This window comes from Panthera leo, chromosome C1 (genome assembly GCF_018350215.1).
Source record: "Panthera leo isolate Ple1 chromosome C1, P.leo_Ple1_pat1.1, whole genome shotgun sequence".
In the NCBI taxonomy this organism is placed as follows: Eukaryota; Metazoa; Chordata; class Mammalia; order Carnivora; family Felidae; genus Panthera; species Panthera leo.
Window position 1 is genome coordinate 8,322,192 of NC_056686.1, and position 70,685 is coordinate 8,392,876.

At 51.6% G+C, this 70,685-nt stretch overlaps 1 protein-coding gene across 1 annotated transcript; it reads left to right on the forward strand.

Moving 5' to 3' along the window:
* Nucleotides 1–5,590: 5,590 nt before the first annotated feature.
* DISP3 (dispatched RND transporter family member 3) lies at nt 5,591–35,960 on the forward strand. Its single transcript, XM_042953193.1, has 20 exons — nt 5,591–6,686; nt 7,612–7,831; nt 17,194–17,330; nt 18,205–18,339; nt 18,644–18,804; nt 20,056–20,195; nt 21,147–21,295; nt 21,518–21,679; nt 22,673–22,834; nt 25,040–25,153; nt 25,926–26,062; nt 27,135–27,319; nt 29,108–29,238; nt 29,318–29,490; nt 30,458–30,584; nt 31,102–31,247; nt 32,490–32,649; nt 33,220–33,333; nt 33,792–33,958; nt 34,752–35,960. The coding sequence occupies exons 1-20, from the start codon at nt 5,591–5,593 to the stop codon at nt 35,112–35,114; spliced, it is 4,179 nt and encodes a 1,392-aa protein (XP_042809127.1). The 3' UTR covers nt 35,115–35,960.
* The last annotated feature ends 34,725 nt before the right edge of the window (nt 35,961–70,685 follow it).

Sequence of the window (70,685 nt, forward strand, 5' to 3'; positions counted from 1 at the left end):
CAAAGGGATTGGACTGCCTGTGCTCTGATGCCCCTTCTGGGACATGATCTACTCCCTGTTCATTAAAGAAAAATTTTAATGTTTACTTATTTTTGAGAGAGAGAGAGAGAGAGAGAGAGAGAGAGAGAGCACGAGTAGGTGAGGGGCAGAGAGAGAAGGAGACACAGAGTCCGAAGCAGGCTCCAGGCTCTGAGCTGTCAGCACAGAGCCCGACGCGGGGCTTGAACTCACGGACCATGAGATCATGACCTGAGCTGAAGTCAGACACGACTGAGCCACCCAGGTGCCCCTCCCTGTTCATTTTAAAGACCCCTCTCGGGTCACCTGGGTGGCTTGTCGGTTAAGCCTCCAACTCTTGATTTTGACTCAGGTCATGATCTCACAGTTCATGGGTTTGAGCCCCGCTTGGGGCTCCTTGCTGACAGTGTGGCGCCTGCATGGGATTCTGTCTCTACTTCTCTCTCTACCCCTCCCCTGCTTGTTCTCTCTCTCTCTCAAAATAAATAAGCTTAAAAAAAAAAGACCCCTCTCTTTATCTCAGGAGAACAGGAGATTTCCACATTCGCTCACTCATTGGCCTTTGCCAGCTGCCTCTCTTCCAGGACCTTCTGTTTTCTAACCAGGGTCTCTCCTGCTGCAACTCAGTCACCCCCCCCTCCGCATTTGCTCTCCTTTGGGGACAGAACCCTCCTCCCAGGCCCTATTATCCTAACTCCTCAAAGAGTTGGAGGCTGTTCACAAAATCCCTTCCACACACATACACACACATTCTATTTTTAAATAAGGTTTTTTTTCTCATTCTAAAAGTGAGGCTACACCTGATCATTGCAGAAAAATTGGAAATAGACAAGTATAAAGGAGAAAATGAAAATTACCCATAATCCTCCCAGGTAGAGATAACCATTGTAAGTGTTTTTTTTTTCTTTTAATGCATGTGGAATTTTGTTTTTTCTGTTATAATATTGAGATTATGCTTCAAATGTGGCTTTGGATTGCCCCATGCCTGGCCCTTAACACTGGGCCAGGTTCCTCCCTGGGCCCCCCAGGGCCTACCATTCCCTTTCAGGCACCTGCCCCTCTTGATTCCCCCAAGAGAAGGGAGACCTTTTTTTGTGGATGTCTCCACCTTGTCTCCTGGGCCCCTGAGAGGCTCAGAGTTCAATTCTGACCATCTCTGAGTGTGTGTGTGTGTGTGTGTGTGTGTGTGTGTGTGTGTAGGTAGGAGAGACAGAGGCAGAGAGAGACAGGGGAGGACAGAGAGGACGTTGGGCACTGAGCAGGCCCACCATGATGAAGACCGTGAAGGCATAATGGAAGTCGGCTCATGACGGGTCCCTCATAAGCTGTCCTTAGTGTCTTTCCATGGAGCAGCTGGAGCTCCTTGCTCGGCTAATCAATTCCCATCATTTGAGAAGGGAAAAGAAATGTGCAATTTGCTGCCCACCCTGTGGAAAAGCCTGAGGAGGTGGTTGTCCCCTGAGGTGCTGTTGTCAGACCCCACCTGCGAGCTGAGGCCTCCCTGGGTTTGCTGAGGGTCTCTCAGACCCCACCCACCCTCGCTGGCCTGCAGACCAGGGCTTCTCTGCAGCTCGGCGGGAGTCACCACTAGAGGGACCTGAGGCTTTACCATCCCAATGCCAGATGGGGGAGACAGGGCCCCAGGAGCGGATGGACAGGCCCAGGGCCACACAGAAAGTTGATGGCTGAGCCAGGCCTGCAGCCGTGGTGGTCAACCACCAATCTGGTGTCATTTCCCACGTGGCAGCTTTTCTTCCCAGAGGTAGAGAAGACAAGCGTGGGGGTGGGAGGCATGAGAGACAAAGAACTCATCGAGTCCACTTCTTGTTTGTTCGTTTCACCCTCTTCAAGATCCTCCCCACCCCAGGCAGAAGAAACCATACTCCTGGCTGCATGTGTATATTGTTTGGTGATCATCCTCTGTCCCGGGGGGAAGTTCTAATACCTAATCCAGATTCTCCAGAGATTCCTTTACCTTTCCTCATTCGACAATTATCCGAAACCCAGAACCCCAGCAGGGAACATGACAGCCAAGTCCCTGCTCCCTTGGAGTTCATGTCCACCCGGCTGCGGGGCTCTCACTGGGAGGCAGAATGGCTGTGCCCAATTTTCTGGGCACTTCAATCCAGAAAATGTTGTCTGCAGGGCACAGAGTCAAACGTAGGGGACAGGGACCCATTATAATCGTTCAGTTACTGTTACTATGTAATCAATCATCCCCCAAACTTAGTGATGTATGACAACCAGTGTATTATGCTCCTGGACTCTGTGGGTCAGGACAGGGTACAAGAGACGGTGGCTTAGCTCTACTCCATGGTACTTGGGTCTCAGCCGGGAAGACACGAAGGCTTGGGTTACTCCTTGGCCGGTGGTGTCTTTAGTCACATATCTGATGGTTGATGCTGGCTGTCAGCAGGAGCTCCCGCATGTGGTCTCCCTTCCTGTGCTAGTTTGGGCCTCCTCTCCGCATGGCAGCTGGGCTCCAAGGACAAAGCATCCCAAGAGAGCCAGGGGGGAAGCCTGCCTCTACATTTGCCAAGCTCAGAGCCACTTCTGCTGCAGTCACAGCCCCCACGCTCCTGGATTCAAGGGGAAGGAATGCAGACATTACTTCTTGATGGGAGAAGTCTCAGTCATACCATGAGAAAAGCACATGAGACGAGAGATATTGCTGTGATCATCTTTGGCAAATGCAATGAGCCATGTGAGTCTTCCAGTTCACAGCCTTGGCGGAGGAGCAGAGTATAAAAGAACAGAAGCAGTCATTTCCCAAGCACTTACATGTACCAGGCACTGTGGTCAGCCTGCTGTGTACATCATCTGATCACCTCTGTGATGATGACTACTGGTAGCCCCATTTTATAGATGAGAAAACTGAGGGTCAGAAAGGATACATCGCCTGCTCTAAATTGTATAGCTGGGACCGACATCCAGATCTGTCTGCCTCCAAAGCCTTAGCTCTTAATGTCCTACTATATTGCCTCTCCCTCCTTGTCCCTGAGTAATTTGTACCCCCTAAGTGTGGTGAGAAGTTTAGATGGGTCGCTGGGGGCTTCAGATCTGGGAAGGCTTCTTGTCAGAGGTGACACTTGAGCAAGACCTTGAAAGATGCATTAGATTCCTAGGGAAGGGAATGGCTTCGCCGGTGCAACAGCAGGATCCCCCAAATCCCTCAGGAAGTGCTGCCGTGACCCAGAATCCTGGCCTTGGACCCCCGCTCACATATCAACATACCGTAAACTATACATCTTGAAAGGCAGGCTGAGGCTGGGGGCAGGGTGGATGGGCCCCAGAAAAAGAGGCAGAAGTGGCCTTTGTCCCTCCCTCTCCACCATATTGCCATCAGCATCCTCCTTCCAAGGCTGGGAGTGGGGGCGAAGCTCCCACCTGCCCCCACCTCCACATGCAGACTTAGTTCTGCCCCTTGGACATGGGGTGAGTCTGAGCTGCCTCTGGTTCACACTCAGGAGTTCCTGCTAACACAAATTGGTCCTGGGAGCATATGGCGTCCCTTCGGCCAGAATGCTTTAGGGCATCGCAAATGGGAAGTTTAATGATCTCATCTTAGGATAGGACTCTTGCATATTACAGGAGCGGTTCCCATCCCCTCCAGGCCTCTCTCCCTTTCAAGTTTTCTGCTTTGCCCTCCTCTTCTCCCACCCTCCTCTCTGTTTCCCTTTTTGCATCTCTGTCTGCCCACCCCCCACTCAATTCCCCTCTCCTCTCTGTCTCCTCTTCCCAGCTGTCTCTGTCTCTCATCTCTCCCGTTTCCTGTCTCTCTGTCTCTGTTTCCCTCCTTCCCCTCACCCTCTCTTCCTCACTTTCTCTGGGCTGACGGCAGCCCCCTCTCTTCCCGGACAGACCGTCTAATTGAAATGGAGCACTCTAGAGAATGTTAATAGGAAAGGCAGCATTAATTAGCCAGCTCTGGTATAATTAGCTTCCTCTTCTCGCTGCCTGGCGTCTAACTGGATAATGAGTCTCTCCCCGTCCAAACTGAGGACAGGAGGGACAAGGGGAACAGGCCATGCCCGGGGATGCCAGAAGGCCTCCTGCCTTCGGGCCACCCTGCAGGAGTCCTCAGGCTTCCCGGGCTGCCCTCTCCTGCCAGGCCCTCCTGCTGCTTGTGCCCAAGTCTTGGGGAGACAGATGCCTGGCCCCTGCTCGTGCCCAAAGGTTTGATGTTGCTGGCGCTGCATGTTAAGTGGCCTGAGCCTGACAAACAGTGGCTGCAGCTGCAGTGTCCCAAAGAGGGGGTGGGGAGCTATTGAGAGTTCTTGAGGAGAGCTATGACAGCTCTGGCACAGCCCCATCCATGGGCGACCGCTAGGCACATTACAGCCCCCAGAGGGGAGCAAACAAATCTGCTTACGTGACAGATATAGTAACTAATATACTACCCAGACTGCAGCCCTCCTCACAACTGTGTGAGGCAGGAGTGGCCACCTCTGTTTTATAGACGACAAATTGAGGTTCAGAGAGGTTTACTGCCTTGCCAATGTTCACCTTACCAGGACCCAAACTCCCGATTCCAAAGACCACGTTCTTTCCTCCTACCCTGATACTTCAGAAGGTATTTTATTTATTTTTCATATGAAATGTATTGTCAAATTGGTTTCCATACAACAGCCAGTGGTCATCCCAACAGGTGCCCTCCTCAATGCCCGTCACCCACTTTCCCCTCCCTCCCACCCCCCATCAACCCTGTTTATTCTCAGTTTTTAAGAGTCTCTTATGGTTTGCCTCCCTCCCTCTCTAACTTTTCCCCCTTCCCCTCCCCCATGGTCTTCTGTTAAGTTTCTCAAGATCCACATAAGAGTGAAAACATATGGTATCTGTCTTTCTCTGTATGACATATTTCACTTAGCATAACACTCTCCAGTTCCATCCACGTTGCTACAAAGGGCCATATTTCGTTCTTTCTCATTGCCATGTAGTATTCCATTGTGTATATAAACCACAATTTCTTTATCCATTCATCAGTTGATGGACATTTAAGCTCTTTCCATAATTTGGCCACTGTTGAAAGTGCTGCTATAAACATTGGGGTACAAGCGCCCCTATGCATCAGCACTCCTGTATCCCTTGGGTAAATTCCTAGCAGTGCTATTGCTGGGTCATAGGGGAGATCTACTTTAGAGTTGCTAACTATAAGTAAACGTGATGGCAGTGGAGTAACGCCTCCTGTTGGCCATGAGTTCTAGAATCAAAGCATGAAGAGGAAGTTGAGAAATCGTGTGTAGTCAGAGTCCACCCCCACCCCCCCCCCCCCCCGCCCCAGTATCCCTTACACAGGGAGGAATGTCTCTTCTGTTTGCAAACGGGCTGTGATTCTCCCTTTCCTGTGGCCTCGAAAGCCAAGATCTAGTTGGGGGAGGTGATGGACCAGTAACATATTTTTCTTTGTTTCGTGTACAAGTGATGAAGTTCAGTTGAGTTACATGCCCACGCGATGCAATTCCATCACAGTATTTGTGGACGGGGCTAATACCCAGGGCTGGGCGACTGCAGCCACAGGACGCCGTCTTCTCCCTCTCTCTAGCCTGCTGACCCTCTCCCTCTCCTGTAGGCTATGGACTCGGAGGATGACCCCTTGCTGCAAGACGTGTGGCTAGAGGAGGAGCAGGAAGAGGAGGAAGCAACCGGTGAGGCCTTTAGGAGGGCCCAGAAGCCAGGGCCCCGAGCTGGGAAAGGAGGGCAGTGTTGCTGGAGGCGTTGGACCTTGCCTTCCCGGCCGCCTGCCTCGGGCTTCTGGAGCACCCTGGGCTGGGCTTTCACAAATCCCTGCTGTGCAGGGCTGGTGCTCTTCCTGGGCTGCAGCATCCCCATGGCCCTGTCGGCCTTCATGTTCCTCTACTACCCGCCGCTGGACATTGACATCTCCTACAACGCCTTTGAGATCCGCAACCATGAGGCCTCCCAGCGTTTTGATGCCCTCGCGCTGGCGCTTAAGTCCCAGTTTGGTTCCTGGGGGCGCAACCGGCGCGACTTGGCTGACTTCACTTCTGAGACGCTCCAGCGCCTTATCTCAGAGCAGCTGCAGCAGCTGCATCTGGGCAACCGTTCTCGACCGGTCACCAGGCCCCCACGGGCAGTCTTTGCGGCCCCAAGGCGTGGCCCAGGCATATCCCCGGACACTTCCGCAGACCAGAAACCAGCAGCCAATCGGAGTGGGCGTCTTCGGTGGGAGGCCCCAACCCTGGTGGATCTGGCAGCCAACCAGAGTGAAGGCCCAACGAACCAGGGCATGCAGAAGAATGGACGGTGCCAACCCAGCACCCCGCCCCGTGCTGTGGCTGCGGCCAATCAGAGCCGAGTCCGCAGGGGTGCCTCGCGCTGGGACTACTCACGTTCTTATGTGAGCGCCAACACCCAGACGCATGCGCACTGGCGCATTGAGCTCATTTTCCTGGCCCGTGGGGACGCAGAGCGCAACATTTTCACCAGTGAGCGGCTGGTCACAATCCACGAGATTGAGCGCAAGATCATGGACCACCCGGGCTTCCGGGAGTTCTGCTGGAAACCCCATGAGGTGCTCAAGGACCTTCCACTAGGGTCCTACTCCTACTGCTCCCCACCCAGCTCGCTCATGACCTACTTCTTCCCCACTGAGAGAGGCGGCAAGATCTACTATGATGGCATGGGCCAGGACCTGGCCGACATCCGGGGTGAGCAGCCTTGTGTGTGGCTGGGGACACAGCCTGCTGGGGAGGGCCTTGTAAGGGGTGGAGCCCTTGGGTGGGTGGGGCTTGTAAGGGGCGGGGCCTCAGTGAGGCTGAGGGCGGGTCTTCATGAGATTGAGAGAAGGTACTTTAGAGACCCATGGGAAATTTGGCCATGGACTCACACCTGAAGGAGAATGGGGTGGGACTCCGCTGTGGGCAGACTCAGGCTCGAGCTGCCTGCTGGGCGTGACCTGAAGGTGATACAGCGAAAGACTGGCAGCAGGGTAGGATGTGAGATGGGATCTGAGAGAGGCAAGGAAGGTTTGGGTGCAGACCTGGATTGTGGAAAACTGGCCAGTTAAAGAATGGGTGGGGTAGGGCTTGGGCATGAGTTTGGTTAGAGGGAAACCCAGGTGTGGTTAGAGGACCGGGCATCTAATCAGAGGAAGATAAGGGAGAGAGACAAGTTGAAGGGAGACCAAGGCGGGGTTAGTTTGTAGTAATTTAGGGATGAGACTTGAAAGGTGGGGTGGGGCTAGAGAATGGTCGTGGGGTGGGGCTTGGGTGCTTGGGTGTGCCTTCTAAGGGGCACACGGGCAAGATTCTAGGCAGATGAATGGGGACTGTAATGGAAAGGTGGAACTCGAGGGCTGCAAAGACTGAGCCTTGGAATTAGGTGAGGTTCACATGCAAATAAAATGTGAATTTATTGGAGGCTGCCTGAGCAGGTTTGGGGGACTGCTGCTCTTGGGCAGTGAGTTCTTTAAACCGTTGCTCTGTTCCATTTGAGATAGCTGGAGGCAGCCTGAGGGGGAGTGCCACCTCCTTAGAAAGGAGTGAGATTAGCAAGAAGGACAGGATGATGTTGATGGAGGGCTGTGGGGAGCTGCCCTCTGAGCTCCTTGGGCCACCACCCCTGCCCCTGCAGGCTCCCTAGAGCTGGCCATGACTCACCCCGAGTTCTACTGGTATGTGGACGAGGGCCTCTCTGCAGAAAACCTCAAGAGCTCCCTACTGCGCAGCGAGATCCTCTTTGGAGCACCCCTGCCCAACTACTACTCAGTGGACGATCGCTGGGAGGAGCAGCGGGCCAAGTTTCAGAGCTTTGTGGTCACCTACGTGGCCATGCTGGCCAAGCAGTCTACTAGGTAGGTAGGAGGTCCAGCTGCACGCAGTGTCTGTTTGTCCTTGTGTATATCAGGAAAGGGCTGTGTTAGGGTAGGAAATTGTCTTTCGAGTGTTTCTTTCTCATAAACCCCAGATCACCTCCCCTGAACCTTCTCCCTAGGAAGTCTTTCTTCCTGAATCAGGGGCAGAGCCAGATACATCCTCACTGTCACTCTGACAGCTCAAAAAGCCCCTTTTCTTGATCAGTGCTGATGGTTAGTGAACATGAAAGCTTTGGAGGAGGTAGGAAATCCCAGGGCTTTTGCCTAAGAAGTCTTGGATATTGATTTTTCTCCTGAGATGGTGCCTGGAGGGCTTTCTGGAAAGAGTACTGACCAGGGAGTATTGGCCTGTCTGCCTCGTCTACCCAGAGAGAGAGTTGGCAAATATGCCTCTACTTCTCTGGGCCTCAGTTTCCCTACTTGTAGAATGGGGATGATGAGTCCTGATACCTTCTGGAGGCATTAGGAGGAGGTGAGCCAAGAGATGTGAAGGTGCTCTCAGGTAGTGGGTGCTTTGGTTGTCCTCCAAACCTTGGGCTATGTGTCTAAAAATACACGTAGGCCCCTCCTCACCCAGAAAGGGCATTAAATAGTTCATCTATCAGTCCTGATGGGCAGTAACTGTGATGCTTCTCAGTCCCCTGCCCTGACAGGCCAGCTCCAGGCAAATGAATCATTCTGCCTGAAATACCCTTGTTCCTTCCATTACTCATTCATTGCATTGAGCAACAACTATGATAATCAGAACCAACATTTATGTGGCACAGTGCTGGTATAAGCCCCTTATACACACCATCTCATTTAATTCTCAACACCGACCCAATGAGGCAGGTGCTATTATGATCATCTCCATCTTATGGTTGAGGAAATCGAGGCACAGCCCTATTAAGTGAGTTGTCCAAATTATAAAGCCCATAAGTGGTGGGATTGGCACTAAAAGCCAACCTTTCCAATCCAGAGCCCTTACCCCTTTTGTTTTTATGCCAGTCGCTGCACTAGGAACCTTCTCCTGACCCTGCTTCTTTGCTAAACAAACCCCTGCTCATCCACTAAGATCCAGCCTGGGCGGTTTTTCCCTGAAGCTGGAGTGAAAGCCCACTCCACCCCCCTTCCACCATGCCCTTCCTTCTCACTAGAGGAGGAACGAAAGAGCATACATGAGCTTTGGAGTTAGATATGTCTAAGGTCACATACCGGTGACTTAGTCCACTTGGGAGTTTCCATGAGCTCTTTCACCTCTCTGAGCTACAATTTCATCATGGCACTTGTCAGTCTGTATTTTAGCTGTTTAATTCCTTGTCACTCAAAGTGCATTCCTCAGATCAGCAGCATCTGTTTCACCTGGGGGGTTGTTATAAATGCAGAATCTCCAGGCCTTTCTTGGACCTACAGGATCCTAGATGACTTGTCTGCATGTTAAAGTTTGAGGAAGGTTTAGTTTCATTATGTTTCAAGAGAGTGTGAGTTTGTTGCGGGCTGGGATTGTTCCTGGCTTCTTTCTATAGGCCTGGTCCCTAGGACAGTGCCAGGAACCCCTTAGTAGGAATTTATCTTGGGCATGAATGAGTGGGTGGGTGGGGGTGGATGAACAAATAGAGGTGTTCCAGAGAAACGTACTTGGCTAGGGTGGGAAACTGGGAGGGGCTGCCTGCAGGAGGATCTTTAGGGTTCAAATACCAAAAACTACCACTGCGTAATATGTTCAGCTGTTAAGACAAAACCTCTGCCTGGGTAAAAAAGCCTCTCTTCCCGTTCCCATTACTCTAGAGCTTCATAGGAGCAATGAAAAGCAGAGTCCCTATAGACTTTAGTATCTTCTTTTGGAATAATTGGATCTTTTTACTACTTTATGACTGGTTACCCAAGAGATGGCAACATGCACCTTGACTTAACTACAGAATAATACAAATGATCACTTTCACTACATCTCTGATAATATTAGAATCTTAGAACATGTTCACTGCTTTTATACCCTTTAGCCTTTTGCATTTTGTTGCATGCATTTTAATTCTAGATACATTGAAGCCCCGCATGATATCACATTATTTTACTAAGTCAGTACTCATTTATATTTACTCACATATTTACTTTTGCTGTTGCTCTTCATTACTTTCTACAATTTCATGTTTCCCCCTAGAATCATTTTCCTTGTATCTATAGACCTCTTCTTAATAGTTTTTTAAGTGCATATTTGCTGAGGATAAATTCTGTGTTTTTGCCTAGAAAACATCTTTATTTTACTTTCATTTTTGAAGTATATTTCTGCTGGTATAGAATTGTAAGCTGGTAGTTATTTTCTTTTAGTACTTTAGAGCTGTCAATCCATTGTGTTCTGACTTCCATCATTCCTGTGGAAAAGTCAGCTGTAAATATTTTTGTTGTTCCTTGGAAAAATTGTCTTTTTTTTCTCTGGCTGCATTTAAGATTTTTCTCCTTGGCTTCACCAGTCTTACCATGAGTTATGTAGGTGTAGTTTTCCTTGAATTTGTTCTGCTTGGGGTGCACAGAACTTCTTGAATCTGTAGATTGATAACTTTCATCAGTTTGGGGAGTTTTCCTGGCTATCACTGCTTCAAATATTGCTTCTACCTCATTCTATGTTTCTTTTCCTTTTAAGATTCTGATTACACAAATGTTAGATTTTTTTTCACTGAGTCCCATGTGTTTTCAGGGATCTTGTCTAGGTTTTTTATTTTTCATTTCTATGTTTTGGTTTTTGTTACTTTCTATGTTTCATTTCTTTCTGTGTTTTAGATGTTCTAGTTCACTGATCCAGTCTTTTGTTATATTTAATCTGCCACTTAATGTCTGTTGACATTTTAATGGTATGTTTTTCTGTGGAGAATTTCCATTTGATTCTTTGTTATTTATCTAAATCCCTGGTGAAATTCATCATTTTATTTATTTTGTCCATAGTATCCTGTCTGTCCTTAAACATATTATTATTATTTTTTAAATTATCATTATTTTAAAGTCCTTATCAGCCGACTTTCAACATAGGAATAAGCTGTGGATTTGTTTCTGTAGTCTGTTCTTTCACTTGGTTTTTGGTCATGTGGTCATGCCTATGAGTATGCCTGGTAATTTTTATTGAGCGATAAACATTATGCATAAAAAAAACAAACAGGTCCAGGTGATATTATTTCCTGCACAGAAAGTCTATCATTCCTTCCACTAGGCAGACAGAGTTGTGACTGATCACCTTAAGTAACCAACCATTTTGTTGAGTCAAGGCTGTTTTGCAGCCCTGGAAAGTCTCAGTCTGCCCCTTGTTTGCCCTTGGTTCTCTAGGACTTTCTACTGGGAGTCTGGTGTATTCTGCAGAACTCTTTCCCCTAACAAGTTCCAAACTCTAATCTTTGTTTCTCAAAACTACAAACACACACACACACACACACACACACACACACACACACACACACACCAACAGAAACTCCATGCCACGTTTTTAAAGAAGCTTTCTGCTTAGGTTTCTAGCCTAATGCTTCATGCAGCTCCAGTATTTAACCAAAGTGCTGAGGGGAAACTCTGCTAGTTCATCTGACTCCTAGCCTCGATTTTCACATCTTTCTGCCTGTGTTCAGAATCAGCAGATGCCTCCAGGGTGAAAATAGCTGTAGAACGGCTTACCTTTCCTAGGTTCTTCCCTTTATGGAATCTTTCTGGAGTCCCTCTACTTCTCATTACTTCAGGAACCTTCTACTGTCATCAAACAGATGATTTCTGAATTTTATCTTTTTAGTAGTTCTTGGCAGGAATACTTGTCTTCCATGAACTATTCCTTTATACCTGAGAGTGAAAATTGGGGCCTGTGTCTTTTTATAGCCAGCAACTAAAATAGGACCTGGAACTTAGAAGGCACTCTATAAATGCTGTACGAATGAATGAGTAGAATGAATAACAATTTCTTGGGGCTCCTGAGTAGCTCAGTCGGTTAAGAGTCCAACTTGGAGTCAGGTCATGATCTCATGGTTCATGAGTTCAAGCCCTGCATCAAGGCACTCTGCTGTCAGCACAGATCTGCTGCAGATCCTCTGTCTCCCTCTCTATCTGCCCCTCCTCCAGTTGTGCACTCTCACTCTCTCTCTCTCTCAAAAACAAATAAACATTAAAAAAATTGTTTGAATTTTCAGTTGTCTACTCTAATGAAAGATCAATTGATCTATATAACTTAAAAAGTAGATAATTCAGAGATCTTTTCTATTTTACTTTTAAGTGTTCTGTTTTTAAAAACAGCTTTATTGAGATGTAATTGACATACAACCAACTGCACATACTTAAAGTTTACAGTTTGATTAGTTTTGACACATGTATATACCATGAAACCTTCACCATAATCAAGATAGTGAACATATCCATCGCCCCCAAAAGTTTCCTCATGTCCCTTGGCTAATGAGTCCATCCTGCCTCTTCTTGCCTCTCCACCCCTACCCCAGGCACCACTTTCTGTTTTCTATTACTGCATACTGGTTTTCATTTTCTAGAATTTTATATCCATGGCATCATATAGTATACACTCTTTTGGTTGACCCCTTTCAGCCTAATTACTTTAAGTTCTATCCATGTTATTGCAGCCATTGATAGTTTATTATTTTTAGATGCTGAGCAGTAACCCAGTGTATGGAGATGCCACATTTTTTAAAATTTTTTAAACATTTATTTATTTTTGAGACAGAGTGAGAGACAGAGCACAAGAAAAGGAGGGGAAGACAGAGGGAGACACAGAATCCGAAGTGAGCTCCACGCTCTGAGCTGTCAGCACAGAGCCCAACACGGGGCTTGAACTCACAAACCGTGAAATCATGACCTGAGCTGAAGTCGGTTGCTTAACCAACTGAGCCACTCAGGCACCCCAAGATGCCACATATTTTTATACAGATATCCAGTTGTTCAAACATCACCTGTCAAAAGGATTATTCCTTCAACAAAGATTGCCTTTGTACCTAGGACAAAAATCTATTGTTCATAGATATATAAGTTAATTTCTGGACTCTCTGTTCTGTTCCATCAATCTGTTTCTTTATTTGCACATGAGTACCACACTGCCTTAATTTTGGTAGCTTTATACCATATCTTGTCTTTATACCAAATCTGTTAAGCCTCCCAACTTTATTCTTTTTTACAGTTATTTTAGTTATTTTAGGTCCTTTGAATTTCTATTTGAATTTTAGAATTCACTTGTCTGTTTCTCCAGGAAAAAAAAATGTCTGCTGGGATCTTGATTATGGCTGTGCTGAATCCATAAATCAACTTGAGAACTGACATCATAACAATATTGAGTCTTCTTACCCATGAATGTAGTATATACATCTTTTGTCAGATGTATCCCTATTTCATGTTTTTATGCTGTTGTAAATGGTATAATTTTCTTAATTTTAATTTTCAATTGTTCATACTAGTATATAGTAATATAATTGATTTTGTATCCTGTAACCTTGCTAATCTCCCTTAGTAGTTCTAGAAGTTTTTTGGTAAATTACATTAGATTTTTTACATAGTTAATTATATCTTATGCTAATAAAACCAGTTTTACTTCTTCCTTTCCAAGTTAGATGCCTTTTATTTTTCTTTCTTGGCTGATTGCACTAGCTAGAACCTCCAGTATAAGGTTGAATAAAAGTAATGAGAGAGGACATTCTTGTCTTATTCCTAATCAAAAGTACATAGGGTTTTTGTAGGTGTCCTTAATCAGGTTAAAAAGGCTCCCTCTATCCCTAATTTGCTGGTAGCTTTTTTTTTTTTAATCAATAATGAATATTGAATTTTTTCAAATGTTTTTTCTGTGTCTAAAGAGAGATCATACAATTTTTCTTTTTTGGTTTAATGTAGTGAATAACATTGATTGAGTTTTTAATGTTAAGCTAAGCTTACATTCCTGGGGCAACCCAAGCCCCCCCAGCTCTTGGTCATGATATAGTTTCTTTTTTATATAGTGTTAGATTCTATTTTGTATTTTGTATTCTGTTTGTATTTTGTGTTCATGGGCACAATATGTTCAACATAGATATTGGGCTGTAGTTTCCTTGTAATGTATTTGTCCTATTTTGGTATCAGGGTAATTCTGCTATTATAGAATGAGTTGGAAAGTATTCTCTTTAGTGTTCTGGAGAGTTTGCCTAGAACTAGTATTCTTTCTTCCTTAAATATGTGATAGAATTCATCAATAAAACTGTCTGGGCCTGAAATTTTCTTTATGGGAAGAATTTTTTAATATACATAGATAGGGCTATTAAAGTTAGCTATTGCTTCCTGCATGAGCTTTGGTAGTTTTGAGTCTAACATTAAATCTGTCCATTTCATTTAAATTGTCAAATTTGTTGGTAGGAAGTGGTTCATAATATTCCTTTACTATCTTTTAAATATCTGTAAAACTGTAGTGATGTCACATCTTTCTTGTGTATTTTCTCTTTTTTCATGATCATTCTGACTAGAGGTTTATCAAATTTTTTTTAACCTTCTCAAAGAACTAGCTTTAGATTTCTCTGATTTTTTTTTCTATTGGTTTTGTTTTGTATTTCATTAGCTTCTCTGATCTTTGTTATTTCCTTTTGTCTGCCTACTTTACATGTAATTTTTATCTTGTTCTACTTTTTTGAAGTAGAAGCTGAGGCCATTAACTTGAAATGTTTCTTCTTCTCCAATACAGGCATTTATTGCTATAAATTCCCTTTTGGTACTGTTTTAGCATATCCCACAGATTTTCACATGTTGTGTTTTCATTTTCATTCAATTCAAAATACTTTCTATTTCCCCTTCGATCTCTTTTTTGACCTGTGTGTTATTTAAAAGTATGTTATTTAGTTTCCAAATATTTGGGAATTTTCCAGATATCATTTTGTGGCTGATTTTTAATTTAATTCATTTGTGGTCAGAGAACATACTTTGTATGACTTCAGTCCTTTTAAATTTAGTGAGTCTTGTTTTTGGTCCAGATTGTGGTCTATCTTACTAAATGTTCCCTTGTGCACTTAAAAAGAATACATATTCTGCTGTTGATGAGTGGGGTGTTTAATAAATACCTATCAGGTCAAGTTGGTTGATTGTGTTGTCTTGATGAATCAAACGTTTTATCATTTTGAAATTGTCTTCTTTATCCCTAGTAATATTCTTCGCTCTGAAATTTATTTCATTTGTTATTAATATAACCATTCCAGCTTCCTTTTGATTTGAGTTAGCATGTCATATATTTTTCTTTTTTAAATATTTTAACCTATTTGTTTCTATGCTTAAAGTGGGCTTCTTGTAAGCTTCTAGGTCTTGCTTTTTTTAAAATCTAGTCTGTCTCTGCCTTTTAATTGGGGTGTTTAGACCATTTATAGGTAATGCAGTTATTAATATGGCTAGACTTAAGTCTCTCTTTGTTCCCCTTTTCTTTTCTTTTGCCTTCTTCTGGACTGATTCCATGTTTTTTTATTATTATGTTTTATTTCCTTTGTTAGTCTTTTTTTAAAGTTTTTTTAACATTTAATTATTTTTGAGAGACAGAGAGCAAGCAGAGGAAGGGCAAAGAGGTAGGAAGACACAGAATCTGAAGCAGGCTCAAGGCTCTGAGCTGTCAGCACAGAGCCCAATGCAGAGCTCAAACTCATGAACCACGAGATCATGACCTGAGTCGAAGTAGGACACTTAACTGACTGAGCCACCCAGGTGCCCCTCATTTGTTAGTCTTTTAGCTATAACTTTTTATTTTAATGGTCGCTTAGGGTTTATAGTATATAATCTTAGATTATCACAGGCTACCTTCAGATGACATTTTACCACTTTGTGTATAGTGTAAGACACTTCCAGTAGTATGCTACCATTTCTTTCCTCCCAGCCTCTATGTATTGTTCTCATGTATTTTATTTTCATGTGTGTTATCAACACCACACTACATTATTATTTTTGCTCAAGTGGTCAATTATCTTATAAAGAAACTTAAATAAGCAATAAGAAAATATTTTATATTTGTTCATATCATTACCATTTTTAATCCATTTTATTCCTTTGTATAGATCCATATTTCCATCTGTTATTCTCTTTGTACCTGAAGGATTTACTTCAACATCTCTTATAGTGCAGGGATCCTGGAGATTAATTCCTTCTGCTTTCATGTATTACTGGGGCGCCTGGGTGGCTCAGTTGGTTAAGTGGCCAACTCTTGGTTTCAGCTTAGGTCATGGTCTCATGGTTTCATGAGTTCAAGCCCCACATCAGGCTTGGGATTCTCCCTCTCTCTCTCTCTCTCTGCCCCTCTTCTGCTCATGCTGTCTCTGTCTCTCTCAAGATAAATAAACTTTAAAATTAAAATAAAATAAAAAATGAAAAAGTCTTTATTTTGCCTTTGCTTTTGAAGTATATTTTTGCTGGGTATAGAATTCTGGGTCGATGTTTTTCCCAATAGGTAAAAGATGCTGCTCCATTATTGTCTCACTAGCACTTGTTTCTGATGAGAAGTCTCTCTTATTTTTGTCCTGTATGTGATGCGCCTTTTTCCTCAGGCTGCTTTTAAGACTTTCTTTTGGTCACTGGTTTTGAAAAAATTTGGTTATGATGTGCATTATTGTCATTTCATTTCATTTTTTTTTTTTGTACTTGGAGTTTGTTGCTCCAGCTTCTTAAATCAGTGGGTTTATAGTTTTCCATCAAGTTTGGAAAAATTTCAGCCTCCTTTGGGGAGCCCCATAATCTATGTATAAGGTTACACTGAGACCCAGCAACTCTCAAGGCCGTTAGTCAGGATAACCATAGGGCCCATTTTGCTTCTCATCTCTCAAGAATCATCATCCTGTGTTGTCTCATGTCCCGATTCTTGTTTTATATAGTTTCTCTTATTTTTTTGTTAGTTTTATGGGGAGGGTAAATCTAGATTTCATCTTATCACTGCATCGTGTCCAGAAGCAGATATCACTCCTGTTTGTATTTTAAAACTCTACTTGACCAGCCCGGTTAACATTTTTGTTATTATGAAGAATAGCTTGTGTTAAGTGCACACTGAATAGCAGTGTAAAACTGCATAAGTGGAAGCTGGTTTGAATTTAGAATTTTGCAGTGAATAATTGAGTATTGGGAAATGATGTAGTATTTGACTATAATTGATTATTATCTGTGTTGAGCAGGGTCTCAACCTTGACTGTACGTTTGAATCACCTGGGAGATTTTTAAATACTGATGACTCAGCCCCACCCCAGAAATTCTGGTTTAATTTGTCTAGAGTACGGCCTGGGCATCAGGAGTTTTGGAAGCCCCCAGGTGATTTAACATGGAGCCAAGGTAAAGAGCCCTGTGGGGGTGGGTAGCTCCTGCTCCTCTTCCAAGTATCAACAGTACAACCCACTTCTGTCTTTCCTCTCCCCTTCCAGCAAAGTCCAGGTTCTGTATGGGGGGACAGACCTCTTTGATTACGAGGTGCGCAGAACCTTCAACAATGACATGCTCCTGGCCTTCATCAGCAGCAGTTGTATTGCTGCCCTCGTCTACATTCTCACCTCCTGCTCAGGTAGGCCTCCTTGGAAGGCCCAGCAGGAGCCAGCCCCTTTCTCTCCTTCCTGTGTGCTCCTGTCCGGCCAAAGCCTGCCTTCTCCAGAATGCCAGAAATCATCTCAAATCCATTGCGTCAAAGGAATCTGGGGAAGGGTGCTCAGAAATCACCTTCCAACCCCAGGCAGGTGGACTGAGGTCCAGAGGCAGTTTGGGCCATACCTGAGGGCCCCTGCTCCTGGGACCTCACGTGGTTAACCTTTTGCCCTTTGACCATCGTTTTCTTGCTAAAAATTTGGTTTTGGGGAGTCTGGAGTACTGGACCCTTCTTTATGGATTATTCTGTAGCCTGTTTTACAGTCCCAGTGCAGCTGCCCTTCTGTCCCCAAGGTCACTTTAACAGCATCATCTTTCCATGTACCCTGGCTGCTTCTCACTGCATATACAGTGGGTACTCTCTATTGCCCAGGTGAACAACAGATTAGTAATACCTTCACAAATGGAAAAGACACTCATTCGTCCATGTAACAAATATTAATTGGGCACCAACTATGTGTCAGATGCTCTGAGATGCCAGGGATACAGTGGTGAATATCACCAACACATTTCCTACCCCCACGGAACCTCTAGTCTACTGGGGTGACAGATGTTAAACATATAATAATTCCCTACTAGCGATTGAGGTAGGTTCTGCAAAGATGAGGGCCTATGAACCACCTACTCAGGTGGCTTCCTCTGCCACTCGGGCTCCTGCCTGGCCCCTTCTTTCTGGGCGTGAGAACTGTGCAGGGCACACCCAGGGTAGTGCAGGGCTGCCACAGGACCCAGCTGTGTCCCTGAAGGGTGTGTGTTCTGCTGGATCCTCCCACTGTATCCCCTCTTGCCCTGCCCAGTGTTCCTGTCCTTTTTCGGGATTGCCAGCATCGGCCTCAGCTGCTTGGTGGCTCTCTTCCTGTACCATGTGGTCTTTGGAATCCAGTACCTGGGCATCCTCAACGGGGTGGCTGCTTTTGTGATAGTGGGCATTGGTGAGTTGTTTCTGTGGCATGGTGGGAAAGGTGGAAAGGAGGCCAAGATCTGGAAACAGGGGCCTCGTTCTGGAGACGGGGGCTGGGGAGGGCAGGGAGAATGAAGGGCAGGGCTTGGATTTCGAGTGGGTAGAGCCAAAGTTGGATGGGTCTTTCCAAACTCCAGACTGAGAAGGAGGACTCCCCTGAAGCCTGACCTCTTGGGGCAGACTCAGGATTGGGCTAGGCCCAGCTTGGGCCTGATTCTGGATATAGCAAAATGATCCTGAGCCTGCCCCTGCTGGCCTGGGACTCCCTCCCATAGGTGTGGACGATGTCTTTGTATTCATCAACACCTACCGCCAGGCCACCCACCTGGAAGACCCACAGCTGCGGATGATCCACACCATCCAGACGGCAGGCAAGGCCACCTTCTTCACCTCCCTGACCACGGCCGCTGCCTATGCAGCTAATGTCTTCTCCCAGGTGCGAGACTGCCTTTGTCCCTGGCCCCGCCTCCTCCTTCCCCCCACCATGAGCCCTGGACTCTGCTCCTCCCACATGCCCCACATAGCTTTTGCCTCAAGGCACTTGCCATGTCCCTAGACACCATTCTGGCTACTAGTCACCATTACCAGAACTTAACAAATGGTAGTCATCCAACTTCTGCCCTGAAGGGTATGTGGCAATTTCCAAAGCTCTTCCACATTTAGTTTTCAAGACATAGGACGAAGGTACAATTACATCCTTATTTTCCAAATACAGAAACTGAGGCCCAGAGAGGTAGAGCAACTTCCCCAAGGTCACACAACTGGTAAATGGTGGCCTATCAAGTCCCCTGACCCTCCGTCTAGAGCTTTTTCCAACCACCGGCTTCACACTGTGTTGTCACCCCTCTCGCTGACGTCCCTCTCCCCTGGCCCCATGCTCCTTCAGGCCTCTGAGTTGAGCTCAGGAGAAGGGTCTGTGTTGGGGCCAGGGCCTTGGTGCTGACAGAATCTGAAAGGCAGTGAGCCCACCTGAGCCTTCAAAACATTTAATGACCTGGGCCGCGTGTCTCATCGAGAAACCACTAGATGCTTTGGGATTATCCAGGCCGTGCTAGAGAACTGCATCCAGAACACAGACAGAGCTGGGCTCTAGTTCCACCTTTGTGATGGGCCACGTGACCTCCAGACCTCTCTGAGCCTCACTTCCCCCCTGTGTAGCTTATTCAGAGACTAAAAGGAGATGATTGTCCCAAGTTTTTCACAAACAGTGAAGGCTTGTCTGCTGTTGGTTACAGTTTCCTTCTGAGCGCCACATCCCTGTGAGGGTCCCTGGACACCCTGGAGCACACCCGTTGTTCCTCGGCCCCAGGAGCATATGTGAACATTCTCTTCCTTACCCTCATTAACACACGGCCTGGTGTCTAACGTGCTGTCTTCCTCTGATCGTCAGTCGCTCCTGGAATGACTGCTATCGAGCACCTGCTCTGAGTCAGGCACCGCTGTGGCCAGTGGGCTGCAGCATGGACACCAGCCTCCGACCCAGAGCTAGGAGTGTCCCTCCCCTGCTGGGTCCCCTGACACCAGCCCTTGCCTTTTGACGTCCTCCTAGTTCCCGTGGCTGGCAGCCTGGCAGCCTGAGCCTCCTCATCCCGTCTCGTTCTGGAGGTGGTCCGGCTGCAGGGTCTCAGACTCCCTGGGCTCCAGGCCTGACCAGCCTCACATCCCACCCTTGCCTCTCCATTGCCAGATCCCGGCCGTCCATGACTTTGGCCTGTTCATGTCTCTCATCGTGTCCTGCTGCTGGCTGGCTGTGCTGTTCACCATGCCTGCTGCCCTGGGCATCTGGAGCCTTTACATGGCACCGCTGGAGAGTGCCTGCCAGACCAGGTGAGCAGGTGGGCAGAGGCGCGGTGGGGAGGGGGGCGAGGGGGAAGGGGCATGTCCTCTGGGGCCACTCAGCATACCACCTTCTCTTCTACAAGCTCTGTGATCCTTTATTGAGCACCTTCTGTATGCCCAGTTCTATGCTGGGTGCTACCGGGGGACCAAGGAAGGAGAAGAGAACCCTCCCTGATAGTCACCATTTGTGATTACCTGCTCCGTGCCAGGAAGTGGGCAGAGCACTTTTGCACAAGACCTTATTCCCACCGCCTCCCCGTCCCCGGGACCCTCGGAGCTGGGTTCCCTTGTTTTGCTGGTCTTACCCACAAGGAAACAAGGGCTGAGAGAGGGTGGGTGACATTCTCAAGCTCCCCCATTCAGTAGGCAGCAGAGCTGAGATTAAAACCTCGTAATCTGACCAGACCCCATGCCCAGGTGCCATACTAAATGTCCCCAGGCTTCTCCTCTTGGTGGAGAAACATATTTAGACACAGTGAGCTGTGTGCAGACGTGAACGGGTCAGGGCCACGGTTGCTGCCAGAGGTCGGGGGGTTGGGGTCTCACGGCCCGAGTGGTGGGGCAAGGAGGGAGAGCGGGGGAGGCCACATGGGGTCTGGCCTGGGTGGCTGGCTGGGCTTGGGTGCTGGGAATGACAGGGGCTCTGGGCTTGGGGCAGGGCACACCAGGGCGGGGGTCCCTCTCCCTGGGTCATGGCTGCTGTCACCCTTTGTCCAGAGGAAGGGGGGCACCGAGGGTCTGGGGGGCAGATGGCACCGGGAAGGAACCAGGCAACAGGCTCCTGGGAGTCTGTGACGCGTGTCCTCGGGAGATGTCCGCAGCAGCCTGAGGCCCGGGCTCATGTGGTGGGCGGAGGCTGGAGGTGAGGGGGGGCTTGCCCCACCCTCCTGGCACACCCGGGCCCTCGGGGCTCACCCCTCTCCCCGACTCTGTCCGTAGCTGCCACCAGAAGTGTGGCCGCAAGAGCTCCCTGCACCTCCCTGGGGACGTGTTTGCTGCCCCTGAGCGGGCTGGGGGCAGCCCCACCCAGGGCCCCATGCCCTACCTCGATGATGACATCCCCTTGCTGAATGTGGAGGAGGAGCCAGGTGAGTTCCGGCACAGGCCTGCCCTGCTGACCCTGGCGGGACCCAGGGCTGTGTCTGCCAGGGAGGTCACTTTCGACGAAGTGATTTGAGGACAGGCGGATCCTGATGGCCCTTGGGGATCCCCCTCGAGCATTTGGACTTCCCTAGGGAGGGCGGGGACGTGGGTGGGCTTTGATGGGTGTCTGGGCCAGGCCTCTGATGGGCCGTTGTTCTGCCTGGCAGTGTCGCTGGAGCTGGGAGACGTGTCCCTGGTGTCTGTGCCCTCGGAGAGCCTACAGCCAGCACCCGACAGGGGCAGCCGGGGCCAGCTCATTGCCCAGCTGCAGGAGTTGCTGTACCACTGGGCTCTGTGGTCAGCCGTCAAGAGCCGCTGGGTGATCGTGGGTAAGTGGCTCTCCACCCTCCTTCCCCTGTGTCTTGCGGTGGGATCCCAGCCCCCTCCTGCAAACGAACCTGGGTTAGTGTCTCACTCTCTGGGCCTCCCCACTTCCTGTGTAGAATGGAGCCGGTCCCACAACAGCTGTTGTTTATTAAGCATCTACTATGCGCCAGTCATCATGCTGGGCGGGAGAGCAGAGCCCCCAATGCTTGGGCTCCAGAGTCAGACCACCCAGTCAGACCAGTCAGCCACCAACTGGGTGACCAGCCAGTAAGGCTGAGCTGTGAGTCAGTCTGAGCCTCACTTTCCTATCCTGTTTCTGAGGAGGAGAATAGCATCTATCTAGGGGCGCCTGGGTGGCCCAATTGGTTAAGCATCTGACTCTTGATCTCAGCTCAGGTCGTGATCTCACGGTTCCTGGGTTGGATGGAGCAGCACGTCGGGCTCTGCACTGACAGCGTGGAGCTTGCTTGGGATTCTCTCTCTCTCTCTCTCTCTCTCTCTCTGTCTCAAAAATAAATAAATAAACTTAAAAAAAAAAGAACAGTATGTATCTAATAAGGCAGTCGTGGGGCAAGTAGAGAACTCAGCCGGGTGTGTGGGGTGCAGTAAGTGCTCAAGAAACATTCAGTGCTGCCGTTATGATAACGATTGAGAGTATTTAAGGTTGTATATAACCAAGCACATGTGCCAGCTCTTTACCAACTGTTAAGTGCCCTAAGGTAGTGGCCGATTCTTATCCAGGAGTCTGAGATCGCAGCTTATAGCCTGATCTCCAAATGACACAAATAACATCCATCCCCCCCGACCCCCCCCCACCCCACACCAAGGACGAGTCCCTGGCAAGGCTTCACCCCCAGGCCGGCTCACCATACCTCTGCCAGCTCCCTTGGGCCCCCGCCCCACCCTGCCACCCCACAAAGGGAACAGCTCTCACCTGGGGCTGTGGGTGCCTCCTGCGCCCTGGCCCCACCTAGCGCGGCGTCCTCTCCTGGCAGGGCTCTTTGTCTCCGTCCTCATCCTGTCCCTGGTGTTTGCCAGCCGGCTCCGCCCCGCCAGCCGGGCCCCCCTGCTCTTCCGGCCCGATACCAACATCCAGGTGCTGCTGGATCTCAAGTACAACCTGAGCGCTGAGGGCATATCGTGCATCACCTGTTCAGGTGAGAGTTCCGTCGGGGTGTCCCCTGTGGCTCCCTGCTCTCTTTGGAGTTTCGGGTCTCCAAGACTGTCAGCCTGAGAGATGTGATGTGTCCAGGCTGTCCGTCACCGTGCAACCTCAGCAAACCGCTGAGCCTGAGTGTTTCCGTGTTTCCTGAAACAGGTATTTACTGGGTGCTGGGGAGACCTCAGTGGGCAGGACAGGCTTCCTGAACTCAGGGAGTTCATTCGCCTGCCAGGGGCTAGCGTTGTAATAGTGGATCTGAGCTGTGATGGAGGAAGAACAGGGCACCTGGGGAGCTCGAGAGAGAAGAGAAGAGAGGTGGGCAAGACCAGGGCCAAGTCTGAGAGAGGCAGCCGCGGGAGCTAAGGCCAGCCAGGTAGGTGGGGCCACGGTCTGGAGGGCTAGAGCGAGGAGTCTGCATTTTATTCTAATTGGCAGGGGGAGCTAGTGGAGGGTTTTGAGCAGAGTAGGGCTGTGATGGAGGGCGCTGTGTGGAGGTGAACGGTAGGGCCAGGGTGCAAGCTGGCTGGGAGACCAGGTAGGAGGCCGGTGCCCTCATCTGAACTTGAGATGGTGGGCCTGAGGCCAGCGTGCTTATGGGGGCAGCAGAGCCACGAGATTTTTAGGAGGTGAAAGCCATAGGATTTAGGGATGGAGTTGGTGTCAGGGATGAGCAAAGAGGTGAGTTAAAGATGTCTCCTCGCCTTAGAGGTAGTCTGGTCCAGAGGAGAGCCTGAGGTCAGGGTTGGGGGCAGGGGAAGTTGGCCAGTCGGTTAGAACCAAAGGAGAAGATGCTTGGGCAAGTGCTTCCTGCTTCTAGGAGAGGATCCGCTGACCGCTCTAATTGCCTTCGTTTAGTTAGGGCGGTGTCCGTATTAACCTGGCCTTCCCCTTGGTATTGGCATTAGCCAAATGCATGATAATTGAGTGTGGCTCAGGGAGGTGCCTGAAGAGCCCCTCCTAAGTTGGAGCCAACCCCCTCCCCCCCACTCCCGCCACATCCCCGGCTCCTCTCCTGCCCGCCCGGGCACATGCATCAAACTCCATTACTACTGCCGCTATGAGGCCACCTGCCATCCCTCAGGGCCCGGAGTCAAAAAGCCACATCCACTACCATTTCACAGATGGACAAAACCCAGGATAGTGCCAAAACTCCTGGAATCATCTGGAGAAGGGCCAGGATGCCAGCCCAAGTCCAGCCCCCAGCCCCTTGTAGCTCTCAGCATTCTGAACTGCCTCTCAGAGGGACCTGTTCATGTTGTCCCAAAAAGGGCTTGCAGGGCCAACAAGACTGGATCTGAATGAGGCTCTGCCTCTCACTTCCTTTGCGGGTCACGGCACCTCCCTGAACCTCTGCTTTCTCCTTTGTCAAGCGGGGTTAATGATAGCGACCTTCTAGAATTATTGTGAAGATTGCATCTTTGAAGGTGTCAAATTTCTCTCATTAGAAAACAACGAAGAAAACAGAAAATTCATCCGCAGTGGTTGAGGCAAAACGAGACAGTCCCCTGTCATCTGTGCTAGTTGATGACGTTCCTTTTCTAATTGTTCCCACTAATTGAGCATTTATCACGAACCAGACATGTAGCCAAGTGCACGAGATGCAGCACCCCGTCTGGTCCTTCCACCACCCTCTGGAGATTCAGGGTCACCCCGTTTGCCAGAGCAGGGACGTGAGGCGTGGCGAGGAGGACGAGGGAATGCGTCCGCATGTCTTTCTCTGGGTGGAGCTGACAGGTGCCTTTCTTTCACCTTAAGATTCCTGCGAAATCAGGGGCGCCTGAGTGGCTGAGTCGGTTAAGCATCCAACTTTGGCTCAGGTCACGATCTCGCAGTTCAGGAGCCCGAGCCCCCACGTCGGGCTCTGCGCTGACGGCTCGGAGCCTGGAGCCTGCTTCACATTCTGTGTCTCCCTTTCTCTCTCTGCCCCTCCCCTGCTAGAACTCTGTGTCTCTGTCTTTCTCTCTCAAAAAAAATAAACAAAAAAAATTTTTAAATAAAGATTCCTGCAAATTCGATATTTGGCACTTTTTCAGTTCCATCCCATTTCTTTCAGACCCCTGACACCCCTCCCCCTAAGCTGAGAGCCCTGAGGCCCACGTCCCTGGGGCTGTTATCCATCCCAGTCTCTGCCCTCCCCTGCCAGGCTCAGCCAGGGAGGCCCTGTGTCCCTAATGACGTGTGGGGTGGGGGGGGGGGGCAGGTCTGTTCCAGGAGAAGCCCCACAGCCTGCAGAACAACATCCGGACATCCCTGGAGAAGAAGAAGCGGGGCTCAGGGGTTTCCTGGGCCAGCCGGCCTGAGGCCACCCCACAGGGTAAGTGGGGCATGTGTTCTGGCTGGGGTGGGGGCTCTGGGGGATCCTGCCTGGTGCTGGGGTGTGGAGGTCCTGTGGAGATAGATGACATTCATTCCCTGGGTCTCCTGGGAGAACAACAGTCTGTGTTCTTGGGGTCACTGAGGAGGGGTTGGGTTGTGAGGGGGGGTGACCTCAGGGCCCCTCCTGCCAGCACCGCAGCCAGGCTCTGGTGCCCTAGGAACCCGCTATGCACCAGATCCACCCTGAGTGTCTGGGGGAGGGCAGGGGTGTCCTGAGCCCTGGAGGGTGGCTCATCCCTGCCCGGGTCTCTGTCACAGATGGGGTGCTGGGACACGTGTAGGAATCAGCCCCCACCCTGGGGCAGTTCTGTGTGTCCTCGTCATCCCCTGGCTGTCGTCACCCCTCTGTGCCTACCACTGTCACTCCCAGCTCCGGCCCCGCCGCTCAGCCCGCGCCCTGCCCTGGGTGGCACTGCCCACACTGCTTGCACCTCGTCACCACGATCCGAACCATCGCCGTCACTCCCTCCACCTATGCCGCCACCCCATCCTGGTGACCGCTGCCACCTCCCTTTCATCTGTGCCACCAACCCATCCCCGCGTCCACCACCAGCATCCCCAGCTTGCCGTGGGCTCGGTCCAATAGAGAGGCGCAGAGCCAGCATTCAGAGCTGAGCCCTGATGCGGAACAGAGAGCGGGCTGCTCCGGGGTCAGGGAAGCCGGTCAGGGTGACTGTCCACCCCTCCTCCATCCTTCGTTTGCCTCCCAGACTCCCCAGGCACCGTGTATGTCTCCAAGGTGAAGAGCAAGGGTCACCCGGCCGTGTACAGGTTCTCCCTCAACGCCAGCCTGCCTGCCCCTTGGCAGATCGTGTCCCCCGGGGACGGGGAGGTGCCCTCCTTTCAGGTGAGTCCGGGCTGCCGGGACTTGAACCGCGGCTGCCGAGGAAGGTGGCACTGGCCATGTAGGGAGGGGGAGGCGGGGTCTGCGAGGACGTTGCTGCTAGAGGCAGATGAGGACCCTCTCCCAGCCAGGTCTGTGGCACCTACAGAGCGCGGACAGCATGGGCTCCCAAGTCAGCCAGACCTGGGTTCGAGTCCTGGCTCTGCCGTCTGTAATCTGGGTGTCTTCGGGCAGCTTACTTAGTCTCTCTGAGCCTCAGTTTCTTCATCTGTGAAACAGGGTGTGTAAAGCACAGCCAGGGTCGGAGGTCCACGACGTGAGGCCTGCACGGCATGTAGCACGTAAGACGCAGCAAGTGCTGCTCGGCAAGTTACATGTGGTTCTTGGCAGCCGCTCCCGCACCCCAGCAAAGAGCCTCTGAGGGCCAACCCAGGCCCTGTCAGGAGTCCTCTGTGTTTCTCTGACATGTTACACCCCCTGGGGGACGTAGTTACCTACGTCAGTTCCTGTGTTCAGGCTTTATATTTCCATTTGAAAGATGCCTGTGGCGTTTCCTGACCCTGAGCCTTTGCACTCCTGTTCCCACTGCCCAGAAAGCTTTCCTTCCAGCTTAATGCATGGCAGGCCCCTCACCGACGCCTCAGCGTAACTGTCACCTCCTCACGGCCCTGTGCCGGGGCACTTCTCGGTTCGCCCTCCTCCTCCCCTGCCCGTTTATCCCGTGTCTTATCATCCTGACTCTTTAATTCACGGCCCCTGCAAGAACCCAAAGCCATGGTGATCGGCAGCCCCCCGGGGGGCAGGGACCAAACCCATGTTGCTGACTACTGTGTGTTCAGGGCCTGGCACACAGTAGGTGCTCAGCTACAGAAAAGGGCTGAGGCTCAGACAGGGAGGGAAGGATTTGCCCAATGTGCAGACTCGAACCCAGGCCTCCTGAGCCTCTGTCCCCAGCTGTGGGGGCGGGGACGGGGTGGAACCAGCTTCAGGGGGAGGGCGCGGAGCCTGAGGCCGGGCCCAGGCCGAGGCAGCCCCCCGGAGTCACGTGTCTTGTCTCTGTCGCTCCACTGCCTAGGTGTATAGAGCGCCTTTGGGTAACTTCACCAAGAAGCTGACCGCTTGTATGTCTACAGTAGGGCTGCTCCAGGCGGCGAGCCCCTCCCGCAAGTGGATGGTGACAACCTTGGCCTGTGACGCCAAGCGGGGCTGGAAGTTTGACTTCAGCTTCTACGCGGCCGCCAAGGAGCAGCAGCACACCCGGTAACAGAGCATCGCGGATAAGCCGGTGTCCGCCAGCCCGGCCCCCTTCTCGCCAGGGATGTCAGCAGACGCCTTTAGGAAGCCCCTGTCCGCGTGCACACACGCGTTCAGGTGGTTCTGTGCCCGGGACCGGGGCGCGGGGAACCTGGGCGCAGAGGACGGCCCGTGACCTGCTCTGCCGCTCTGCCTCGTGCTGGCTCCGTAGCTCCTTCGCGAGCCTCATGTGCTGGCCTCTTTCCAGGGTTCAGGGGTCTACTCAGATGCCCCCCCTGGGGAGAGGCTGTCCCCCCACCCCGCCTCCATCCAGAAGAGCCACACCCGCTCTCTCTCCCTGCGAGGGACCCCCTGCTCCCAGTCTGGCCCCATCATCACCTGGAAACACACTGGCTGGTTTATAAGCTGTGTTGCGTCAGGAGCGCAGGCATCCTTCCACGGGCGCCCTGACTGCTTCCCCTGCTCCGTCCCTCGCACCTGGCATGATGTCTTGCACACAGGGGGCGCTCGGCTAACACTTGCTGAATGAATGGACGTGTGCGCTCCGTACGTCCTCTCGAAGGCACTCTTCACATTCTCTCCCAATATAATCAATTCAGAAAACACCGCCATCCCCCTCCCCGACCATAAGGAGACAGGAGAGGGACTGTGTCTATTATACTTACCTGTCGTATCCCCAGGCCCTGCCTAGTGCCTGGTATGACATAAGTGCCCCAAAATACTTACTGAGTGTTGGGATTCTGTGCCTGTGCACTGGAGGGGTGGGGGGGCGGGTCTCTGAGCAGCTGGGGGCACCTCTTTCCCAGGTTTTATCCCTGTGTTCTGACCCCACATTCATTTCTCCATTGAGGCTGTATTTCTCGTTCATTCACGTAACAAACATGGGGCACCGACTGTGTGCCGGCACCGTGCTAGTCCTGGGGATACGGTGGTAAACAGGACAGATGTGGGTCCTGCCCTTAGGCCAGCTAGCGGGAGACAGCAGCTAACGAGTCAGCCGCGATGTCGTTACAAATGATGATACGTGCCCAGAGAGCAGCAGTGCGGTCCCTGTGCTGGTGACACACGGGGCTAAGGTCTCTGACAGCCTGGCCTCAGGGCACCAGGCACCCACAAAGGCTGGACTCCACTTGAGGCAGAGGGCAGTGGTGCAGAGGTTGGGGGGAGTGGGGAGGTGACTGAGACGGGTTCCCTCGGTCCTTCCAGCCTCGGGTACCCTGGCTCGGGCAGTGGGGGTCCCTCTGCCCGCTCTCCCCTGAGGCCAGGGCTGGGCTTGCTCTGCAAGGACACAACGGCAACTGGGATCAGGCTGCCTGGACGAGCTTAGAACATTCTAGAAAGAACCTTGAGCTCCATCAGGTCCAGTGGTGAACAAGCTAACCGCGGAACCCTTGCTTCAGACAGAATCTTGAGGCTCAGTGACTGTTCAGGTTAAGGTGAGGGTGCCTCTGAGCAGGAACCCTGAGGCTGGCCCGGGGGGCCCCTCTGTGAACTCTTGCACCCCCTGCAGGGCGGTTTGGAAACCTGGTCTTCACCCCTCATGCAGCAGGTGGGGAGACACGCAGAAGGGAAGGCTGTGAGGCAGCCCTGGGAAGGGCCTTGGCAGTGGCCAGACTAGAAGTGGCCTCCAGAGCCCAGCCCCCAACCTGAGACCACATCCTGGTGCTGGGGGACCCGAGTCCGTCCCCTGCACTCTTCTAGCCCCTGCTCGCAGCCACACATGGCTGTGCTTGCCTCACCTCCCAGGCTCCTCCCGGCCTTCCCAGCCTCAGCCCGGCTCCTTTGCCTCCACAGGAAAGTGTACTTTGCTCAGTCCCACAAGCCCCCTTTCCACGGGCGTGTGTGCGCCGCGCCTCCGGGCTGCTTGCTCAGCTCCAGCCCCGACGGCCCCACCAAAGGCTTCTTCTATGTGCCCAGTGAGAAAGGTACGTGCACGGGGAGGCTGCCTTGGGGCCTGGGGAGGCCGGGCCCCACCCTCTTGTACAGACGTGACTCCCTCTGCAGTGCCCAAGGCCCGCCTCTCGGCCACCTTCGGCTTCAACCCCTGCGTGAACACCGGCTGCGGGAAGCCAGCCGTGCGGCCGCTGGTGGACACGGGAGCCATGGTCTTCGTGGTCTTTGGCATTATTGGCATCAACCGCACGCGGCAGGTGGACAACCATGTCATCGGAGACCCGGTACGTGGGCCCACTTTGAGCAGATGCCGGAGGACCCGACTGCACCAGGTTCACAAACCAGGCTCGGGCGGCCACTAGCCCTGCTCCCCACACCCCCTCCTGGCTCCTTTGCTCACCGAGCTCAGACGGGACCACCATGGGCTCTTGAGGGCACTGTTTCTCTTGAGGAGTGATCAGGGTTGAGCTCTTAGAATCACCCAGGAATCTGGGTACATTTTGGGCCTGAGCTGGTTGCCCCCTCAGCATGAGGGGCTGGAACGGAGCTGAGGGAGAATGCAAGTGTGTAAACCCCCGCCTTCTGCAGGAGGCCCTCCCTGCACCCACAGCCCTTGCTGCGTGCCTGACCGAGGGGCCCTCCGTTCTGTCTCCTCCCTTGTACACGCTTGTGCCCTGTGCTGGGCTCTCAGGTGTCTGAAAGGGAGAGACACGGACGGAGCCGTGGCTGGGTCCGCCTGGCACAGAGTGGGGGCTGAGCACGTGGTAGGCAGGGCTGTGGATGTGGTACCATCATAGCTCCTGCCTTGAGAAGCCAGTCCAGCTGAGTATACAGGAATCTTTCCCGAAGTAATTCGGGAGCCAGAACAGTCTGAGATCTGTGTGATCAGTCTAGACCGAAGATCCCGAGGTGTTTAGAGGAGGGTGGGGAGGTAAGGAGGGGACAAAGCTCACTGGGGAAGTGGGTGAGGGATTTGGATGTGCAGAGGGAGGGGAGGGAGCAGGAAGCCCCCGTGAGAGCCTGTGGGTAAAAGCAGGGGTGAGCCCGGGGGGCTCACCGTGCAGGGTGGGCAGTGGTGGGAGCCCTACAGAGTGGACTCGGGCAGGGACCTCAGGCGACTGTGCCCGGGGCTCCAGCACAGTGTCTGTGATGGTGGTGGGAGCTTCGGAGGTTCTGGTCCCGGGGCAGGGCCCAGGGCCGAGTTCCTGACTCACTGAGCAGCCTGTGCCCGCTTGTGTCTCCTTGGGAAAGGGCAGTGTCATCTATGACAGCAGCTTTGATCTCTTCAAAGAAATTGGGCACCTGTGTCGCCTCTGCAAGGCCATCGCGGGGAACTCGGAGCTGGTGAAGCCAGGCGGGGCCCAGTGCCTTCCCTCAGGTGCGCGGGGGGAGGACAGGCTGGGGAGGCTCCACGGGTGGACAGACGTGAGCACACACACGTGTGCCTGGCGCGTGTCCTGCAGACAGGCATCTGTGCCTGAATTTGCATCCGCGCTGGGGTGAGGGGTGCGTGACTCTTCCCGAGTGGGCTCATGCGTGAACGTGAACAGGTGCAGACGTGCACATGTGTGGGGGCACCTGCAGGAATAGCTTTTCCAGAACTGGGAGCCAGGGCCGGGGCTGACACAGATGAGGCCCTGCCAGGGCTCTGCTCAAGGGAGCACAAGATGTCCTTTTCCACCCCAATGGCAAGTGACTGTTGTAAGTTGCCTAATGGCACTGCCACTGGTTACAGACACGTTTGAAAGCTGGGGGGGTGGGGGAAGGGCGTGCACCCCTCCCACGCTCTCACCCGGCGGGTGAGGACACACGTCCGGTGGGGGGGGGATGGGGTGGGGCAGGGGTGCTCTCCTGGGGTCCCCTCCCTGACCACCTCTCTCCCCTTCTCCCCGCAGGCTACAGCACCTCCTCCGTCCTGCAGATGCTGCACCCTGAATGCAAGGAGCTGCCGGAGCCCAACCTGCTCCCGGGGCAGCTGTCCCACGGGGCGGTGGGCGTCAAGGAAGGCCGAGTGCAGTGGATCTCCATGGCCTTTGAGTCGGTGAGCTCCCGTGGCCAGCCGGGCACAGTGCCGAGGGCTCGCCTCACGTGTGTCCCCTGATTCCCCGCCCCCGGCCCAGACCAGAGGGGCTGCTCGGGTCACGTGGTTATGAGTGTCAGCATCGGGTATTAAACCAGGGCCACCTGACCACAGGGCGCTGCCCTTTCTCTGATGTCGGCTGTCCGCCGGTTCCCACCAGCCCAGGGTGTGTGTCGTTTTGCAGCCTCTGGGCTGGGGAGCAGACGAGGTTGGGGGCTGGTGAGAGTCTAGGATGCTCCCCTCTGAGGGCCCCTTTGGGGGGCCTGGTTGTGGGTCGCAGAGCCAGGTGCTGGGCCTGCCCCGGAAGAGCTTGGAAGCCAAAGGACCAGCCATCCACGCACGTCACTACTTCCTCTCTCATCCTGACACTCCCTGGACTCCCACGTGCACACGCACGCACACGCACACGCACGCACACGTGAGCACACGAGAGCCCTGACTTGGGCATCTGCGGACCTCAGGGCCCTGGCACTTCGCTCCACGAGGCTTCCCAAGCCCGCCCCTGCTGTCCCTGTGCCGAGACCCAGGGTCCGGCTCCACCTCTGATCCTGGTGTGCTCCGTGTCCTTGAACAAATCACGTATCCCCGCCGGCCTCAGGTTCCTCCTCTGCAGAACGGGGTCAGTGAGGATACACGTGAAAGTCCCAGAGCAGGGTGAGTGCCTGCCTCTTCCCCCGAACGGCTCCTCAGAGCTGGGGGCTGTGAAGCAGACTCACGCTGCAGCCAGGAGACGGGCAGCTTGCTGGGCAGTGACAACAGCTATGATGGGGAAGCACCGAGGCCTTGCAGAGCCCAGCAGAGGCCTGTCTCGGTTAATCAAAGAAGGGCTCCTGGAAGAGACAGAACCCTAGTGAGAGCCTTGAAGGCCAAGTGGGAGCTGGCTGTGCAGGCAGAGGGAACAGCGTGTGCAGAGGGCGCGGCGTGAGAGCGCGGGGGCTCTGGGAGCTGCAGCGGGCTCTGCTAGAAAGGGACGGGGACTGTGGTTACATCAGAGCCTGCTGCCCTTGTAAGGATCACACGTGCACGCAGAGGCTGGTGGGAGGTAATCCTGGACTGTGGCACCCTCCGCCCCCACGCACAGCATCCTCTGTGTGCAGGTGGCCAAGGGCCGGCTGCATCTGCCACAGAGCAGACCAGCTGTCACCTGGGAAGGGTGAGTGGGCACCGCCCCCTGCCCGTCTCACTGACTCATGTGCCCCACAGACCACGTACAAGGGCAAGTCCTCCTTCCAGACATACTCCGACTACCTGCGCTGGGAGAGCTTCCTACAGCAGCAGCTGCAGACGTTCCCTGAGGGCTCAGCCCTGCGCCGAGGCTTCCAGACTTGCGAGCACTGGAAACAGATCTTCATGGAGATCATAGGCAAGTGGCAGCCCTGCCCCCACGCCAGGGCCAGGCTGGTGGCAGCAGGTGGGGGAGGGGGCAGGGACAGGGAGGTGACCTGGGGTGGGGAGGGCAGGGCAGGGCCTGTCTGAGCTACAGCCTGTCATCTCCTCAGTCCTGGCCAAGAGCCCTGCAGCAACCAGAACAGCACGGTGGCCAGGAGTACCCATCGGAGGCCAGAATTGGTGTCTCCTGCTCTGGGGTACCTAGCCACGTTCTCTGATCTTGAATCTGGCCGCCTAGAAAGTAACAGTGATCGCCACATGGCAGGTCTCTGTCATGCTGGGCCTTCCCGGTGCCACGCCCCATGCCGAGGGCCTGACCCACGTTCTCTCTAAACTCCCAACAAGGCCTGTGGGGTAGGGGCTGTGATTGCCCTCTTTTGCGGGTGAGGCGCAGGGAGGTCGTGGCTTGCCCAGAGTGACACAGCTAGTGGTGACCGTGTCCACCCGTGGAACCCCAGTAACCTCGGAACCACGGAGGGGAGGGGGGCCTGTAGGCGCCGCACCCACGAAGCCCAGCTGAGGACCGTCTGCTCTTGCCTTCCAGGGGTGCAGAGCGCCCTGTACGGCCTGGCCCTGTCCTTGCTCATCTGTGTGGCCGCCGTGGCCGTGTTCACCACCCACGTGCTCCTCCTGCTGCCTGTGCTCCTGAGCATCTTGGGTATGTGGCAGAGGGGTAACAGGCATCAGGCTGTGGGGCCAGGAATGGGCAGGGGCCTTGCTAGTGGCCTCCGGTCGGCGGGTTTCTCTCCACCCTTAACTGTCACATCTCCTCGGTGAAGGTTTCCCAACCACCCCCACCTCCCTCCCAGGCAGAAAGACCCTCAGCCACAGGCGTGCATAGGACGGTGCCCCACAGGCGTGTGTGCTCCCACAAGGGAGCCGCGTGTCGCCAGGTAGTAGCTCCTGGCCCAGTGACCCCTTGCCGCACCTGTCCCCCCCTTGGAGCGTCCGCTTCTCTCTGGCCCTGGCCCTCCTTGTCCTTCCTGTGTCTAGAAGTGGGGGCTCCACTCTAGGCTTGGCCCCATTCCCCAGGGGCCCTCCGAGTTCGCCCAGGACCCCTCCAGGACTGTGTGGGTGAGGCTGGGTCCAAGCTGCCTCCCCCCCTGCCCCCTGCAGGCATCGTCTGCCTTGTGGTGACCATTATGTACTGGAGCGGCTGGGAGATGGGTGCCGTGGAGGCCATCTCCCTGTCCATCCTCGTCGGCTCCTCCGTGGATTACTGTGTCCATCTGGTTGAGGGCTACCTGCTGGCCGGAGAGAACCTGCCCCCGCACCAGGCTGAGGTGAGCGACCTGCCAGTCCTACCCCAACGCATCTCCCGTCCCCGGTGCAGCAGAGGGGTCCTCCAGGACAGCTGGACATCCCCGGTGCCCAACTCCCAATCAGACTGCGTTCCAGGGGCTGAGGTTTCCACGGCCAGTCTCCTCGCCCAGGGGACTTGGGTCCTAAGGCATTTCCACCGAGCAGCGCTCCGGGCCTTGGGCGGGTCCATCCCCCAGCCTGTTTCTCTAATGAGCATAAGGGGTTGGACCCGTTGACGCCCAAGGGCCCTTCCTGCTTCCCTGTGTCGAGTCTCATTCTCCAGCCTGGGGAGCAGGGCGGGCTGTTCCAGTCGTGACTCTGAGGCCACCAACCACCCGTCTGGACCTCTCGGCTTAGTGAGAATGTACTCACATACTCTGTGCCCACACCAGCTCTGGGTCTCGTAAAGTTTTCGTTGTTTCCTAACCTGGAGTTGTGGTGGTGTGAAAACGCTCATAAATACGCGAATCAGCTATGTGTTTAGGTGCTTTTGGTCAAAAGAAAGAGCTCCGTTCCAATCAGGGCCGTTTGTGAAGACCTACTGTGCAAATCAGCCTTAGCCTGGTCGTCATAGCAACCTTTAAGCGCCTGCCTGTGCGCCCTCTTCAGGGAGTTGGTTCATCTTCACACCCACCCTGGGGAGCAGGTGCTGTTACTGGCCCCATTTATGGAGGCAGAATTGGGGGCCTCCAGGAGCGGGCTGGCCCCAGGCGGGGAGGGATCCCGCTGGCATGTCCGTCCCTGGCCCCAGCTCTTGCCCTCACCCCACACCAGGACACCCACTCACAGCGCCAATGGAGGACACTGGAGGCCGTGCGGCACGTGGGAGTGGCCATCGTCTCCAGCGCCCTCACCACGGTCATCGCCACGGTGCCCCTCTTCTTCTGCATCATCGCCCCGTTTGCCAAGTTCGGCAAGATCGTCGCGCTCAACACAGGTGTCTCCATCCTCTACACGCTCACGGTCAGCACGGCCCTGCTCGGCATCATGGCCCCCGGCTCCTTCACCCGGACCAGGACTTCCTTCCTCAAAGCCCTGGGCGCTGTGCTCCTGGCGGGGGCCCTGGGGTTGGCCGCCTGCCTCATGCTCCTCCGGAGTGGCTATAAGATCCCCCTGCCCACTGGGACCTCCCTATAGCGCTGGCACTGGGCCCTGACTTAATGCACCTTTTGTCCAGCGGGCGTGGGACGAGGCCCTTGCTCTCTGATCCCAGAGACGTGTTTCCTGGCTCGGCTCTAACTCGTTCTGTTCCCAGGCCTGAGCTGGAAAGGCGCCAAGTCGCTCAGCGTGGGAGCCGATGCCCACCTGTGTGGCCCGCACTGCCTTCATCACGGCGCCCAGCCAGAGTTGGATGGGAAGCTGGCTACCATCGTGCCAGACATCCCCTGATAGCAGAAGAGTCCAGCCCCCCTCCATGCCGGGTCACCACGGGGGTGTCCCTCTCACACTGCCTCAGTGCTGACAACTTTCGCATGCGGGTGTTACAGGGCCCCCGTTCTACAGATGTGAAAACTGAGGCACCAGGAGGCACATTGACTGACCTGTAGCTGGGTCGGTGACAGAGCCCAGCCGCCTCCTGAGTCCCATGCTCCCCTCGGGGAATTTGCAGGAAGAGCACAGCAGGTTCAAGGGCAGGGGCCTTGCACCCCCTATCCTATTTTTCCCTTCCCCCAGCTTTATGGCGGCCAGTGCTGGGTGGTCCTGTGGTCCCTCCCAGGCCTTTTGGTCCTGGCCAGAGAGTACAGAGACTGGCCTGGGGTTCTGCATGCCCGACCCTGGCCCCAGTCTCAACAGGCTCCTTCTCCCCGGGGGCTGCAGGGCCCCAACACAGCCTTCCTCACTGATCCAAGTCCCCAGCTCCCCCACCCGACTCTGGGGCCAGAACTGGGGGAGACAGCCCCTGGGAGATGGGGGCTGATTGTGCCTGCCGGCATCTCACAGCAGATGGTTCCAATCCCAGTGACAGGAAACTGCCGCCATTAACACGAGCATCGTAACATCGCTGGCTCCCCCATATTCTTCAAATCGTGATAACTATTCGCAGGCGAGGGGGTGGGCCTGGGCCCCCCAGGGACCAAGGTCCCAGAGTGCTCTGCGTGCAGGGGCGAGGTTGGGGGCTTTGGGTAGCTCTGTGGGAGTGGGGCTCAGTAGATGTGCCTTCTTTTAAGGGGTTCCTCTGGCTCCTTGGCTGGGGCGTTTTTGAGCACGTCTGGCGTGCCGCGTGCTGCACCAGGTACTGGCCTCCTTCCTCGGGGCAGACGCTGCCCCCTGGGCTTTGGGGAGCTGCACACAGACTGAGCGGGAACTGAGCCCTGAGGGTGAGAAAGGTGTCAAGGGTGGTGTCCGGGCTAGCTCACCTGGCCATCTGTAAATATTAACTGGGGTCCAGGGATGCACAACAGCAGCACAGCACCATGTTCCCACTTAGTGTCCTACCAAGCAGGGACTCGGTATTTGTGCCGGGAACAGCAGACTTTTGGACTGCTGCCCTCCCCACCCCCACCCCCCCATCTATGGTGAAGACAGACACTGAGCAGTTAATGGTACCAGTTACCGTGCTGGACGTCCTTCTGAGGATTTGTATTAATCTGCTGGGGCTGCCATAACAAAATGCCACCGACGGGGGTGGGGGGTGGGGGCGGCGCTTAGACAACAGAAGCTTATTCTCTCGCGGTTCTGGAGGCTGGAAGTCCAAAACCAAGGTGTCGGCAGTGTGGTTCCTCCTGGAGGTTCCAAGGGAGAATTTGTTCTGGGCCTTTCTGCTGCCTCCTGTTGGTTGCTGGCAGTCCTTGGTGGTCCTCGGCTTCTGGACACATCACTCCAATCTCTGCCTTCGCCTTCTCGTGCTCGTCTTTTCTCTGTGATGTTGACGTCATTTTCCCTAAGGACACCAGTGGTATCGGATGAGGGTCTGTCTTAATGACTCGACTTTATCATCTGCGAGGACCCCATTTCCAAGTAAGCTCACATGTGTAGGTGCCACGGTTAGAATTTCAGTGCGTCTTTCGGGGGGACATTTCAACCCAGAACAGGGCTCAGCCTGCATAGATCCTTCATTAACCTTACAGAGTGGGTGCTAGCATACCCATTTTGCACACGGGGAAACCAAGGCTCTAAGAGATGGACTTGGCTAGGTCACATAGCTAGTTAAGGTGGAGCCAGACTTTGCCCCCAGCCAGCTTGCCCCAGGATGTATGCTCGGCCAGTAAGGGCATACTGCCTGTGGGAGAATTATAATAAAGCCCGATGATGGGGACATTCAAAGTTGGTGGTCACATCGAGCGAGAGGCCTATGGTTAGAAAATCTGGGTTGGAAACCGTTGAATGTGTACCATATTCACACTTAAGCACTCTCTCGTCAGCCTTAAGTGAAACCTGAGCCCTTGGAGGCCCAGCAAAGAGCACTGTCTCTCAGGGGCAGGTTGTGCTTGGGACCACACAGCCCTGAAGGGGCTGCTCAGGGATTCAGGCCAGGCCAGTGAACCCAGGGCTCTGCAGCGTGGGGGACCCTTATGGGGTTGTGCCCCTTCCAGTGATCAGCACTGTGGGAGGAGCAGGCAAGCTTCCGGGTGAAGCCCAGGTGGGAGGGGGTGACTGGGAGGCAAGTCAACAAGACAGCCCGGAAGGTGCTCTAAGAAAGGACTGCCCCGTCTGTCTAATAGCCTCTCCAATAACGTAGTTTTAAAGCAGAGGCAAAGTCATTTGCATATCATTTGCATGCAGTCCAATAATGCCCATTTGTAAAGAAACCCTCAGCCCATTTCCTTTTAAGAAACAGCTCCTCCTCCTTCCCCTTGGCCTCTGGTTTCTTCAGTGTTGTGGGGGTGTTGAGCAGGCAGCCAGGCCTTGGCGTCGCTGTCACCTCCCCGCAGTTGACTAGGGCTGCCCTGCCTGGGCACTATTCTGGGGACCCCTCTAGCTCTCCAGTGAGCTCGGCTCCTGTCTCACGGACGAACACCTGGGACGCAGAGGGGAGGGCAGTTTCCGGTAGCACCAGGCTTCTCCCGCCACCCCCCCCCACCCCGCCTCCCTGCCAGGCTCCCCCTCTGTGGGTGGCATTCTCAACTTAGGATCTTTATTTCCTAATCAAAGCTGACCTGTCCTGGTCCCTCAGGCCCTGTGTGGTGACCGCTCTGTCCAGCTCCCGGCCAGGAATGCTCTCCTCACCAGGGGCGGGGGCCGAGGCAAGGCTGAGGGAAGGATGTGGGTGACTATTTGGGCCCACGCACCTGACTGTCTACTTGTCTACAAGTAAATCGCCCTTTAACTTGTTTGTGAATATTCGCACGCAGAGTCCCAGAGGCACTAACTCCCATGAAAAGAACCTTGACCTTCCTTTGCTACTGATGCACAGCTCACGGTCTTAATGAGCTTTTGCTGAGCATTAATGAGATGCCCTTCATTAGCTCGGGCACAGCAGTTATTCTGGGGTCTGTGAAGATGTGCAGGCATTCAGCAGGCCAAGGAGGGCCACGGGACACCAGGGGAGCCCAGCAGAGAGAGACCCTTGTCACCTGCAAAAGTTCCCTGAGCCCCAGCTTCTTTCCCTCCTTCCTTTGGAGGCCAGGAGATACTTATTAATGAGAGCCAGCTTTTTTTGGAGTGCCGACTGCGTCCCAGGTCCTATCCATGCATTCTTGGGAATTCTCACAGCTTCAGAAGGGAATGTTTTTGTTCTGTTTCACTGCTGAAGGAAATTGAAGCTCAGAGACAAAAAGTAACTGGGCTGAGATCACACAGCTTGTGAGAGACAGAGCTGGGCTTCCCACCCAGGGCTGTTGGCTCCTGACTATATGTTCTCTGTCCCCTTCAGCCTCTCAGCATGCACCACCTTTGACCCGAGGGCCAGCTGACAAATGTCCCTCAGTTGCTGTCCCCTGCCTGCATGCTACTCTCAGAAAAAGGAACACCAGGTCTAGAGTTGAGAGCCCAGTGTCCGAGTCTTAGTTCCAGCCCTGCCTGGGTGACCTTGAACAAACCACTGAACATTGATATAATCCCTTGGGAAATGGGGCAGGGGACAAAACGATGTCCAGAGCTCCAAATCCTTCCACTGCTATGCTGGCAGAATTTGAGTCTCCTGAAGTCCAGCTGTCCTCTTCGTCCACCATCGGTGGCCATCCCAAGTCTCTCTTGTTCCCATCATTGTTCACATCTGATAGGCAGAAGAATACCCATTGGAGCTGTGTGTTCATTTGTCCAACAACTTCCTTGCTGAGCACCTACTGTGTGCCAGGCAACATTCCAGGCCTCAGTGATACAAGGTAACGCAAACACAGACCCAGACCCTGACCTCCTGGACCTTACTGTGGAGGTGGGGAAAATTAACAAAAGAACCCCTCGGGGTGCCTAGGTGGCTCAGTCAGTTGAGCGTCTGACTTCGGCTCAGGTCGCGATCTTACAGTTTGTGAGTTCCAGCCCCACGTTGGGCTCACTGCTGTCAGCTTGTTAGCACAGAGCCCACTTCAGATCCTCTGTCCCCTTCTCTCTCTCTCTCTCTCTCTCTCTCTCTCTCTCTCTCTGCCCTTCCTTCACTTACGCTCTCTCAAACGATAAATAAAACGTTAAAAAAAAAAACCCTCAAACACATAACCACAAACAGCAGTGAGGAAGAAGAGTGAGGAGAAAGGGCCCTTTCTGGGACTGGGACTGGGACTGGAACTGGGACTGAGGACCGGTTTTCTCGCCTCTGGGGAGTTGATCCCACCAGACACAGGCCTTCTTGAGCCAAAGGACAGCCCACTGCAGGCTGATGTTAAGCATAAAAGAAGGGATTCATTGGATCTTCGAGGGGGCAAGGCTGGAGGCTTTGGGGGCAGCAGACGTGGAAAGAGGTAACACGCTGGCCCAGGAGAGAACATCTGGCTCAGAGTGACACGCACAACCCACCAGGTGAATCAAAGGGAGCTGAGCAAAGCACGCAGAGTGGCCCTCTGCACAGGCCTCGCAGGCCAGCCTCGGTTCCTGCAGAAAGTTCCTCAGGAAGAACCAAGTCTCCTTTGCCTCTAGAGGAGTTTGGAGCGGTGGTCACACGCACTCCAGCAGGCTAAATACCATTGCCTTTGGCATTCAAGGCTCTGCAGAGTCCTGTGAAATGCCAGCCACTCCCAGCGGATGTGAAATAATACGAGCCCAGCCTCCCTCTTCCACACATCACTGTGCCTGAGGGGCTCAGGCTGGCATGGGGCTTGATGTCTTTGACCAGCCCCACCCTCCAAGGCTGCCTGGATTTGCCTTTGAGACTAGGTCTGCATCCTGAGACCAGGTTGCAGCAGATGGCAGAGCGTGCTTCCCAGCCACAAAGAGGTGCTCGGGCCCCCCCACCACCACACCCCCAACAGGGGGCTCAAAGGGAGCCTCTTCCTTTCCCCCACCCTCTTCCTAAACTTTACTGTCTCCTTCTTGGCTTCCCCACCTGTAATCTGTCTCCCATACAAGCCCATTCTTCCCTCTCTGGTCACTGCACCTTGATTTTTCCTTTGAGGATCTTCCCACATCCCGGACATGTGGTGCAGGTGAGGCTGAGACCACCCTCCCCCATACACACACACTCCCCCAATTACCCCCTTACATCACCCCCACCCCTCCACCAGGTGAGTGGGTATGTAACCCAGGCCTGGACAATAAGCACATTCCATCTCCTGACCAAAGTGATTGGTGGAGGGATGGGCACCTGACCCAAGTCGGTCCATTGAGTGTCTTCCTGGGGACTTGCTGGAATCATGGGAAAGATGTACTGTCTTTTGACTGATATTCCCAGGTTGTGGGAGGAGCCCAGAGCCTGCCTCGAAATGAGGCCAGATCAGAGGAAAGCAGAGCTAAGGGTAAAAGTCAAATTTCTGATCACATTACTTAAACCTCTGGATCCAGCCATGCCTGAAGCTAGACATGCCTAGATTTCTTTCTTAAGCCAATAAATCCCCTTTTCCTTAAGCCACTTTGAGTAAGGTTCTCTTTCACTTTAAATCAAGAGTCCTAACTAAATAGCCCCCCACCAAAGGCTTCAAGAGCTTCTAATATTTACAGGCTTAAGCCCCAACTCTTGCACATAACATTCAAGGCCCATAATGACCTGGCCTTAAGCCTCCCTTCAAGCTCACCTCCTTCAAGGTCCTCCAGCCATCCTAGACTCTTCATCTGCCCCAGACATTCCCCATCTCCATTCTGGACTATACGCACATGTCCCCCTTACTTTTCCCCCATTAACACTTGTCAAACTCTGGCCTGTCCCTCAAGGCTCAGCTCAGATGCCATCTTCTCCATGAAGGCTTCCACTTCTCTTGCATGGCTCTTTGCTGGAACACCATGTTCCATGTTACCATGAGTCATGTCCACATCTACCTTCCTGGCTGACAAAGTACTCTTAAAAAGGAAAAAGCTGTGCCCACTCCTATGACTGCCCAAGGAAGCTGGACTCTATCCCAGGGGAATGGGGATATAATGAAGGGTTCTTTAAAGCAGGAGACCATTATAGGCTTGTCCAATTGGTAAAAATCTTAATGTTTGATAACACACTCTGTTGGCAAGGTTTGGGGAAACAGGCTCTCTTATGCATTGTTGGTAAGAGTAGAAACAACTCAAAATGGAGGGTGATTTGGCAGTAACACTCAAAATCACAACTGCATGATCCTTTTGACTAAGCAAACCCACTTCTGAGAATTTAGCCTGCAGATAAACACACACTGGTCAAGTGTAGACATTAATCACTGAAGCCTTGTCTGGTATAGCAAAGGACTGGGGGCTCCTAAATGTCCATCAACACAGGGACCAATGAAATAAATTAGTCCCTTCAGACAATAGAATACTCTATAGCTGTAAAGAAAGAACAAGGAAGCTAAGTGCCAACAGGCGAAACATCACCAAACTACATCAAATCGGGCAACATGGCAAAACAGTGTGTAAAATGTGCTAGCTTATGTGTTTAAAAAAATAGGTAGGTGAGAGGATATATTCTCATTTTCACTTGTATATGCATAAAGAAATGCTGAAGGAAACAAGAAAAGCTAAAACACTGGTTACCTGTGGGCATGGCGGCGGGGGGCAGGGGGGGAGGGTACTAGGCAGATGGCAGACAATCACTGGAGGAAGACTTTTTTAATAAATCTTTTCACATTCTTGGATTTTTTTTGACTTCAGGAATGTAGTACCTGGATGATTGTTTTTTTAAGCAGAGGAGAAATGTGGCTTTCATCTACTCCTTAGAGAGCTCACTCTGGCTGCAGGGCAGAGGGTAGACTGGAGGAGGGTGTAGTGAGGCAGGGTGAGCAGTGAGGAAGGAGGGAGGGGAGCACCCTCCACCCAGAAAAAGCATCTACAAACATCAGCTGAAGTGCTCTGAACCCAGGCACTGCCAGGAGCTGGTGGGGCCAATGGCAGCCTCCCTGCCTCCTCCTCTAAGCAGAAACATGGGATAACCACCTGCTCTGGAGCCAAAGAATTTAATCAGAGGCTTTGGAGTGACTGGGAGTGTGGCATTGCCTGATGCCTCTTCCTCTCCCCCTTGTAGTTGGGAAGGCAGAGGGGATGCTTGGTAGGGGCACAGGGTGATAGAAAAAGGCCGGGGCCAGGCTATGTGTCTGTGCTGGTGTGGAGTCCTAGAAATCGGGTTTTGTGTCCTCATTCTGCCTCCATTAGCTGTGTGAATTTGAGCAAGTCACTTGCTCTATCTTAACCTGTTTGCTTATCCATTAAATAGAATAGTCCATGGTGCATGCTTGTTGTATTTTAAATGAGATAATATAATGCCAAGGACTTGGCCATAGTGATATCTGCTAAACCATCATCACTACCATCGTCATTGTTCCCAACTCAGGGTAGCATTTATGTGCTTAAAGTTGCAAAGCTGTTCAATAAATAGGGACTATTTGCTTCCCAATTAGTTTTTCTCCAACTGTGAGTGGAATGTTTTTTCCTGTCCCATTGATGCTGGGTCTGGCCATATGACTTTGCATTGTCTACTGGGATGCTGGCAGGCGTGAAGCAAGCAAAGGCTTGAAATATGTCTGTCTGAGGGGACTTGCCCTCTGAGCTTCTGCTTCTCCAAGAGAAAGATGTGTCCCAGGGAGCCCACCTGTTCTAGGAGGCTGAGAGATATGTGGAACAGACTGGATCCAAGCTGTAGTCTAGAGTCAAGCAAAGCTAGTCCTGGCATAGATCACCTGACTCTCAGCTGACACTGTAAGTGATTGTTGTTTTATGCCACTGGGTTTGGGGAGATTTGTTTTGCAGCATTATTGCAGCAATAGCTGACTGAAGCATTGGCCATTACTTCCAGAATAAAGATGAAGGTCCTTCATGTAGTCTTCGAATTCTTTTAGGGTCTCATTGACAATTTCCCCATTTTTATCTCACACTACTGACTCCACTTTGTACCTTGGGCCTCAGTTGAACCAAATTTATTTCAGTCCTGATGCATGTAGTGCTCTGACTCACCTCCAGCCTCCACTGTGGGCTGTTCTCCCTGCCTGGAACACTCCTCTCCCTACTGCACTTTGATAGCTCTTTCCTACCCTTTGGGACTCAGCTTCCTCCAGGAAGCCTTCACTACTGCCCCATGTCTGAGTTGGCTGTACTGGGATGTGACCCCACAGCCCTTTGTATTTCTTGTGCCCCATATTTTTAGTGACCTTCTACTTGTCTCTCTCTCCCCACGAGGGCATATTCCATGAAGGCAAAAGACTGAATATCCCCAGTTCCTGGCATAGAGTATATTCATTATACATATTTGCTGACTGAATGAATTTCCTGTCCCTTTCAAGCCTCCATCTGCCTACTTGTAAAATGGGAACTATTTCATCAGAACTGGGGCAGAAGGATGCCCTTGCTCTGCTTCTCTACAGGGGGATGAATTAACAGATGCCTTCTACTCTCCAGAAACCCTGCATCCTTCCTTGCCTTCAGCCTCCTCCCCCACCTCTTGTCAAAGGGACTCGAGGTGAAGGACGGGTTTCTCAGCAGATCAGTGGAGCCTTTGTTCTGCACAAGCCTACCTGACAGAGATGCTGCTTGTACTTATCTGGCTTGTGTGGGGAGAGGAGAAGGGTTTCTGACCAGACTGTGCCGCAACAGTCACTCCACTCTGCCTGCCAGAGTGCCTTCAGGGCAGATCTGCCTTCCCTTGGTGAGAACAGGCAGAATTCTACAGGGAGGGGTGGAGGGAAGCTGAGATATAACTGAGTCCCTTACACATGCCTTGAAATCATGTCATTCCTACTACCCTCCCTGAAAGGAAGATTGTATCCCATTTTTCAGAGAAGAAAGTGAGTCACCTATCTTTACCTAGTGGTGGGATTCTAACCCAGGCTGGCTGACTCCAAGGTCAGTTTCTACTGCATGCAACTGCCTCCACCCTGAGCAGTGACTTGGTGTGGCTCAGTGGTGCAGGTAGCACCAAAGGGAACAGAGAGCATAGAAGACATTATTATAATAAAAATAGAGACACCCTAAAATGCGTATAACACTATGCAACCCACAAGAGGCTGTCTCGCCAGTTTCACACAACTTTGCAAAGCAGGCCTATTAGCACCCCATTTTACAGAGGAGAAAATTGAGGCTCAGGAAGATGAAGTGATTTCTCTCAAGATCTCACAGCAAATGGCGGAGCTGAGGCAAGACTCCTCCCATCTTTGCCCCCTGAATCACTGAACTCCAGAGGTCCCACTAAGGGACTCTGGGGCCCTTGACCCAGGGGGACTTTGGGACATCTGATACCTCGAGGCAGGCCCTTTCCCCATCGTGTGGTAATCAGACCATCAGGCTGCATGGGTTCCACCTATAGCTGTGCAACCTTGTGAAAGCCACATGATCTCTCTGAGTCTCAATATACCAATTATCCATTGCCGCCTCACAAACCACTTCAAAAACTAGTGGCTTAAAACAATAGCCATTTATTTAGCTCATGATTCTGTAAGCTAATTAAATTACGCTGGGATAATCTGGGTGGTTCTTCTGATGCTAGAGACTCTCTCATGCGTCTGCAGTCAGCTGTGGGTTAACTGAGTGGTTTTGCTTTGGGGGCCTGGCTAGCTGTCAAGCTGGGGGAACAAGGGTCACAGGGCCATATGTCACTCACCAGGCTTGTTCACAAGGCAGCGTCATGGTTCCTGAAGAATGAGCAGGAGTGCACAAGGCCTCCTATTATGGCCTGAATTGTGTTCAACCCTCCTGTTATGGGTTGAATCCCAGAAGACAGATTATCAAGCTTTGTTTTATAAAAAAGAGAGAAAGCAAGGGTGGAGGGGAGAGAAAGGACATATACACTTGCCAACCCCAAAATGCAATTTATAAAACGAAAATCTGGTGTGACATTCCACTAAATTAACAATTTATAGATAATTCACTATGCTTATACCATTAAGCAAATACACTTTAAATTGATTTCAAATTAGTGGGCTAATGACTCCCCCCAGGTCCAGTCTCTGCCAGCCCCCCAGTGCAGTGTTTTTAATAAGAGGTAGGTGTGCAATAACGGCCTCTTTATTCCATAATTGAAGCCATAATTGAACTTGAGGTCATATCCAAGGGCCCTATTGATCTACATAGAGAGGGAAAGTGCTGACAGTGACCATCTTCAGGCCAGAGAGGTGGGGTGGGCCAGGGGAGAATCCTGCAGCTATGGCAGATTTGGAGATCACTTTTTGTATGACCTGCAGGTAGCCTTGATGGCTGATGAGGAAGTTAAATAACCTTGAGGCAGGCAGAGCCCTTAATTCCAGTCCTACAGGGACTCCCTAAAGGCATGTCAAAGATATGTGTGACCCTCCAAGATTCCCAGGGCCCCAGGGTGAACACTGCACCCTCTCTTGTCCCACCATGACTTCCTGACCCCCAGCTCCCTAGGCCAAAGGGATCCAAGCCAAGGTATACCACAAGTGTGTTCTACTTTCCTTCCTTATCCTAAGTTTCAAGTCCTTTAACCCTCAGCTCAGCTGAGAGCTTCTCTAACCCCAACTCAGAAAGGCAGGATGGAAGGTCTTTGGTTCTTGTTGACATAGTTCTGATTGCTTCCATTTCATAAAGCACAAACCATTATCCATCTCTACTGCTACCTCCAAAGGGGCTGTAATAACTTTATCTCCATCTCAAGAGAACATCAGAGTCTCATTTTATTCTTCGTCAGTCATTTTGGCTGCTCTGAACCCAGAGATCTTTTGTCCAAAGGGTATGCCTGACAGAAGGAAGTGGGAAGGGAAGCAGAGAGGGAAAATGAGAAGTCCAGAGGAAAGAAGTGAGGAGAATGACAGACCTAGTGTTTAAAAAAAAAAAAAGAGCATAGAGCAACAGAGAGAGAGAAATTTTACAGAGGAGTAAATGTGTAATGGAAAATCTCGTGACTTCAAGGCCAGGGAGAACATCCAGGGAGGTGAGGCAGACTGGGCATTTGGTCTCCTAATGAATGGATCAATGTTTAGGAAAATCTGTAAAATACTCCATGTGTGCCCTTGAGATTGTTGAGCTGTCTATAATACAGTCCAAATTTGAACCCTAAAATTATCTAAACATTGTATACTAGCAGTAAATATAATGCTCCCAAATCTCATAAAATCTGGACAAAAGACAAGAATGGAGAAGAACAAAGGAGAAGGACCTTGTTATTTTCCCTGCTACCCATCCCCATTCTGTTCTTGGAGCATAAAACTCCTTGCAGATTTTTAATTGACCTTTGAGTGTGTGGAGCTCCCAAGATTCTTTCATTGCACTGGCGGGGAGGTGGGGGGAGGTAAATATGATGCTCCTAGCTCTTCTTGGCCAGATTCTTCTCTCAGACATTGTTGTACCTGGATGCAGAGGAAGGAGAAGATTATTCATTATAAGCTCTGCATCATCTCATTCACATTCCATTACAGGGGTCAGTCATGATGATAACCAAAGAGAAGAAAGGTCTCAGGGAAGAATGTCTCTGGTTTCTAGGAAAAGATTAGTAGGGAATAGTTGACTAATCAATATTAGTCAATAAAATGTCCCAGAAAAATCTAAAGCCACATTATTTAAACAGAGTTTTCCCTAGAACATCTTCTCTGTTGACCAAAAGAATGAAGAAAGGCAAAATCACAAAGGAGAAATTCATCTTTTTTTAAAAAATGACTGTAAATTGATGCAAATATACATATAATCAGCAATTTCACTCCTGGGTATGTACCCAACATAAATGAGTGCTTTGTCCATCAAAAGGCATGCACAAGAATGTTCACAGATTTATTCATAACAGCCTCAAATTGGAAACAACTCAAATGTCCCTCAATGGTAGAATGTATCAATAGACTGTGGTTTATTCACACAAAAGAGTATTATACAGAAATAAAAAAAGAATGAACTACTGATATGCAATGACATGGATGAATCTCAAAACATGATGTTGAATGAAAGAAGTCAGATATAGAAGAGTGAATACATTTATATGAAGTTCAAGGACAAGAAAAACTAATCTTTGGTGACAGATGTCAGAAAAGGAGTTACCCTTGGTGGGAGGCATCACAAGAAAGTGGTGCTGAAAATGTTATGCATTTTATCTGGATAGTGGTTATACACACATGCACACTTTTAAGCTGTATACTTAAGATTTGTGTACTTTATACAAGTTATTCCTCAAAATGGTTAATAAATGTTTTCAAATGGTCACTCCACTCCCTCAGTCCAAAATTTAAATCGTCACCTGTCATTCACTTCTCAAGGGCTATAAAATTACAAACCTTTGTTCTTTATTTTCCATCTTGAGGGAAATGGAAACATAGCTGTTCATTGTGCACATGAGGATAATGAGCTATGGGATCTTCCAGCAGAGACATCACTACAGACCACGTAGTGTAAGGCTGGACTGACAGGTGTCATGGCGAGTGGAGACTGTGAACCACGATCTGTGACACCTCTGTCCTTCCTCATGGCATTATTGATGTGGTGCACAACGCCTGAGGCTGGACATGCCCCTTGGAGCTGCCAAAAGGTCTCATCATCCCATAGCCCTGCCACTCTCCCTAGAGCAGAATAGGATGGCTGTCGCAGCAGCTCCTGGATTAATTTCAAGACATACTAAATTAGAATTGAATTATAGTCCAGCCTTGTGATTTCCAACAGCTATCATTGCAGTGATCCAGCTATGCTTGGTGACCATACGCCAGGGGTAGCTCCCAGAGGTTGTTTCAGCACCTTGGACAGGGGAAGGACCCTCGCTAAGGCCTGGTGCCCAGCTGGTTCTCTTATTTCAGCACCAGGGACAGCGGGCTCGTGCATTTAATGGGTATGGAAATAGACTGGGCTGGCAAAACGTATTTGCAGAGAGCAATCTTCCCACAGTTTGCTATTTACACACAACGCGACTGCTTCCAGCTTTGTATAACAAATTAAATTCTGACAGCATTAAAAATGTATGTGTGATGAGAAGATTGGTTTGGAAAACACCCAACATTTACCTCCCTTCCACCTCCACCTCCTTCCTCCAATCCACGTGTTTCCCAAGGGACCTGCACTTCAGGGAATGCCCAGGTAAATGGAGTTTCTCATATTTTAAAGTTGTCAGTGGAGTACATGGGTAGAAGAGCAGAACCCCTGGGACCAAACTTATTTTCCCTCTGAAAACTACATGCAAGAATACCTCCTCTCTGAGAGAGTGAAAAGTGAGGTTATTATTTAGAAATCTTTCCTTGACTATTGAAAGCCTGCTGTGTGCCAGGCTTTGTGCTAAGCACTGGACATATAGTGATGAGCCAAAGAAATTCCCTGCTCTTATGGAGTGTACAGGCTAGTGGGAGGAAAAGGCAAAAATTACATAAATATATCAGTAACTAGGATAATTTCAGTTCGTTGTAAGTTCTATGAAGAAAATAAGCAGAAATGGGCTATGGTGACAGGGTGGGAATTACTCTGGCTAGGATAGTCAAGGAAGGCTGCTCTGAAGAGATGATGAATGAGTTGAGTTTTGAACAATGAAAAGGAGTCAGATTTATGAAGAGCTAGCAGAAATGCAATCCAAGAAAAGGGTGCCACAACTGCAATGGTGCTCAGGTGAAAACAAATGTGGCATGTTCAGAGTGTGGAAAGGAGCCCAATGTGGATGGAGTGTAGTGCACGAGGGGAAGACCTGGAGGAATAAGGTTGGAGAAATAGGAAGGAACTGGTCCACGTGGGTCTTGTGGGTCATATAAGACATTTGGATCCTAAGCATGGGAGTGATCCGATTTATGTTTAAAACAACCTGCTTTTTAGCCCCTATGTGGAGAGTGGACTGGGGAAGTGGGAGAGGAAGCTAGCAGACCAAGTTGGACTGTTGCAAAGGTCCACTGAGAGACAATGGTTATGATAACCCTTCTCACCTCCCACCGTTTGCAATTTTGTCTCCAAAATTAAGGATGCACTTGTCTGAGTCATCCATGTTCCCGTTCTCTGGTCCCTCTTATAATCAGTGCCACACACTGGTTATTGTGAGATATTATGAGAGAACATGCACATGGTCACATATTATGGCTCATTCCATTGAAAGAATGAATAAGTGGTGGCTTCAGAGCCACCTGTCTCATCTAGAAATAGAATCTATTACCTCTTTTACACCAGTTTTTCTCACTCTCTCAATTCATGGGTTACTTGTTGGGGAGAAAGGATGTGCAGAGCACTTAATCCACTCCTCATAGCTCATCATCTGAGAAATAAGCTTTACCAAGTCAGTGGGAATTGTAGGCTCATGCTGATGGGATGTCAATGGAGGAGACTATACACTATCATGCAGTGAACAAAAGCATGAATGTATATGATATTTAAAGCATTAATGTAACAGTAATATCACTTCCCAGACCAGCCACAGGACCTAGGGAGACCACAAATGCATAATATGTGAGTCCATGCTCTATCCAACTAGGTTCACCAGCCATAAGTATCCAATATGGGAATTGGAATCCAATATGACCACCAGGAAGGGAGCAAACTGAGCAAGGAGAGGAAAAACAAAGATCACATGGCTTAGTATCAGGGTCTCTGACACTTGGTCTCATCTCATTCACTAATTCACTTGAAGATGTCAGGCAAATTCTTTCCTTTCCCTGGGCCTTGCTTTTCTCAAATGCAAAATGAAGGGGTTTATTTGAACCTCATGATTTTCTAGCTCAAGAAGTCTCTAAATCTGCAATGGCCTCAATTTCCCACATTCTTTTGTATCTCCTCTTGTACTCCCCAAATCCCCCCCCCCCAAAGTATGGTAAGTATGTATCATTGTGCCCATTTTTCAGGATGGGAAAACCGAGGCCTCAAGATCACAAGACATTGAATGAGAGAGGACATAGATGCAATTACAACTCACTCAGGTAAATCCTAACTCTTCCAGAAGGAACTCACAGCAGTGCCTTCTGCACAGCCTTCCTCACCTCACTCCAGACATCCCCTTCCCCTTCTCCCAGCCCCTTCAAGCCCCTGCTGGGCTCTGGCTCTTCTGCAACCTCTCTGGTCATCATCAGGAGGTATGCTGGTACTACGAAGATGCCTGTACTCCATGCAGCCTCTGGTGGGTATGTATGGCTATTTCAGTTTCAAGCTACTGGCAAATCCCATCATGGCCAGGCCCTTCCACTGGGCTCATAATTTGGAATATACCAGCTCATTAGCATGGGGAAGGGGAGGAAGACACCCTGGGCTTTATTCACCAGTCCTGATTTAGTAGGTGTTCCCTTTGCAGCTCCTGGGCCTTGGAGGTATCTGTGCCCCGCCTGTGTGTGGTTGTGTTTGTTATGGAAATTACCGCTCACCCATACATATAAATCTGCAAGAGAGCCTCCTGTCATTTCTAATAGTTCCACAGGCTGCACTGAGAGAAGGCTGGGCAGACCTGAGGCTATTTCAGAGATGCGAAGACCTCCATCTTTGTGTTAACATCAGAAGAATCTTGACTACCAAAAGAGCTCATGTAATAGTTTCTAGTCATCAAGAGCTTACAGTGTACCCAGCACTGTGCTCAGGATTTCCTGATTATCATCTCATTTAATCCTCACATTACCCCATAATCTCCACATTTTAGATGAGAAGACTGAAGCTAAGAGAGATTTAAGTGACTTGTTCAATATCACAGGAATGGAAAGCAGCTACCTTTAATTGCCCAACTTCTAGATCATCTCTGTGATTCTTGGGCTCTTTAGGGCCATGGTGAGAGGAGAGGAAGGAATGGAGGTGATAATACTCTGTGAGAGGTGGAACCTCCCCAAAGCAGTCTCCCACTATCTCTCCCCTGGGAGATGTTCTGCCTCCATCTAGAAGAAGTTTCTCCCCCACAGAATGAGACTTGGGGCTCAAAATCTTGGCCCTTGTACTACTTTTGTGGTACAACCATCCCTCTCTCCCTCGCTTTATTGTTAAGAATTCTTTCAGTTGTGCCAGAAACATGAAAATCCTGGACAAGAGCTGGCTGGGGGCATGACTCTACCCAGAGGATTAAGCAATTTGTTAGAACTCTGTCTCTTTCCAACTCTCAGCTCTGCCTATGCCTGCTTGGAGTCATTCTGCAGGTGGGCCTGCCCCAACCAGTTAGCCAAGAGGGTCATCACAGGCCCGAGATTTCATACTCCCAGACAAGAAGAACACCATTATTGACGAACACACCAAGACTAAGTATATGTATATTGTATTTTTCCATTTGTGGCCCCCCCAGTATCTCCCATGTTCTTTTACAACGTAACACTGACACTCCTTTCATCTCATGGTCACGTTGGTCCCTTCCCCTTGAATCTGGGCAGACTTTGTGGCTGCTTAGAGCACTAGAATATAATAAAAGTAATTCTTTCTCTTTTTCCAGGTCCAGCCCTTAGAAACTGGCAACTTTGGGGTGCCTGGGTGGCTCAGTCGATTAAACATCTGACTTCGGCTCAGGTCATGATCCCACAGTCCATGAGTTCAAGCCCTGCCTCGGGTTCTGTGCTGACAGCTCAGAGCCTGGAGCTGCTTTAGATTCTGTCTCTGTCTCTCTCTCTCTCTCTCTCTCTCTCTCTCTCTCTCTCTCACTCTGTTCCTCCCCACTCATGCTGTCTCTCTCTCTCTCTCCCTCAAAAATAAATGAACATTTTAAAAAATAAAAAGAGAAAGGAAACTGGAAGCTTCTATTTTTTTGTCTCTTGAGACACTCACCTCTGAAGCTCTGGGCCCCCATTTAAGAAGTTCAAGGCCACCAAGTTGTGGGAAGCCCAGGGCATGTAGAAAGGCCAAGGGTGGGTGTTCAGTTAGAACAGCCCCAGTGGAGGTTAAAGTGGACAACCAACATCACTACCAGACATGTGAGTGACATCGCGTCAGGATGATTCCTCCCCAATAGCGAGTCCTCCTTGGTAAAGCCCCAGACACCCTCTAAACAAAGACAACGCATCCCTGCTATGTCCTTTCCCAATTCCTAACCCACAGAATCTGTGATCATAATAAAATGGTTGTTTTAAGCCACAAAGTCTAGGTGTAATAGGTTATGCGACAAAAGATAACTGGAACTTTGTGTGTGTGTGTGTGTGTGTGTGTGTGTGTGTGTGGTGTTAGAGAGATTGTTTCCCATAGGAATTAGAAGGCAGACAGATAAGCACATGAGACAAACAGGCACTATATCTAACCCCTGAAGAATTGCCTATGGGGGCCCACCACTTCTGAACGTACCAACTTTCACCGCTGGCAGGAATGATTGTAGGATAAAGACAATGTACACGTGGGTCTGTTCCCGTGTTGGGCCTCACGGTGCCCAGTTAGCTTGGGCAGAGTGTTAAAGCACATAGTAAGCTCTTCTGTGTATTCCCTCCTCTTCTTTGCGGTGAGCTGGCTGCTCCTCTAAGCAAAGTGTCCCCAGGCGGGGTCTCTCCGTTGTTCAATTCCAGGGTTTACCACTCACCTCTTTTTCCTTATAAATGGTGCCCTGCCCCGAGTTGTATTATGTCAGTGACATAGACCTTGAGGTCCCTGTCCCTTTTACCCGCCAAACCCAGGCCAGTCATTCTCCAAGCCCCTCCAGCCCATTCCTGGGCTCTTCCCACCCCCCTGCTCTCACTACAGCCTCCTGGATTCTGACTCTGGAACAATCTCTCAATTCTCCTCCTTTTCTTTCTTTTCTGTGTTTATTCCTTCCAGGTGCTGTGAAACTGCCCTGCTTCTGAGGCTCTACCCTTCTCTTTTCTGAACACGTGGATTCTCAACCAGTCCCAGTTTCGTCATCCACTACTTGCCAGAGTCATCAACCCACAGGAAGAAATGAAACCCCCTTCCCTCAGGTACAGAGCATCCAGGCTGAGAGTGTGGTCTCCAAGCCAGCCTGGCTCTAACTCCTGGCTCTGCTGCCTGCCCGCTGTGTGTCCCCCAGCACATTAGTCAGTCTCACTGTGTCTCATTGTCTTGTCTGTAAAAGAGAGATGACAGAAGCTCCCATCTTGTGGGGTTGCTGGGAGGATTAAACAAGACAACCCAGGTAGAGGACACTGCACCTTGCTCCTATTAATTGAAATGACACAAGGCCTCTCCAACTCCTTGTTTAAATACAAATTCCAACAGGGCCAGGTTTGTTCACGCTCATTCATGCAGGAGAAGAGACAGTGCCCATCACCCTCCTCTGGCTTCACAAAGACAGCTCACAAGTATTTAATACCTTCCAGAACACGGAAATATCCACTTACATATTATCACCAGGGTGATACATTTTTAAGTAAGACAATCAATTGGAATTATGGGGGGTTTTCTTTAAGAGTGAAAACTGTTTACCAGGGAGGATTGCAACCACCTCTGAACTCAGGGTGCCCGTATAAAGCTCTTTTGTTAGAAATAACATTTGCAAGGATGGATTTCTCATGCAGACTAGAATCTGCTTTCCTATAGCTGCAGGGAAAGTGGGGACCTTTTTTTTTTTTTTTTTTTTTTACATCTTATCTTGCTGAGATCTCTTTTGCCAGCAGCTATAAGGACTTACAGTTTCAAGATCCAATATTGGAATTCTATTAGTCAGCACAGAAGGGGGAAAAAAAAAAGCAGTCTTGAGGGGGTCAAAACTCAAAATATAAAAGAGAAAAAAGCAGAATAGTGTTGTTAAGTGAAATGTGGGCATATTGGATAATAACCTTCAGTACATGGTAGGTACTATTTTTGTCCTTGTTCTTACTGACATGTAACCCTAACTAAAACCACAATGCAAATGGTCAGTGTCATGATGGCACATAGTCCAGCAACCAAAACGTTATTTAAAATCATTTCAATTCTTCAGCTGCATAACTCAGACCTTTTGAAGGGGACACGTGGTCAGAGAAACTTCCCAATTTGCTTATCCCTGTCACCTACGTCCATACAGTATTTGGCTCCCCTGGTGACTCCTTCCTGCCAAATACCCCGGTCCTGACTCCACCTCCTGAGCTACAGATTTTCCAGCTGTTCCGTCCTATTCTCCCTGATCCCATATCCCAAAAGCCAAAGAGCTGGTCTGATAACACGAGGGCCTTCCCTGGAGTGGGGAGGGGGACTCACAGGGTGGAAGGAACCCAGTAGACAATGCCAGAACCCCCTTTATCGTGTGGGGTAGGGACAGGCTGGGACCACCCCCAGGTCAATCCTTTCTGTCCTCCCACACTCCTGAAAGCGTGACAAGGACCCTCCATGACTAGTATCTCTCTTCGTCCCAGGAACATCAGTGTTCCCTACTTAACATTTATAATACATCTCTCCAACTCCGGTTCACCAGGGACTGCAGCAAATCACAGAGTTGGGGCTGCTGCCGTGGGGAGAAAGTTTTGCTTCTCTCAGCCCCAGCTAATCACAGCACATTGGGAAACAGCCTGGTGATGCTTCGAATCCCAATCCGCCGCCAGGATGCTGGCCCTGCTACCAAATCCCAGTGCAAATTGGAATGAGTCGCTGGGGCCTCACCTGCCTGCCCTTCCTGGCCCAGATTGCTGGGGGGCTCAAACAAGGTAGCACTTTGGAAGTCCCCCTTCCCCTTTCCTCAACAAGAGATCTCCTTGCTACCCACCTACCACAGCTTCCGACATACCCACCATTCAGCTTAATTCTTCAGTTTAAGAAATTGCCTCTGAAACATTCCCTGAAAGCAGGGACCCTTTGGCACTGGGGTGAGCTTCTCGACCACAGGCACTTTGTCTCACACGTAGTAGGTGCTCAATAAATATGGATTGAATGAATAAAAGAGTGTCTGCTGACATAAGAGCATAGATTAAGGGGCTCCTGTGTGGCTCGGTCGGCTAAGCATCCGATTCTTGATCTCGGCTCAGGTCATGATCTCACGGTTTGTGGGTTCAAGCCCCACATGGGGCTCCACACTGATAGCGTGGAGCCTACTTGGGATTCCCTCTCTCCCTCTCTCTATGCCCCTCCCCTGATCTCTCTCACTTGTTCTCTCTCTGAAAATAAATAAACTTTAATTTAAAAAAAAAAAAAAGAGCATCAGAGTGCCTGGGTGGCTCAGTCGGTTGAGGGTCCAACTTCGGCTCAGGTTATGATCTCGCAGTTCGTGAGTTTGAGCCCAGCGTAGGGCTCTGTGCTGACAGCTCAGAGCCTGGAACCTGCTTCGGATTCTATGTCCCCCTCTCTCTCCACCCCACCCCTGCTTGTGCTCTGTCTCTTTCTGTCTTTCAAAAATGAATAACCATTTTAAAAAAGTTTTTAAAAAATAAAAATAAATAAAAATTAAAAAAGAGCATTGATTACGTTAAATCATGTTACCGATACCTGGCAGAGAGTAAAGAGAGTAAGTTCTTGAAGGGACTGGGTACAGAGGTTATTCATTCATCCACTTGGCAAATACTGGTGGAGCCTATATGCAGGCACTGTGCTAGGCACTGAAATACAGGCGATCAGGGCAGGAACCGTCCCCATCCTCATGGGGACAGAATGAGCTTCCCGGGTTTGATATGAGGGCCCTCCCCACCCGGCCCTGTCTCAGAGCCAAAGTTATTCAACCCCTTGGGCCTCTGCTCCAGAGAACCAGTTCTCTCCAGGCGCCCATCCCTACCCACCCTCCTCCCCCTGGAAATTCACAAAACGAGAGACCAGAGGTGAGGGAGTGAGTGTCACTGAAAATGGCCATTATCAGATTAGACAAACCCCATGGCCTCCAGCCAGCACCGCCCACAGCCCCGGCCACCAATTTACTGGGATGAAAAGACTCATCCATATTTCATTTCAGGCATTCAGCATTCTCAGCTGCCGTCCATTCCTTCAGTGGGCCCATTTCACGCCTCCCTGCCTCAGAGGAGGCCCCGGACCAAAGGGAACATGCAGGGCCTGAGCTGACAGCCCATTTGCCCAAAGTCCACCCCATCCCCCACAGCACCTACATTCTATGATGCACTCGGGCCCCTTTGTGAGCCCAGCCCCCACCTTCCAGCACTTCCCATGGGCCAAAAGAAGAGCTATTCCCCCCCTTGCCAGGGAAGGCACTCCTGCTCCCTCGTGCCCCCACCCCGGTGTCCCCACCTCCCCCAAGGGACCTGGTGCTTGCCACAAACCTGATGTGTCGGCAAACCAGCACGGGGTGGGGGAGCACGTCTTGAGTCCCTGAAGGCGGGCCTAGGACAAGATCGGGGATTTTCAAGCATGATAAGGACCTCAGAGATAAGGGATCTGCTATTCATTTTCTCCCTCCACCAGCAGGGTGATTTGGCATTTGCCTTTTTCCCCCTTCTTGTGGAACCAACTAGTGGAACCAACTAGAAACTGAAGCAGCCAGAGGACTCAGCAGGACCCAACGGCCTTTGGAAACTGCAGGATGGCAGTAGCTTGGCCACGGATGGGCAGGGGACCCGAGGAGTCAGCTAAACAGTACGAGAGGCAGGCAGGAGCAGGGGGGACCACTCTGTCCTCATCCTTAAACACAGCCAAACGAGGGCTAGAGAACTGAGGAAGAAGAGTAGGGCCAGGAGCCTCCGGGGCTGCAGAGCCATGAATCGGGGAATGGGCGAGCTTTGCTCTAGTTCAGCCCTGCTATAGTGACCTTGAATGAGTCCCTTCTCACCCCTGCCATTAGCTCATTCAGATATAAAGTGAAGGAACTGCATCAGGTCAGTGATTTTAAAACCAGAGTTTATAGGACACATCCCTCCCAGAGTGGAGTGACCTCTGGACTCCTTGCTCTCACGAGCGGTACCAAGCTCAACCTGAGAGGCAGTGCCGAGCAGTGCTTTGGGGGTGTCCCCAGCCTAACCCAGCGGTTCCCAACGGGACATGATAATCTTTTTTTTTTAATTTTTTTTTACGTTTATTTATTTTTGAGACAGAGAGAGACAGAGCATGAATGGGGGAGGGTCAGAGAGAGAGGGAGACACAGAACCTGAAACAGGCTCCAGGCTCTGAGCTGTCAGCACAGAGCCCGATGCGGGGCTCGAACCCACGGACTGCGAGATCATGACCTGAGCCAAAGTCGGACGCCCAACCGACTGAGCCACCCAGGCGCCCCCCCAATGGGACATGATAATCTAATCAAGCGGGGCTCCACATGACCCGCTGAGTCCCCATCCTGGAGAGCCTGGCGATCGGCAGTTTCCAAAAGCTCTCCTGGCAAGCAAGACTAGTCACGAACCCGATTCCCAAACGGCTGAGCTAGAGGGGAAGGAGAGGAAGGGGGTGGGGCAGGGACCCTCTGAGGCTTCCAGAGCAACAGGGAGAGGAGCTGAGGGCCCAGGCTGTCCGGGGCGGGGCGGGGGGAGCACCTCCACGGCCCAGCCGCAGGGAGAGCACAGGCGGAGACACTCGCCGTCCAGCCCCCGAGAGGAGCCCGTGCAGGGCCGGGCCTTACCTGCCTCCCCGAAGCCTTCTTCGCTGTACAGCTGCGAGCCGTGAGCTCCTCCGAGGGCCCCCCCACCTCCCAGAGCACCGGAGTGTCTATTTACAGTTCATTAGCTACTTGACAGAGAGGCTCCGAGAGCGAGAGACATAAAGAGGAAGTGTCAGGGCCCAGGCCCGGCGCAGATCCGTCAGAAATGAAGATAAAGCTGCTCACAGGTGAACGGGTCTGACAATAGCTACAGCAGCTCGGGCCGGGCGCCTGGCCTTACAGGTGGCCGGTGAGCACAGCTCCGCTGACCTGAGACCTTACACCTGGGGTTCCCAGCCTGCCCGCTGCCCAGTCCGCTGGCTTCCTTGGCTACTCACAGCCCGGAAACAGCCACGATGCCTGGCAAGCGGGGGTCGGTTGGGGAAATGATGCCGCAGCCCCTCCACGGCGTACTATCTGGCCGTGAAAAATTGTATTTGCAAGGAACTCGTCCCTACGTGGGAGACTACTTTGGGGCTGTAAGAGAAAGTGAGGGAAGGGACACCTGGGCGGCTCAGTTAAACATCCGACTTCAGCTCAGGGCATGATCTCATGGTTTGTGAGCCCAAGCCCTGCGTCAAGCTCTGTGCTGATGACACGGAGCCTGCTTCGGATTCTCTGTCTCTCTCTCTCCCTCTCAAAAATAAAGAAACTTTAAAAAAAAAAGACTACGTCAAGGAAAAGCAAGATGCAAAACAGTATGAACAGCATCAACCCTGTAAACTGAAATTGCGCATAGAGGGGGAAAAAAAACTGGAAGGAAATACTCCGAAAGGTGAGGATGTGGTCCCCGGATGCTGAGGGATCCCCTTCTCTACTTCCTTCTATTCTGCCTTTCCCACATTTTCCATACTGAGCACGATTGCTTTTTATTTTTGAAATGCAAAGACTTAACTCACCACCTGCACTTGTTCCGATCCTGACGTCCCCAGAGCGAGGACAGACCCCTGCTTTCCCGGCCCGAAGCCCAGCCTCCTTGGGGCCCAGACCCTTGTTTCCTGACTTGAGCTGCTTCCCTGAGCCCGTAACTCTCCCTGGAAGCCCAAGGCAGATGCGCAGGTGACCGTTCCCACAGCCACATTTTGTGGTCAAGGGAGGGGGCTTCCTGCGAGTTGGGCAACCCCTCACACCCAGGGACGAACTGCCCACACCCGTCGCTCACCGCTGGAGTAATTCGCAGCGGCTAATTGAAGGTAGCAGAACATCTGTGCCTCTTGAGCCCCTGAGACCCAGAGACGGAAAGACAAAAGAAACAGAACTCAAGAGTTTTCATCAGGGGAAGTGGGGGTGAGGGGTAGGGGGGCAGTTCCGGAAGCTACTGTACATGTTCTCAGGAAGCCCTTGGTCATGATAATAACAAGCAACGTTACTGAGCCATTGTCACAGGCCGAAGTGGGTTGAATGGTGCCCGCCCCCCGCAAGATACATCCACCTGTAACATATGGATGTGGGTTTATTTGGAAAAGGTGTCTCTGTGGGTGTAATTAACTTAAGAATCTGGAGATGAGGGGCACCTGAGTCGCTCAGTCAGTTAAGCGTCTGACTTCGGCTCAGGTCATGATCTCGCGGTCCGTGAGTTTGAGCCCCGCGTCGGGCTCTATGCTGGCAGCTCAGAGCCTGGAGCCTGCTTTGGATTCTGTGTCTCCCTCTCTCTCTGCCCCTCTCATGCTCATGTTCATGCTCTGTCTCTCTCTCTCTCTCAATAATAAATAAACATTAAAGTATATATATAAAAAAAATAGAATCTAGAGATGAGATTATCCTGGATTAACTGGGTGGGACCTGCATCCAATGACACCGTTCCCTATGACAACGGAAGACAGACACACAGACACACAGAGATGAAGGTGATGTGGAGACCGAGGCAGAGTTCCAAGCAACACGTCTACAAGCCGAGGGATGCCATGAATGGTGGGCAACCCTCAGAAGCCCAGCCTCCAGAAGCAACCAGCCTGCCGACACCTTGATTTCGGACTTCTGGCTTCCAGAACTACGAGACAGGAAATTTCTACTGTTTAATCCCCCCAGTTAGTGGTCATGTGTGTGGGCAACCTGGGGAAAGTAAGACATGGCAAAGCCCCTTACACCCACCGTTTGTCTAATGACATAAGCTCCTCCGTCCTCCGCATCTGACAGGTAGGGAAAATGAGGCTCAGAGGCGTTACGCAACTGTCCTAAGGTTACACAGCACCGAGCAGGAAGGCTGCCGTCCTCCTGAGTCCCTAACGGTCCAGATCCCCAGCTCTAGACTCAAGCTCTAGCTCTATCATGTATAGGCTGTGTGACCCCACACAAGTTACTGAATGTCTCTGAGCTTCAGTTTCCTCCTTTGCAAGTTGGATAGACGATGAGGAACTACCCCCAGGGCCGTTTTAGGATTTGAAAACTAGTAGGGAGCTTTGCACTGGATAACCTCCCCGTGTTGGGGATACCCTCTGCACCCTGTCTGCTCTCAGGGATCCCCCCACCCACCTCCGCCACGGCCAGCACGAGTGCAACCTCCCTCCGTTAGCATACCCCAGACACAGCTTCGAGCAAGCCAGGGCATCACCAGCTCTAATGGCAGCAGCAAATTATGCTCGTAAATTAGGGTTCGGCTAATTGTGACTTTATAGACCTTCCTTTAGACATTCCTTTAAAAACCCTGTCTGTAAACACACAGCGGCCCTGCTGAGCAAGTGCCGAGCTGTATAAAAACTCTTTTAGGCAGAAATATATGGGCTGTGATAGCTGACTCTCCGGGACGGCATCTCATTTGTTATGTTTCTTTCTCCTCCCCATGCTGAACAGCGCTGCGCGGAGCTAATCCGCCAGCACGGCTCCCTCTCGCTTCACCCCATCAATCCTTGGCTCACAGTTGCCCCGAGCACAGCCATCTGCCAATGGCGGGACGATGCAGCGACACAGCGGCAACGGGGTCGGGGGGAGGGGGGCTGCCCCTCGCGCCGACCCCACCTCTCAAAAAGCCCGTGAGGTCCTCCCGAGCGGGTCACCTGGAGCGGGTGTGGGGGGAAAAGAACCCTGGCATGGGAGCAAGACCCCAGATTCTTCTCATTACAAACCCGCCCCGCCTCTCATGCCCCATCCTTACCAGGAGAAATGGGCTGAGCTGGAGGGTTTTGGAGAAAGTGCATGGAGTTGCTGAGAGCAGGTCCCTAGGGGAGGAGGGGGAGGAGGCGGAGGGGGGTGATCTGGAAGCTGGGGGTGAGTCTCCCGCTGTGTTCCCCCCTGCCTCCTGCTTCTTTCAGGAGCCAGTGGCCGAGAGGTCTCCCCAAGAGCAGCCAGGGGCCTCTTCACGGGGCGGGGGGGAGGGCGGTGGAGAGGGAGGGATCCTACATGGGAAAATGCCCTGGCTTCGTGGTCAGACTGCCCTGGGCTCGAACCCACTCTTGGAGAGCACCGGCTACGTGCCAGGCACCTTGCTTTTCTGGCTCGTTGCACCCTCGCATGATCCTACGTGGCAGCTCTGTATGGATACCGTCCCCATTCTGCGGATGACAAAACTGAGGCACAAAGAGGTCATGACATTTGCCAAGGTCAGCAGATGAGTGGAGGAGATGGGATTCACATCCAAGCGCCACCCGCCTTGTTCTTACCCACCGAATGGTTCCCTTTGTTAGACCTCAAGGCGGCAGGTTAGCCGTGCTGAGCCCTCACGCGTCATCTTATTGTTGTGAATAAAGTTTTACTAGAACACGGTCACACCCACTTCTTTACACGCCGTCCATGGCTGCTTTCATGCTACAAAGGCAGGTTTGGTGGAGACCGTGTGCCCTCAAAGCCTAAACTATTTGCCATCTGGCTTTTTTGCAGAAAAGCTTTGCCGACCCGAGACTGAGAATTCTGGTCTGTTCAATGACAGCAGCAACGACGCTCGCTCTGGGGGCGGCCTCTCTCCATCTTCACCCCTGCACACACACCCTTGACTGCCACGGCCTGCCCTCCACGCTGGGGCACCAGAGCTCCACCCCCTCCCCCCACACACACACAGATGAAGGTGCCCGGGTGCTGGGCCCCATTTAAAAGCAACTCCAAAAAGTCATTAGCGAGTCAAGACAAAGGTTTCTGCTGTCCTCCTTCTGGCCCACACCACACCAGCGTGCCAATTACGCTGAGCGCCAGCCTCAGCTCAGCGGAAAATGTTTCACTTTAAGAATGAAAGGTATTTTTTAAGAGAATTGTGTTATTCTACCGTGAAACAAAATCCCCCAAATAAGTTAAATCTCCAGCCCTGCAGCAACACACAATGGGGGAAATGTCGCTAAATAAACAGTTGCTAATTTGCACAGGATCCAGCCCTGACCCACTTCCGGGTCTTGCCTTTCTAAACAGCCCCTTCATGGTTATCTATTCATCACCGACCCACTTCTCTTCCCTGTGTTGCAAAGGTTGGAGTCTCTTCGGCCCTAAGCAGACACTCAGTTTGTTATTTAAATTAGTTAGTTTACATATGTGAGCATTTGAAGCACATTTTATTTACAACCACGGGTCCCTTAACAAATATATGGTACACTGAGTTCAGCACGTACAGCTGTGCGGGCTGTGCACTGTGCAAATCTAAGAGACACTGCTGGCACTTCATGTTCTTAGATCTGTGCTTTGGTGAGGATAACTGCCTATCAGATGTCAGCAGGGATACAGGGGTGTTCTGGGGAATCTGGTTGGAGGGAGTGGGAATCAGCTGATTGGCAGGGTGAGCAAGGGGGGGGGGTAGGAGAATATTCCAGATGTGGGCAGCAGGAACTCCTCTCTAAAGGAAGGTCCTCGCAGACTCGCTTCCTCAGCACACCTAGTTTTCGGCGCCCGTGACCCAAAACACAGTGCCTGGGAGAATGGATGCGGGAGGCCAGTGTGGCTTGGCAGGCAGCTCAGCCATCCAGCCAGACACGGACTGGACCAGACACGTCCCCAGAGGCCCCGATTTCAGCAGCCTGCTGCCCCCCACGGGGGGCAGGGCAGGAGGGCCGAGGTTCAGCCCCTCCTCACTCTAGGCCTCTTCCCCAGGGAGCAGCAGGCCCGGCCAGGGTCGTACTTCAGAGGCCTCACCTCTGCCTTGTCTGACCTGTGCAACCCCGGGCACATTACCCAACCTCTCTGAGCCCGTTTTTCTCATCTATCTATCGAACGGCATAACAAGAGTATCCGCTTCATAGGGCCCTGCATTTTCATTCAACAATTATTAACGGATTGCTCCCTGCGTGCGAGACGACAGGAACCGTGCCCTCCCCGAACTTAACATTCAGGTGTCTTGTGAAAATCCAGTGAGCAAATCCACACTCAGGATGCGGCACATGGCCTGCTCACAAGGAGGCCTCGTGATGGTCTTCGCGAACACTTTCCTCGTCTGTCAGTTTGCTGCCCAGACAAAGGCGGGGTGGCAACAAATCTGGGGGTGCCAATTCGAGCAGAAAGGAAACCATGGTCTCCTGGGCCAAGAGCCTGAGGGTCCACAGGGACGGCTGAGAGACGTCAGGGCCTCCGTGCCTGGTGGGGGTGGAGACGATTCACTGGCTGCTTCATCATCAGGGTGGCAGGATCGTGTATTGGGGGGCCGAGTTGGGGGTGACGCACACACACACACACACACACACACACACAACCTCTTCAAACACAGAGAACTGGCCTGGAGTGGGGGTGGCAGACACACTTCAGGGCGCAAATGACCCTTGCCACCATGCTTCTAACCATGATCCGGATCATAGAGTCCCGCTGTGAGCTCCCGAGGGTACCATTTAGCCAATCCGGGTGCCACAACGGAGGCCACGTTTGCCCAGGAGCTGAAGAACCAGACAGATCCTTTAAAAAAGCCCACCTGCAATGCGGGTTAATGGGGTGGCTTTGGTTCCCATGGCGAGAAGAGGAAATTACAAGCTTGAAAAGATTCAGAGACTGCGGGGGCACAGGGGTGAGGTTAGGGGGGCTTTCTTCTGGAACACCTGGAGCTGAGCTTCTATCCTGGCCCATGTGAGAGCACCAGTCTTGCCCTCCCACCCTTGCTACCTCCGATTTGGGGCTTTTTGATGTCAAGGGGCGAGGGGTCTCTGAACCCGTCCAGCCCCGAGACGCTCTAGATGTTCCGTTAGGCATGTCTCGCCATTAAAAAGCAAATCAATTGGTGTATTAGTGTAGGGCAATGGGGTTTAAATTTTTTTTTTCTCTGTTTTCAACACTTTCTTCAGCAGTTTGCGTTACTTTGAAAATAATCATAGCTAACCCTTAGATAGCCCTTACCATGTGCCAGGCACTGTAAAATGACAAATATTAATCCTTGAAACTCTCACAACAGATCTCCGGGAGAACAGAACCGGGAAGGGAGCTGAGGCTCAGAGAGGTTGAATAACTGACTGAGAATCACACAGCTAGGAAGTAAGAGACAGACAGCCCCCCAAAATTGTGACAACCTGTCTGTGGGCTTTATAAGTGACGGATCACTGCTTTTGGCCACATGCCCACTTACCCCGTCTGAAGACACAGGGAGAAGGCCAAGGAGACAAGCCCCAGATGTCCCAACCCTGCTGACACCTTGATCTGGGATGTCCAGCCTCCAAGCTGTAAAAGGATACATTTCTGTTGTTTAGGGTGCACAACTTGTAGTTCTTTGTTACGGCAGCCCTGGGATGTAATGCCCGACCACATTCCCGGAGGCAACCTTCCCTCCTCACAGCCCCGACCGCGGGTTCAAGGTCAGAGACAACACCAGTACAAGACCCTTTATATTTCCTCCTTCGCCCTCCCCACAACCTTCCCCGTGGGAAGAAATTCCTCTTCTTCAATCCCCAAAAGTGGGTTGCTTTAAAAAAAAAAAAGAAAGAAAGAAAGAAAAGCCCTCCCCAAGTGAGGCATTTAATAGATACACAGACTGTATATAAACACTTTCTTATAGAGACGAGTCAACTTTGCAGACCTGGCCACATCTGGATTTTTCCTTCTCTGGGTCTCTAATTGCCCAGGCAGTTGGCCCTGGGCCCCAGCGGCCCCCTGGGAGTGAGTCAGGTGCCTCTGACTCTCGAAGCCTGGCCACCTCCAGTGTGGTGTCCCCGCCGGTGTCTGGGAGATGTCTCAGGCATCAGGGCCTGCAGGGTGAGCTCCAGGTGGGGGGTATAGCGGGGAGACTGCTCGACTGGGATTTCTTTTTTTCTTTTCATTTTGATTAACATTTGTTTATTTATTTATTTATTTATTTATTTAGTGTTTATTTATTTTTGAGAGAGGAAGACAGAGCATGAGCAGGGGACGGGCAGAGAGAGAGGGAGACACAGAATCTGAAGCAGGCTCCAGGCTCCGAGCTGTCAGCACAGAGCCCGACGTGGGGCTCGAACTCACAGACTGTGAGATCATGACGTGAGCCGAAGTTAGACACTCAAGCAGCACCCAGGCATGCCGATAAACTTCTTTTTTTTTTTTAACGCTTATTTCTTTATTTTGAAAGAGAGAGAGCGTGCGTGTCTGAGCAGGGGAGGGACAGAGGGAGAGGGAGAGAGAGAATCCCAAGCAGGCTCCACACTGTCAGTGCAGAGCCCAATGCGGGGCTCAGTCTCACTGCTGTGAGATCACAACCTGAGCCGAGACCAAGAGTCGGACTCTCCACGGACTGAGCCACCCGGGCGCCCCGATAAACTTTTTATTGAAGTTTAAAATGCGTATGGAAAAGTGCACATTCTAAGCGTTCAGCTCAATGAATTTTCTCAAACCCAGACCCGGGCAAATACAACCAATCAAAATACAGGAGACTAGCAGCACCACAGAGGTCCCCCTCATGCCCCTTTCCAGTAACAACCCCCAAGGGGAGACCCTGACCGTACTACCCTCAGACCCAGGCTAGAGTCCTGTGCCCTGGGGAGCGGGGGTGAAACTCACATTTTGGAGAACTTCCCTTGGAATTCTTTAGCCCCCTCTGGTGGCTGGGACCTCCAGGGCAAGCAGTGCTTTCTGGACAAAGCACCCCAAACCCAGACCAGCCTGGTATTCTCTGGTATTCTTCCTGGCCCCCCATCCTGCACGTGGGACGAGGCAGACGCCCCATGGGGCTCTGGGACTCACACCCATGGCTTGTCCCGTGGCCCCGTGGCGAGGCCCTGGTCCTGGGAGGGTAGCCTCCCACCCGTCCTCGCATGTCATGCAGTCTGGGGGTGGCTGCACCCACCTCCTCCGAGGGCTTCTGAGACGGTTACTCCATGAGGCCAGTGGACCCCTCTTGCTGGTGTCTCCCCACCTTCCCTTTTCTGCCAGTGTGGGATGTTGTGCTCCACCGGTCTTAAGTCATGCTGGACAGAGGGCCAACACTCCTTGCATGAAAGGGACCTCTCTCCTTGCTTGGATCCCGCGCCTTACTTTTCTCCATGCTGGGGTGGCATCCTGTTGGAGGAGCACGGTCAACACTGACAGAGACTGCGCTCTGGGAACGCAATGATTACAACCCAAAAAACTCGAAAGAAGAGAAGGTCGGAAGATGTGCTATGCCACGCGTATGCTACGAACGTCCAAACGTAGACCTAACCCTTCCCGAGAACGCACGCTGGGTAAGACTTGCGTCTGCGCGCATCGTCGCCAAAGGTCAGTAACAGCCTCTGAGAGAGTCATGAGAAGTCAGGATTCGGGGGTGACACCGTGGACGATACAGGAGCGTGAGCCGTGCTGCCAGCAGCACGGAGGGAACGCATCAGGGGACCGCAGAGATGAGAAGATCTATACTGTTCCAGGAACGACAAGTTCCAGAAAACCACAGCACTGTGAATCATAACAGCATTGCTACCTTGTCCTCCTGGAGGGAGAAATACAGTTAGCCAGGAACGGCACATTTGATGAAAAAGAACACGAAGTGAGGGTTTCTGGGTCTAAACGGAAGAGACGGTGCCTGGATGCTATAAAGAAACTGACAGGTGATAAACAAAGACATAAGTTACTCTGTCGGTTATTCTAAACTTCACCAGTAAATGTCCACGCCTCGTGTGGGCCTAGAGGCATTGTAATATATTTTTAGTAAAATTGTTTATCTAAACAAAAAAATACTTGCCCTGGGCCTTGCACACCGCAAGGGTAGCCTGGTCCCTAAGAATAGAGTCGCCAGGTCATGTGGGTTCGGGGTTCAGGAGATTCTGCCCATTTCCCTGAGGAGTTTCACCAATTTATACTCCTACCAGCCGCGTGTGAGAGCGTTCCTGCCGTTCCACATCACCGCCAGCACCCCGTACTTTCTTTTCACATTTTCATCACCGTGGTGGATGTAGTGGGATCCTATTAATGGTGTTCATTTGCATTCCTCTGATAATTAATGAAATGGGGCATCTTGTCGCCTTTCCCTTGGCCATTTTGGGGGCCTCTTTCTTTGTACTGACTTGTAGGGGTCCTTCGTATATCCGGGATGTGAGTCGTCGGTAGGATAAATGCGTTGCAGATACCTTCCCCCGTCCTGTGGCTTTCAGCTAGGACTTGACATTTTCGAGGGTTCTGGGGCTGACCCTCACCTGTCACATTTTGGGGGCCTGCTTAGGAATGGGAGCTCTCACCACCGCCAACGGGCTCCCCCAAGGAGCAGGCGTGGAAGAAGGAGAGAGAGAACAGGAGTGGGGGGGGAGAGTTTGGGAGACACCGACCGTTCATTGTGTTGGAGATCACCTACGTGAGGCTCAGCACACATCGTGTCCTGGGTGGATGTCTTGATCTCAGCCGCTGGATCTTCTGGCTGGAGGGCTCCTTAGAACACTGGGTCCTGCCCCAGACGAAAATTTGCATTTCTTTTTTTTTTTTATGTTTATTTTTGAAAAAGAAAGAGAGAGAGAGAGAGAGAGAGGGCACAAGCGGGGGAGGGGCAGAGAGGGAAGGAGACACCATCCGAAGCAGGCTGAGCCACCCAGGCGCCCCGAGAGAATTTGTGTTTCTAACAAGGGATGCCGATGTCCCTGGTCCTGGCACCAAACTTTCAGCACTGCTGTTTCAAGCCTGGTGTCCTGTCCACCACTGCCTCCCAGCCAGGGAGGGAAACAGAACGCTAGCCACTGACCTGCTCACCTCCCGGTCTGACCCAGTGGGAGGCGTGTGCAGGTGTTTCTATGGCGGAGGGCCCAGCGCCGCCAGCTGTGTGTATCTCCCTGCTCCCACAGACCCCCCCTGAGACCCCACTGCAACCCAGCAGGCCCTGCAGTCAGCCAGGTCCTGGCATCTCCTCCTGGGGCAAGTTGATCAACGTCCACACCCTCCTTGTCTGGAAAACAGCCATCAGGACAGGACCTCCAGGGAGCCATGAGTGAGGTGTTAAGGACACAGCACTCAGCACAGCACTAAGGAAGCAGCACTCCATCAGTGGTGGGTTTTTATTGTGGGTTTTTTTTTTTCAGTTTATTTATTTATTTTTGAGAGAGAGAGCGAGGGAGGCGCGAGGCGAGAGGGAGAGAGAGAGAATCTTAAGCAGCCTCCACGCCGTCAGCACCGCCATGGGGCTCGAATCCATGAACCGTGAGATCATGACCCGAGCTGAGATCAAGAGTTGGATGCTCAACCGACTGACCCACCAGGTGCCCTGATATTCATTATTATTATTATTATTATTAATTCTTGAGTTCTGGCTCTACAGAAAAAAAGGGGAAATGGCCAAATAATGGAATGGTCAAATGGTGATTTTTCTCTAGAATATAGCAAGGCCGGGTGGAATAGAGAGGAGAATCCCATATTCAGGTCTGCCCCAACCGCCCTCTCTCCAGCTCCAGTGTGCACGTGCACACACAGACAGACAGACAAACACGGACACACAGACACGCACCTGCGTGCACACACCCATCCCCACATTCACCCACACACCTGCTGCCTCGAGGTACATCTGAGACCTTTTGTTAGTTGACCGATCAACGGTCTGACTCCCTTTCTCATTATAGGACACAGACAATGTGTTCTTGCACACATACACCTGCAGGGTGAGACCTGCATGACACAGCTGTCCCCTTAGCTGTGGTGGGCAACCTCACACACTCACTCCCGCTGATAATCCCCGATCAGATTCCGGCCTCCCCACTCCGTTCCTGCCCCTGCACACACACTCCCCACCGGTCCAAGCTTCATCTGAGATGCAGGAACCTGCGGAAAGAGGGTTGAGGGTGTCAGAAGGGACAAGAGCAGGGGTGCCCTGGTGGCTCAGTCGGATGAGCATCTGACTCTTGATTTCAGCTCCAGTCATGATGTCATGGTTTGTGAGTTCAAGCCCCACATTGGGCTCTGCACTGACAGTGGAGGCTGCTTGGGATTCTCTGTCTCCCTCTCTCTCTGCCCCTCCCCTGCTCACTCTCTTTCTCTCTCAAAAATAAATAAACATTTGTTTAAGAAGGGACAAGAACAAACAGAAACCCATGGGGGAGGGGAAGGAAAAAAAGAAGAAGAAGAAGAAAAAAGAAGTTAGAGTGGGAGAGAACCAAAGCATAAGAGACTCTTAAAAACTGAAAACAAACTGAGGGTTGATGGGGGGTGGGAGGGAGGGGAGGGTAGGTGATGGGCATTGAAGAGGGCATCTTTTGGGATGAGCACTGGGTGCTGTATGGAAACCAATTTGACAATAAATTTCATATATTAAAAAATAAAATAAAATAAAATCTTGATTAAAAAATCTCCCCCCCCCCAAAAAAAAGAAGGGACAAGAACAGAGAGAAGGGGATTCCCCTGGGCCCCCAGTGCACTCCACCCATTATCTTACTCAATGCCAAAGGCAAGGAAGGAAGGCAGGAAAGGGGGCCATTTCTGGAGCCAATTGCCTGAGTTTGAGCCCTGCCTCTGACACTTGCTGTGTGACCTTGGGCAGGCTACTTAACCTTTCCGTGCCTCAATTTCCTCATCTGTAAAGTGGAGATGATAAGTATACATCCCATAGGACTGCTATGAAAAGTAAGTGAGTTAAGGCTCGTAAAGCACGCAGAGCGTCTGGCACACCATAGGCCCATGATAGACATTAGTGTGGTTATTATCCCCGTGATAACTCCTGCGGAAGAGACTGTGTCCTGTGTCCTGCTGGGGAGCTGAGTTCCACCTGCAGTGCAAGTGGGGGGTGCAGATTGGAGCCAGGCTGTCTTACTACCCGCCAGGAACTTTTCCTGCTTTGCCAGAGCGGTTCCCTCTTCCCCCCCCACACCGGCAGCTCCCCTAGCCTGTGCCTCTCAGTCAACTCCATCCTTCCAGATGCCCAGGCCCCAAACCTTAGTGTCATCCTGACTCAGCTCTTTCTCTTCCAGTGTCAGCCGACCCAGTGGCAAGCCCCACGAGCGCCACCTTCAAAGGCACCCGGAGTCTGCTGGCTCCGCAGCCCCCACCTGCCGCGCGGGCCCCAGCACCCTGCACTCCTTCGGGGTGGTCTCCCCTCTAGCCCCTGCACCTCCTCTCCAGGAACAACAGCCAGAGGGATCCAGCTGAATGTAAGTCAGATCATGACCCTGCTCTGCTTCAAACCCTCCGATGGCTCCCGTCTTGCTCAGATCAAAGCCAAAGTCTTTATGGTAGCCCCAAGTTCCTGCGTGCTCTGGCACCCGGCCGCTCTCTCACCTGAACTTCTGCCCTCGCTCGCCCTGCTCTGGCCCCACTAGATTCCTGATGTCCCTCCAACGCCACCCTGCTGCCCCACTTCCACTGGGAATGCTCTCCCCCACAGATCCACTTGGCCCACACCTACCCTTGCTTCAGGTCTGTGCTCACAGGCCACCTCCTCAGCGAGGCCTAGGCTGACCACTCTGCTTAAAACTGCAAACCACTCCCAACCAGCCCCAGCCTCACCCCCTCCTACTTCGTCACTGTCTCACAAACTATTATTCTTTCCCATTTACTAACTTATCAGTAAATGTATTTTCTTCTCCACTAGAATCTAGGCTCCACAAAGGCAGGAATACGGGCCTGCTACATCCCCAGTGCTTGAAACTGTGCCTGGAACATAGCAGGTGCCCAGCGAATGTTGAACAAGTCAATGACCCAGCAGAGCTTGGAGGGAGAGAAGC

Excerpts from the sequence above, each read along its gene's own strand:
- DISP3 (XM_042953193.1), top strand. The coding sequence starts at position 5,591 with ATGGACTCGGAGGATGACCCCTTGCTGCAAGACGTGTGGCTAGAGGAG. Across the intron at positions 18,340-18,643 it reads TTTTGTGATAGTGGGCATTG|GTGTGGACGATGTCTTTGTA; the intron begins GTGAGTTGTTTC and ends TCCCTCCCATAG. Across the intron at positions 26,063-27,134 it reads GGGAGGTGCCCTCCTTTCAG|GTGTATAGAGCGCCTTTGGG; the intron begins GTGAGTCCGGGC and ends TCCACTGCCTAG.